Source organism: Danio rerio, chromosome 18, assembly GCF_052040795.2.
Source record: "Danio rerio strain M-AB ecotype USA chromosome 18, GRCz13ab, whole genome shotgun sequence".
Classification (NCBI taxonomy): Eukaryota; Metazoa; Chordata; class Actinopteri; order Cypriniformes; family Danionidae; genus Danio; species Danio rerio.
This window is the reverse complement of record NC_141038.1, coordinates 49,941,013-50,005,000: the sequence shown is the minus strand read 5'-3', so window position 1 is coordinate 50,005,000 and position 63,988 is coordinate 49,941,013. Positions and strand designations below refer to the sequence as shown.

Genomic DNA, 63,988 nt, shown 5'->3' with positions numbered 1-63,988 from the left:
GTTTCCCAGTACTGGGTTGCAGCTGGAAGGGCATCCGCTGTGTAAATCATATGCTAGATAAGTTGGTGGTTCATTCCGCTGTGGTGACCCCTAATAAATAAGGGACCAAGCCGAAGGAAAATAATGAATGAATGTCACTAAAATGCGGTATTTTAGCATTTCAAAAGGTTTAATCCGGATAAAATTGATCTGGATTTAGTAATCCTTTTTTGGATCCGTGATCACGTAATCCTGTTTACTTTTTGAGCCAGTTTTTTAAAGCAACATCGGATTGGATCAATTTGATCCGGATTGGAACTTTTCAGGATCACTAAATCTGTATAACCACTGCTCAAACAGGATAGGACATCACAATGTAGAACTATAGATATGTAAAGAGCAACAAGTAGAATAGCCAGTGTGGGGTCAATATACAGTTGAAGTCAGAATTATTCGCCCCCTTTGAATTTGTTTTTCTTTTTTAAATATTTCCCAAAAGTTGTTTAACAGAGCCAGGACATTTTCACAGTATGTCTAATAATATTTTTACTTCTTGAGAAAGTCTTATTTGTGTTATTACAGATAGAAAAAAAGCAGTTTTTAATTAAAAAAAAAAACCATTTTAGGGACAATATTATTAGCCCCTTTAAGCTATATATTTTTTGCAAGTCTACAGAACAAACCATCGTTGTACAATAACTTGCCTAATTATCCTTACCTGCCTAGTTAACTTAATTAACCTAGTAAAGCCTTTAAATGTCACTTTAAGCTGTATAGAAGTGTCTTGAAAAATATTTAGTTGAGTTATTAAAACTATTATGTTTAGAAATGTGTTGAAAAAAAATCTACCTTTTAAACAGAAATTGGGGGAAAAATAAACAGAAGGCCAAAAATTCAGGGGGGCTAACAATTCTGACTTCAACTGTAACTTCAATATAAATTTGTATTTGAAATTTTTATTTTAAAAACACACACATTTAAAAAAAGTCTTCTTCCAGCAGTCCGCTCATTTGAGACCTACAACACAAACACTCACTGTACATTTAGGATATTTATAACAAGCTTCAAATAAAGATGTTTTGAATTTAAAAAAAAAAAGACTTGATGTCATAAATTCCAGAATAATTTCAGATTTCCTCATCTGATGTGGAAAGACCAGCTAATCTGAGTGTAGCCTTTAGGCGGCGGATCTCAAGTCTGGCCTTGTTTGCTGCAGTTTGGTCAGAGTCTGTTGTTCTTCTGCCAGATGAAGCTGTGCATCTGCCCTTTCATTTTCTTTTTGCAATTGTTGAAAGTGATTTTAAAAATCAGTGATTGCCATTTTATTTTTATTTTTTTGGTTATTCTGTAATCATTGCATGCATCACTAATAATTATTCTAAAAACACAAACATTTTTTTATTGTGATGAATATGTATCAATTAGTAACAGAATGAAATGTATTGATTTTGGTCAATTTTGACAGCTGTTAGGGGGATTATTTCATGAGGTCAAACTCTTTCTACTTTACTGTAAGCCTACCTAATCACTGTAGCCTGACGGATGAACAAATATAATTAAAATAAGATATTCTGTAAGATACTGCATGATCCAAATGTAGTATTATTTGACACATTTTAAAGTTTTCATTACATTTTGGGCATGAAATCCATGCTAAATCCACCCTTTTGATAGGATCAGTTTAATCCAGATTTTTTGGATCAAAGTGATCAAAATCCTACAAAAAAAATCTGAAAAACCCAAAATAAAGGTTTGATCTGAATCAAAACCGGACTATGTGATCAAATTCAATTGTGTAATTTTTTTTTTTCTTTAAAAAAAAGACATTTTTAAGATTTGATCCAATTTGTTATTCAAAAACCTATAACTTTTAAAAAACCGGGCCCTGATAAATAAAAGGACTAAGCCGAAGGAAAATGAATGAATGAATGCATACTCGCGTCAAATCAATCTACACTGACAGACATGGTAAGTGTAAAATAGTTGTTTGTCTAAGTCTAAAGTCTAAAGTCAAATTTGATGCATAGTTTGTACAGTTTGACATACAGTAACCTCTGAAATAGCTAATCACAGGATACTGTAGGTTATAATCAGGGCCAGACGGAGGTTTTTTTTGCTATTTCTGCTGAGAATGTTTTTAAAAATCTGCGGATGGGAGTTTTATAACTAAAACCTTAATATGTGAAATACAAAGTAATACCTTTCTAACTTTTATTTAAAGTTGAAATTGCCAATCCAATTAGATGCACTTTATTTGGTAAACAAAACAAGTCTCTTATCTAATATATCTACTAAAAGACAGAAAATATTAGTGTATAAACTGCATTGTACATAAATCAGATGCGCCTTTTCATATCAGTCAGTAATATTCCTGTAATTAATAAAAAAATCTAAATAAATATAGATTTACACACATTTACTCAAGTAAATAAGCAGAATTAATGATGGGCTAGAAATCTGCAGAATTCTGCCCGCACAGATTCCGTGTGGGCCTAGTTACAATATAAAAAAACACTAAAAACTTAAATATGTTTACTTAATAATATAGATGTAATTTAAATAAACACACTTGATTGACTGTATTACTTAAACAAAAAAGTTGACCCCTGATCGTCAATGTCTAATTTGCATCATGCTAGTAAGTTTACTGTTGTAGAGATGTGGGATTTTTTTAAAGGAGTTATTCAATATACTTTCATGAAATGCTAGAAGTGTCCGAAGTGTTGGTGAACTGACCTGCAGTCAGCAGACCTGCTCTCTGTTCTCTACAGCAGTTGTTCCCAAAGTGGGGGTCGGGACCCCCCTAGGGGTCGCGGTATAATGAAGAGGGATCGCCTGGTGATTTCCAAAAATCTATTTATTTTCAATTAACCACTAGAATTACCATTTTTTACTGAAGGGAAAAAAATAGTTGTTTCTAGTTGCATGCAATATTGTTACTATAGTAGCTTATAGTTACTAGTTCTATTGGATTGCGACCCCTGGGTTAATTACATAATATTAAAGACATAGCAATAGCGTCAGATGCAGCAGATTGATTTTATGGCACCAGGTTAAACTTTCTGGCCCATTTACAGCACTGACATACATTAAATAAAATAAACGAAGAATAGAATTGGGTCTATTGGAGTGTGTGCGCCATTGCATGCAAGGTTTCTGTATTTATAACCACCTCAGAGGATATTGGGGGTCACGAGTCACTGTCATTGTCATTTTTGGGGTCGCAGGCTGAAAAGATTGGGAACCCCTGCTCTACAGTTCCGCACAGAAGCACCCTCTGCCGGTCACTGTTAGAACAGCAGCGGTCGAGAGGGGGCGGATGACACGGAGAAACAGAGGAAGGGGGAGAGAAAGAAAGAAAAGAGCCTGTGCGTGTTTTCGCAGGCGGAGTTTCGTTCTTGCGCACCGTTGGAATTCACTGTCTGTATTTTTTTCCTCGGGGTTTGCTTGGAGGAGACCGAAGGAGCGAGAAAGCGCCGCCAGCGAGCAGATGTTCTAGCTGGACTATCCCTGTTTCCAGCCTGACAATCGAGCCTATCATCTGGTAAAATGTGGCAGCCCGCGTCGGAGCGATTGCAGGTAAGACTGCCCGTCTAATTACTGCAAGAAACCCTTTTTTTGTCTGATGTCTGTTGTTCATTTTGGAGCTACAGTGTGCAGGCCAGCCAGCGGGTACACGAGCTACCCATCCAGCAAACCTGCTCATCATCCAGCTTTCATTTATTTGTTTATTTCCCTGATAAAACGCTGTCCTGGCGTTTGCATGGCTCCTCAACTTTGTGTCGCGTCTCTTGGCTGGAGCTCTGAGTGTCTGGACTGCAGCTGGTCGCAAAACAGACCTGAAGTTTTACAATTTCTCCAGAGCATATCGTGCTTTTCCAGACCCAATGCCATTTCACACCGTTGCTGTGTCTGTCTGCAGTCTCTGAAATGGCTGGAGCCACTTTTAGTTGAGCTGGAACTTGCTGTTCTTCAGGCCTTGATGTGGTTCCTCTTACTAGCTGTACCTAGTTACTAGTACCAGGGGGTCTCGAGATCATGGAAGACCTGAAAATATCAATGAGTTAGTGATTTTACAGCTCTGGAAAAAAGTCAGAAATTATTCAACCATGTGTGAGTCATAATTTTTCTACAGGTCTTTGTGAAAATTGAGTTAAAGTTGGTTTTATATTTTCACATTCAGACTTTCACTTTAGTAATATAATTTTTTAGGAAACTATTATTTGCAAACTCGTGAAATCATATTAGCAGCCAATGACTATCAAAGTACAACATTGTTCACAGCTAATTAAACAGTGCTAATATTGTTCTTAAGTCATGTTTACACGAGATTTCAGACCAAATGTCGAAAGTACCGTGGTAAACAATATAGGAAGCTTGTCACAAGTTGTAACTAAACGAATGTGCAAATATAAAACCAACTTTACTTTAATCAAGTACCAGGGGTCTCGAGATCATGGAAGACCTGAACATATCAATGAGTTATTGATTTTCCAGCTCTGGAAAAAAAGCAGAAATTATTTAAACACTCGAGTCATTACTCTTCCAATATCTTAGTGAAAAGCCAAAGCTAGTTTTTGGTTAAAACAGCTCTACCAGTGCTGACAAAATGTAGTTAAAGTTGGTTTTATATTCGCACATTCTGACATTCTTCTTAATAATATCATTCTTAAAAATTATTATTTGCAAACTCTTAATAGTGAAATCAATTTAGCAGCCGATGACTATCACAGTACAACATTGTTTACAGTCGTTTAAACGGTGCTAATGTTTTTTTCAAAGTCACATTTATAAAAGATTTCAGAGCTTATATTGAACGTGCCGCGGTAAAAATATAGGGAGCATGTCACAAGTTGTAACTGAACAAATGTGTGAATATAAAACCAACTCTACTTCAATCGAGGGGTCTTGAGATCATGGAAGACCTCAAAATATCAATGAGTTACTGATTTCCCAGCTCTGGAAAGAGTCAGAAATTATTCAACTGTGTGAGTCATGATCCTTCTACAGGTCTTAGTGAAAGTTGAGGTATAGTTGGTTTTATATTCAGACTTTCTCCCTAATAATATTCTTTGCAAGCTCTTAATAGTGAAATCATATTAGAAGCCGATGGCTATCAAAGTACAGCATTGTTCACAGTCGATTGAACAGTGCTAATGTTTCTTTTCCAAGTCATATTTACAAAAGATTTCAGACCAAATATTTAAAATACCATGGTAAACAAAACAGCAAGCATGTCACAAGTTGTAACTGAACGAATTTGCGAATATAAAACCAACTTCAATCGAGTACCAGGGGTTTGAGATCATGGAAGACCTGAAAATATCGATGAGTTACTGATTTTCCAGCTCTGGAGAGAGTCAGAAATTATTCAACTGTCATGATCTTTCTACAGGTCTTAGTGAAAGTTGAGGTATAGTTGGTTTTATATTCGGACTTTCTCACTAATAATGTTCTTTGCAAGCTCTTAATAGTGAAATCATATTAGCAGCCGATGGCTATCAAAGTACAGCATTGTTCACAGTCGATTGAACAGTGCTAATGTTTCTTTTCCAAGTCATATTTACAAAAGATTTCAGACCAAATATTTAAAATACCGTGGTAAACAAAACAGCAAGCATGTCACAAGTTGTAACTGAACGAATTTGCGAATATAAAACCAACTTCAATCGAGTACCAGGGGTTTGAGATCATGGAAGACCTGAAAATATCGATGAGTTACTGATTTTCCAGCTCTGGAAAAAAGTCAGAAATTATTCAAACATGTGAGTCATGATCTTTCTACAGGTCTTAGTAAAAACTGAGGTAAAGTTGGTTTTATATTCGCACATTCTGACTTTCTTCTTAATAATATCATTTCAGAAAACTATTATTTACAATTTTTTTATAGTGAAATCATATTAGCAGCCAATGACTATCAAAGTACAACATTGTTCACAGCTAATTAAACAGTGCTAATATTGTTTTCAAGTCAAATTTACATGATATTTCAATCTAAATATTGAAAGTGCTGTGGTAAACAATATAGGAATTGTGTCACAAGTTGTAACCGAATGAATGTGCAAATATAATACCAACTTTACTTCAATCTAATACCAGTGGTCTCGAGATCATGCAAGACCTGAAAATATCAATGAGTTAGTGATTTTCCAGCTCTGGAAAAAAAAGTCAGAAATTATTCAAGCATGTGTGAGTCATGATCTTTCTACAAGTCTTAGTGATAATTGAGGTAAAGTTGGTTCTATTCGCACATTCTGACTTTCTCCTTAATAAAATCATTTCAGAAAACTATCACTTACAAACTCTTAATAGTGAAATCACATTAGCAGCCAATGACGATCAAACTACACCATTGTTTGCAGTTGATTAAACAGTGCTTGTTTTGAAGTCATACTTACGGGCTATTTTACACTGAATATTTAAAATAACTTGGTAAACTGTTTAGGTACCGAAGTTTTAACTAAATGATTGTGCAAATATAAAACCAGCTTTACTTTAATCTAGTACCAGGGGTCTCGAGATCAAGGAAGACCTGACAATATTGCTTATTTAGTCATTTTCCAGCTCTGGAAATAACTCAGAAATTATTCAAACGTGAGAGTCATTACTCTTCTACTGGTCTTAGTTTAAAGCCCAAGCTGGTTTTTGGTTTAAGCGGATCTACCAGTGCTGAAAAGATTTAGGTAAAGTTGTAAAGACGTTCGTCTTAATAATCCGATTTCAGAAAAGAATTCTTTGCAAACTATAAATAATAACATCATATTAGCAGCCAATGACTATCAACATTGTTTACAGTCAAATAAATAGTGCTAATGTTGTTTTGAGTGTATACTTGCGTGCCATTTCAGACTGAGTATTCAAAATACCATATAGAGATCGTGTCGCATGTTTTAACTGAACGAATGTGCAAATATAAAACCAACTGTACCTCAATTTAGTGAAAAGCCAAAGCTGTTTTTTGCTTTAGACAGATCTTCCAGTTCTGAAAAGTCCTCCAAAACCAGTATATGTAGTTTAGGCTTTTTAAAAAGTGTAGTTAAAACCCGTTGTCTTTTGGAGCTAGTCATTAGCAGCAAAAACTAAAAGAATCTAGTGACCAGCAGCCTGTGCTAGTGCTCAGGATGGTCTTTGAAGTAAATGACTGGTTGGCCAGTGTGAACTAGCTAATTACAAGCTTGTACCAGTCAGAAACTTACTGTAAACTGAGTTTTCTTGTAGACGTTGATCGTTGTGAAGTATCACATAAATGGTTTCTTTGAAATTGGTAGAAAATAATAGGAATTCAAAGGTGTAAAATAGATTGTGTAAAAGTCCCTGCTGAAAGCTTGAACTGGTTAGTTTTTGCTGGTATAAGCTGCTTTTCCAGTATGGGCGTTTTAAGTTTGTTCTCATCCTGTCTTTTTCATTTTTTATTTTAAAAAAGTGCACAAAAGCCATCTGAAACCATCAAATAAACAATGTTTGGGTTTTCCCCATAAGAAAATAATCCAGTTTAAGCTGCATGTTGTGTTTTGGAATATAGTAGCTGGTTTATAGCTGGTCATTAAGAGGGAAATCCTAGCTACCAGCTGGCCTTACCATTGGTCAAGATGGTCTTTTGATCTGTGCTGAGTGCTTGGCCAGTTTGAGCTAGTAAATGGGCACTTTGTACCAGCAGGAAACCGGCTTAAACTGATTTTCTTGCATATGTTAATCAGCAAATCACACTAAGGCTTTAAAAGTCAAGACAAAGGCTTTGAAATTAGTTGAAGGTGTGGGAATTCTGAGGTGCAAAATGGACCTTTGTCATAGAAAGTCAATTACAAATTTGCTACTGAAAAGCCTAACTATGTTGTCTACTTGATGATAAGTTCTGAAAAGTCCACTAAAACCAGCAAAATAGTTCTAAACAGTTCTCAAAGTGAGCTTTAAAATATTTATTCAACTACCCACACATTAAAAAGCACATTAAAGTCCATTAAAAGAAACAGAAATTTAAATTTAAAGTATTTCACAAATTTCAGAAAAGGATTCTTTGCAATTTCTAAATAGTGAAGTCATATCAGCAGCCAATGACTATCAAAGTACAACATTGTTCACAGTCCAATAAATAGCGGTTTGTTGTTTTGAAATTATGCTTAAATGCAATTACAGACCAAATACATAAGTTATAAAGTGTGTAGATGTACAGATTTCATGATGAAAAGTCTACTTTTATCCTATTTAAGATGGTCTCCTGGGCCCAATTTAAAAAAAAAAATTTAATCCAAATCAATTTGGTACAGATTTGGAAATCCCACGTTTTGATATGTAAGATTAACTGATCTATCTTACTTTCATGACTGTTTTATCACTGTAATCCAAATGCCAATTTTCAGGTTTATCAAATCCAGTTTACCAGAGCCTTAAATGGGACCAACAGTAGGCACAGGCTGGTATAAGATTCTGACAGCATGACAACCTTGGATAAAAAAAAATTAGGGTTAAATGGTATCATAGAATTGTGAATACTTCTCTAAAAAAAAAAAAAAAAAAAAAAAAAAAAATATATATATATATATTAAAACAAGTCGTTTTTTTATCCAGACAATAAAAAAAAAAATAATATATATATATATATATATATATATATATATATATATATATATATATACATATATATATATACATATATATATATATATATATATATACATATATATATATATATATATATATATATATATATATATATATATACATATATATATATATATATATATATATATATATATATATACATATATATATATATATATATATATATATATATACATATATATATATATATATATATATATATATATATATATATATATATATATTATTTTTTTTTTTATTGTCTGGATAAAAAAACGACTTGTTTTAACCCATTAAACACTAGATTTTATATTTAAGAAACATTTATAAAACATGTTAAGATAAAATATTTTGGCACTGTAAACATGTCAGGCTGAATAATTTAAATAAATCATTGACTTTGGCTATCTTCATTAGTTTCAAAAAACAGATTTCTTTACAGATTTTCTTTGGATATAAAGTAAGCCACTGCATTGTTTATCTCCATAGCATACTTATATGTTAGTTTATAAGTGGTTTTATTTTTAAATGTTTGCTGAATCTTGTGTTAACCAGTAGCTTTTGATGTGGAGATACTGTTGCCAAAAAACTAAGTAAAATGGTGTTAAAAAAATACATTAAAAACCAAAACTTGCATAAAGTTCCTACGGTATATTACAGAAAATTTGAGCAGTTATAAAACCTTGACGTTTCCAAACTGCAGTATACCTTGAAACGGGTTATCGTCCCATGTCTAACTATCAGTGTAGCTTACTGGCTTGGCAAAGTGCAACAGGTAGGGAAAATACCAGTGGCCACAAACAGTCATCGTTTGTATTAATGATAAGAAACAGAAGCGCTGTAATCAGCAAATTTAATTTTTTTATTATTTTTTTTTGTTTTAATACAATTCTGCTTTGATATTGTTTTGTTGTTGTTTACCATATCTCATTAGATGTGACATGCTTCATATAGGCTTCAAATATGAAGGAATTTATTCATCATCAGTAACCATTAAGTTTGCGAGCATTCACTTATATATTTTAGTTGGTTCATTTGGTTAAAAAATCACAAATGAATCAACTTTTTATTGTAATAGGAATTTGTTTTTATCATGTAATATTTATGTATATACATTTTGCCACAAAATAGCTATAAGTTGCTGATGTGGCAATAAATAAATAATAAATAAATAAATCACAAATGAATCCACCCTTCTGATGGGATCAGGATAATCCTGTTTTCTTTTTTTTTTCTTTTTTTTAGATCAAGTAGATCCCAAACTGAGTTCAAAGTTCTGAATAACCCAAAGGGCAGGTTTGATCCAAATCAAATGTAAGTTTGGATTACATGGTCTGATTTTAATATACGGGTGCTTTCACACCTGTGAATCGATTCAGTTGTTCCGAAACAGAGATTACAATTGTTACATTGTTGCTCTTTGCTCTTGGAGCTTTCACACTGCAAAGTTTCTAATCGGACCAAAAGAGCTACAACAAGTCACGTGCGGGTAAACTCTCCTTACATTGGTCAGAGTGTCAGGGTTTATTTTGCAGCGTCCTGCTAAGCTGTCAGGAGAGGTGGTGGTTTGGTGGTGATTGACAGGGTGTGCGCGCGCGACGTGTCTGAGAAGAGACGCGGTGAGGAGGGGTGAGAAGGGTGCGCGACGTAGCCTATTTGAGGACCGGGAGGGAGAGGCGAGATTACCGGGAGATCATCACTCGTTTGCGGGCATCCGGAGACTCGCGAAACTTCCCGCCATTCTCATAATTCTCTCTTCATATAGCCGTAAGCCTATTACATATCCATAAAACACTGTGATATAACCGCGCTCGGATCGGATCGCTTTCTCACTGCAATCGAACCACTCCAGGGTTCGTTTCAATCAAGCTGAGACCACCTCATTCAAGCGATCTCGGAGCGATTACTTTGGCGCAGAACAGAGCGCGATTGCCCTGTTCACATATGCCAAACGAACCGCGCTAACTGGGCAAACAATATACGTTCCGAAACAAAAGTGTAGGTGTGAAAGCACCCTAAAATCTCTCTGTTACTTTTGAAAAACCAATTTCCAAGATTTGATCCAATCCGTCATCCAAAATCCCACTGGATTACTTTAAAAAAAACTGAGCCATGGGAGTTTTAATCTAGTCTTCTCTGAAAAGTGTCCAAAACCTGCTAAAATTCACTTTAAACCATGTGCTCTGATTGCTTTCTGACTGGTTATCAACTGGTTATTAGCAGCAACAAACTAGCTACCAACTTAAAATCAACAACATCTCTGTAGAATAGGAGATGCTCAGCCATCTTGAACTAGCAACTAACAAGATTATTAAATAATTCCCAAAATATACGTCCCTACTTAAACTGAATTTTCTTGTAGATGTTAATCTTTATAAACAAATTTAAAAGATCATGAAAAAGTCATGAAAATTGAGGGTATCCTGAGGCGTAAAGTGGAATTTGGCTTCACATCGTTATGTTTTTAAGTCGGTGTGTCAAGAAAACCAGTTCAAGATGCTGCATTTGGTACCATCTCACTGTTCCTGAATGGCATCTGAAACCGGGTTTATTCCTGTACAGCACATCTGTTACCAAGCTGTGCATTTTGTTTTATTATTTACTGGTTAACTGTGCAGGAGATCGACACCGACGTCCGAATAGTAGTTAGCCAGATAAATTCAAGCATGCGGATTCATCCAGTTAGAAGTCCAGATTTAGATTTACCTGTAAATCTCCTTTAAATAAAAATAAAAGTTCACGTCAAGTATTTTTATCTCCCGGGGTGCTGGGCTTCACGTCTCCACTGTTTGTAATATTATCCAGATGTGGAGAGGGACAGACTATGCCAGATGAACTTGCACAATCTTTCCTCATAGAGTTTGGCACGACGACACTGATTAAATAGCATAGTAAACTCTTTTGAAAGCAGCTACGATGGATTTGATAAACAAAATGTGCTGCTATGCATGGCAAAATAACTGTAGTTAACCACTATAAAGGATTTTAAAAACCATGTAACATCAGCAAGATTTTATTAAACCACCACGGTTCTGTGCAAAGTGAGCTCAGGATTAAAAGTTTCCCTTCCTGAACCAATGCAGCTGATTATACGCTTAAGTTTGTTAGTCTGAATGGTGGTTGGTTATAAAGCATATAGGTCATTTTGGTCGTTTTAAATGATCTGTTATTATTACACTATGCTCCATGACCTAAATCCATTCAAGTCATCGTTAAAACTTCAAACTTGGTATGTCATGAGCGTTCTTCTTTCAGTGGTTAACATTAACATCATAAATCATTAATGATTGCTTGAAAGATGGATTATTTGGAATTCTTTCTTAGGCCCCGTTTACACTAGTGCGTTTTAGCTTTAAAATTGTGTTTAAGATCAAAAACGATCCGCATCCACACTTGCGTTTCACTTAGCGTTTCTGAACATATCTCCGTCCACACTACACCACCAAGACCCTATATCACGTGATCATTCGCGCACTCTGGGTATGTGCGTTCTAGTGTAAACAGGAAGCATGTGTCTCACTCGGCATTTGGTTATTGTTAGTCAACAAACGTCAGTTGAACAATGAACGCGATGGCAAAGAAAGCAAGAGAGGTATTTTTGTGGACAGACGACGAGGTCGAGTTGTTACTAAACGTAACAAATGAATAACTGCACAATGGCGCCTAAAACAGACAATAGTGCAAGCAACGCTCCCATTTCTGTGTTCGTGTTGTTTACATTGAAGGCTGGTCTGCTGTCTTCCGGTAGCATTAAAGCCATGTGTTATAGTCATGTGATAGGGGCTTGACGAATAAGGGAAGGATACGCAATGACACAAAAGCACCAATCAGGTTGTGAATGTCTGCAGCCCAACCTCCGTCTTCAGATGTCTCCGTTTTCCCCCATCCACACTGAGACGGAGCAGCAGCGTTTCAGAATGAAAACAGCCTCTCCAGCGTTTCCAAAACGCTCCGTTACGGCACTCGAAAATTCCGGCGTAACCACAGCAAAACCTTTGCGTTTTCAAACTAAAATGCATTAGTGTAAACGGGGTCTTACTGTATAGTTACAAGTAACCACAGATACAGGGACTCTGGAGTATTTTAAAGTCGCGATTCATCAGCGGATTGCTCGTATGTCAGCTTAGAGACAAACCAGCTGATTGATGTGACTTTGAAACGGCAATGTCCCTGTATCTGTGGTTACACTCTGTAAACAGCGGTGAGTTCGGTGAACTGATGAGCTTCACGGCCAAATCAAGACGTGCGAAGCAACTACAGTGCATGTTTTTTTTTTTTTTTTTTTTGTCACCACTAGTTCTTTGACGTTAACTTAGGCCCCGTTTACACTAATGCGTTTTAGTTTGAAAACGCATACGTTTTGCTACGGTTACGCCATCCGTCCTCACTATGCCGGAGTTTTCGAGTGCCGTAACGGAGCATTTTGTAAATGCTGGAGAGGCTGTTTTTCATTCTGAAACGCTGCTGCTCCGTCTCAGTGTGGATGGGGGAAAACGGAGACATCTAAAAATGGAGGCGGGGCTGCAGACATTCGCTACCTGATTGGTGCTTTTGTGTCATTGCGTATCCTTCCCTTATTCGTCAAGCCCCTATCACATGACTAAAACACATGGCTTTAATGCTACCAGAAGACAGCAGACCAGCCTTCAATGTAAACAACATGGACACAGAAATGGGAGCGTTGCTTGCACTATTGTCTGTTTTAGGCACCATTGTGCAGTTATTCATTTGTTACGTTTAGTAACAACTCGACCTCGTCGTCTGTCCACAAAAATACCTCTCTTGCTTTCTTTGCCATCGCGTTCATTGTTCAACTTACGTTTGTTGACTAACAATAACAAAATGCGGGGCGAGACACATGCTTCCTGTTTATACTAGAACGCACATACCCAGAGTGCGCGAATGGTCATGTGATATACGTTTTTGGTGGCATAGTGTGGACGGAGATATGTTCAGAAACGCTAGGTGAAACGCAAGTGTGGACTCAAATCGTTTTTGATCTAAAACACCATTTTAAAACTAAAACGCGCTAATGTAAACATGGCCTTAGTGCATTGACCAGGCTATAATGTAAGCTACGGTAGTTTCAGACGCGTACACGTTAGATAAAGATGCTGGTCTGTCCATATAAAGTCTAGTTCTCTGGATCTTTGGTGAACTGTTCTATAATCTTATAAAATGCTGCCTTTAGAAGGATTGCGTGTATTCTTAAGAGCATTGCATTATGGAGATTTGAAGAGAATAGGATTATGGCATCAACACTACAGTCAGATCTCATGTCTCATAATAGTATAATCTGTGAAAGCAGCCATAATATGAAGAATACATTAGATTCAAGGCTCAAGAATTTGGCCATTTTCACATCGTCCCACCCAGTGTAACCCCACACTTATGGGTCTTAACAGGCCATCTCGAGATCCATTTCATTTTTGTCAGACCCTTGTGGTTCGGTGAGTTTGTGCAGACCGGCATGTACTTGTGCCTTTTCACACATTTGCTCATTTTAAAATAAGACTGAAAGTTCTCGCTGTAGTCAGTGTGTAACTGCATCTCATTCTGGATTTAATCAAAACGAGGCTCAATTTACAGCATTTGTGGTGTTGTTTTGATCACCACATCAAATAATTTAGCATTTTTCTCAGGAAGAAAATAAATGAGATGACAGTGGTACAGAATGAAGCCAATTTTGGAGTATTTACAAAATGTTATAGTATTGTAGGAAGTTTTATGGTATTAATATTATTTGTGCTACCTGTTATAAGCATTATATGTTTTAGCTTTTCTTTCATTCATTCATTCATTGTCTTGTTGGCTTAGTCCCTTTATTAAACTTATCCAGCTAGTTTTTACGCAGCGGATGCCCTTCCAACCCATCTCTGGGAAACATTCACACACTCATACACTACGGACAATTTAGCCTACCCAATTCACCTGTACCGCATGTCTTTGGACTGTGGGGGAAACCGGAGCACCCGGAGGAAACATGCAAACTCCACACAGAAACGCCAACTGAGCCGAGGTTCGAACCAGCGACCTTTTTGCTGTGAGGCGACAGCACTACTTTCTGCGCCACTGCCTCGCCTTAGCTCTTCTTTTCCGTTTTAATTCATTTGCATACTTTTATTATTGCAAAATTTGTTCCCCACAGTAACGAAAATGGTATTAAATATCGATATTTTTCAAAGTATCGTATCGAAGTTGGAAATTCCAGTATCGTGACAACTAGGGTTGCACAATATATTGTTTCAACATCGATATCGCAATGTTCACAATAGTCGATTATTGATAACGATATAAGTCACATCGCAGCATGTGCAATGTTGAGTCTGGATTATAGTTTATAGTTTTCATGTGTTTTTGAGGATTTTAAATACATTCAGGCATTTTAACCATTTATAACTTTAGTAATGATTATTTTTATTGAATTGTTTATCCGATGATGACAACACAGTGTTATTTTACATGTGATCATTCAATTACTCTACCTGAATATTGTTAAAAATCTGTAAAACACAGTTTATTTTATTTATGTCCTGTCCTCTAGTTTTTTTTAAGTATTGTATGCGTGATTCACTCCCCTACGAAACCATCCCAGTCAATGTAAAATGATTCATTCTTTCCAAATACAGATATTCAAGTCATCTGTTGATATTTTATTTATATTGCAGAAAAATTAAATATTGCAATGTAGGGCTGAAACAATGAATCGATTAAATCTATAAAAATCGATTACTAATAGCGTTGGCAATGAATTTCATAATTGATTCGTTGTGTCGTGCGACACGGGGACGTTTGATTATTAAAATACTCTTTACTTCAGCGCGGAGCGAAGTGAACATGGTCTCTCGCGCACTGATACAGAGTTTGCCGCCTCATAGACAGGGATGAGGAGGAAAAGAGGTTAACAGCAGGGTCCTACTTTTGTTCCGTTTTGAAGTAAGGACTGTAAAGTCCCTGGTGCTGATGTTTTACTCGTTATCCTGCTTGAAAAGCATGACAAGTTAGCTTTAGCTCATTTACATTTAAAGCGGCAACTGAGAAATCGAAACTGAACTTTGGCGCGGTGTCTGGCGCTGAGCTAGATAGAGCTCGCCCTGAGCAGATCTCTCAGTAAGGGACCGTCGGAAAAGTGCTTCTTTTTTTTCCGAAAACAAAACCAACTTAACCCGCTGAGAAAGACATGTCATATTAACACAATTATGCAGCGTTTTAACCTCCTAATGCTTAAGTAATGTTTTAGACATGTAAGTACACACATGAAAACATTACATTTAGAGTTTGTAAAAACACACAAGTCTAACAGTCCATTCAAATATAATTTGCAGATGTGTTTTATTCAAATCAGATACACAATACACACAGTGAAAGTAACTATAAAGCTGAGTCTACTCTTCTCTAAGTTCACCAGCCACTTACTTGCATGTATTTGGGGAGTAACAGGTGAATTTGCGTGATGAATCCTGCGTGTTCTGTTTTTTATTAATAAGGCAAACGTGCGGCCGCAAGTAAACATGGCGATGACCATCTCATGTTATAGATTGCGATCACTCACAAGTTTATGTGAACTGGTAAAACTTGTTTGAGATGATATCTCAAGATTTTTTTTCATATCCAATTCACAAATAATTTACCTTTTATTTGTTTTAAACAAAAAATCACTTAATTTGGAGTTTTTTTTTTCAGAAAACCACATAATTTCTAATGCTATCTCAAGTGTCTAGTATGTATCTTGATTTAAAAATATTTAGATATTTGAATTAAAAACAGGACAAAACTACTTACTTACTTAAAACTACTTTTTTAAAAATCTTTTTTCATTATCTTATAACATTTTAACACATTTTTATCTGTTTATCTATTTTTTTATTCTTATTTTTATAATTTTTATTTTTATTATTTCTTTTAATTTTCTTACACCTGTCTCTTTTACTCTTGTTTATGTAAAGCACTTTGAATTGCCACTGTGTATAAAATGTGCTATATAAATAAACTTGCCTTGCCTATTATTATTATTATTATTATTATTATAATAGCTCAGGGATGAGCTTTTTTGAATAAACTGTTAGAAATTAATGCTTTTTTTTATCCGATTCATCGATTAATCGAAAAATAATAATCGCTAATCGGATTATTAAAATAATCGTTAGTTGCAGCCTTATTGCAACGTTCGATTTTTCTGAAATCGTATACATAATATCCAAACAAGTAAAATTTTGATCACTTTATAATGCACTAGAACTCAGACTGGAAATCTTCTTGAGTGTATATAGTGACATGGATATCTTCTGAGGCTTTGAGACGAGCGCACACTTCAGATTACTCCTACCTTGCTGTCTAAAATAACAGGGAACGTTCTGTCATGTGTTATCTCAGCCAGGATTGCACAAACACGCGCATTCTTGGCATTACAGATCAGGGCATCATTTCTGCTGGACTCAGCCTGAGGGTCTCTCTGTAATTGGAGCATAATACTTATTTAATAGTGGTCTCAAAAGATCCCTCAGCTCACCCATGCATGGTACAATTCTTCCCGTGCCACCCTAAGTGATCTTGATGTTGCCGTTAACAAAGGGATTTCATCGATTTTCCTGACAATGCAATTGAAATGAGATCTAATTCTTGTGCTTCTCTCAAACACTCGTGCACGCTGATTCTTTCCCGAACGCAACACTTTTGTTGTTGGGTTTTTTTCTCAAAATGTAATGAAGCACTCTGAGTGTCCGCTGCATGGTAACCATGACGACCGGCAGGCTCTCTCTTTGTGGCGTTTCCATGGGAACGGGCATCGCTGTGTTGATGGCGATGCTCAGTCTCATTCTGTTTTCTCCCTTTCTGTGATTTGCAAGTGTTCTGGTGTGTATATTCAGTGTTTTTTTTTTATCTTGAAACTTTAATTGAGCTCCTGGTTTGACCCTCATCATAATCAGGATGAAGTACTGGGTTGGCATCCTCTGTGTAAAAACGTATGCCAGAGTAGTTGGTGGTTCATTCCACTGTGGCGAACCCTAATAAATAAGGGATTAAGCCGAAGGAAAATGAATGAATAAATGATAAAAATTTATGTACATGCCCAGTACTGGGTTGTGGCTGGAAGGGCATCCACTGCATAAAACATATGCTAGAATAGTTGGCAGTTCATTCCGCAGTGGCGGCCCTTGATGAATAAAGGACAAAGCTGAAGGAAAATGAATAATAAAAATAAATGTACATTCCCAGTTCAGGGCTGTGGCTGGAAGGGCATTTACTGTGTAAAACATATGCCGGAATAAATGGCGGTTCATTCCTCTGTGGCGACCCCTGATAAATAAGGGACTAAGTAGAAAGATATTGTATGAATAAATTATAAAAATATACGTACATTCCCAGTATTGGGTTGTGACTGAAAGGGCATCCGCTGTGTAAAACATATGCTGGAATAGTTAGTGGTTCATTCCACTGTGGCGACCCTGATAAATAAGGGACTAAGCTGAAGGAGTATTAATGAATGATATATATATATATATACATTTTTAGTTCTGGGTTGTGGCTGGAAGGGCATCTGCTGTGTAAACATATGCTGGAATAGTTGGTGGTTCATTCCACAGTGGCAACCACTGTTAAATAAAGGACTATAGCAGAAGGAAAATGAATGATAAAAATATATGTACGTTTCCAGTACTGGGTTGTGGCTGGAAGGGCATCTGCTGCGTAAAACATATGTCGGAATAGTTGGTGGTTCATTCCACTGTGGCGACCCCTGATAAATAAGGGACTTAGCAGAAAGATGATGAATGAATAAATTATAAAAGTATATGTACATTCCCAGTTCTGGGTTGTGGCTGGAAGGGCATCCGCTGCCTGAAACCTATGCCGGAGTAGTTGGTGATTCATTTCGCTGTGGCGACCCCTAATAAAATAAGGGACAAAGCTGGAGGAAAATGAATAATAAAAGATATGTACATTCCCAATATTGGGTTGTGGCTGTAAGGGCATCCGCTGTGTGAAACATATGCCGGAATAGTTGTCGGTTCATTCCACTGTGGCGACCCCTGATAAATAAGGGATTTAGCTGAAGGAAAATTAATGAATGCATAATCGGGATGATCATCTTGCGCTCATAACTACTGGAAGATGACCCATTCAATGCTTAAAAAATGAAAGAATGCTTCATGTCACTCATGATTTAGGCTTATATGCTGGGTGCTCAACCCTGTTCCTGGAGATCTGCCTTTCTGCAGATTTCAGTTGCAACCCAGATTAAACACACCTGCCTGTAATTATTATTTTCCATTTTTCTAAAGATGTACTGTTTAACAGGGCAAGGAAATTTTCACAGTATTTGCTATAATATTTTGTCTTCTGGATAAAGTATTATTTGTTTTATTTCAGCTAGAATAAAAGCAGTTTTACTTTTTTTTTTTTTTTTTTTTTTTTTTAACATTTTAAGGTCAGCATTATTAGCCTTCTTAAGGCTGATTTATACTTTCGCCTGGCACTGTGTTGCGTACCACCGCTGACTGCGCACGCACTTTACGAAACAGACGAGGCTTTATTTATAGCTTCTGTTTTATAATTAACAAAACCAAACAAAAAAATTTTCCCATTGTAAGGAAAAGTCTTTACCAACATTCTCAATTACAAAAAGAGAAAAGGTTTGGAAACGAATGGAGGATTCATTCATTTTCTTGTCGGCTAAGTCCCTTTAGTAATACTGGGTCACCACAGTGGAATGAACCGCCAACTTATACAGCAAGTTTTTACGCAGCGGATGCCCTTCCAGCCGCAACCCATCTCTGGGAAACATCCACACACACTTTCAGACACACCCTCATACACTATGGACAATTTAGCCTACCCAATTCACCTCTACCGCATGTCTTTGGACTGGAAACCGGAGCACCCGGAGAAAACCCACATGAACGCAGGGAGAACATGCAAACTCCACACAGAAACTCCAACTGAGCCGAGGCTCGAACCAGCGACCTTCTTGCTGTGAGGCGACAGCACAACCTACTGCGCCACTGCTTTGCTTTATTGTCTTAATTAGATTAAGGCAAATAATTTGATTACTGATGTCCGTGTAAACGTAGTCCGTGAACTGAAGTGAACCCACCTTCAAGTTACATCCAATCTTTCTGTTGTGTGTTTGCACGAAGAGGCGAGATTTGGGTTTGGCGTTTAAATGAAGTATGTGTTTCGGGTGTTCTTTAAAGGATTAATTGAGAGGACTTCAGTACAATACGGCCTTATTCTGTTACAATGCAGCGTTTCCAAGAATATCATTTGGTGTGTGTGTGTGTGTGTGTGTGTGTGTGTGTGTGTGTGTGTGTGTGTGTGTGTGTGTGTGTGTGTGTGTGTGTGTGTGTGTGTGTGTGTGTGTGTGTGTGTGTGTGTGTGTGTTGAGTGAGTTTGAGGGTAAACCACAGATATGTCTGTCTGTCGTTAGTTTCTCTAAAGTCTGGCAGGGATCTCCAACAGGGTTCACAGAGAGCTTATGTTAGGGTGTGTGTGTCTGCAAAATATGTGAAAATGAATGTATTTACAGTTAAGCAGTGTGTGTGTGTGTGTGCTAGTGTTGGTTTAACGCTCCCTTCGCATCAGTCTGCTTGACATTGATTGGTGTTTTGCTGAAAGTGGGCATTGCCTTTGAGGTTTTCCTCTGCCACTGGCGTCTTCCCACACCATTTTGTCTTGGACTTTTGCGTCCTGTATGGGACCTCCTACGTGTCTGTCCTGAATTGGCCCTGGCGGGTGCATGTGAAACGCAACACGGACCCTCGTAAAGTTATACGCACATCCCGACAGACACCCACACTGGAACTTACGAGCTTTTGTCTGGTCACACTCTCATTCTTTGCAACCTAGCATTGGCGTACTATCTCTGTGTGAAAGTCGGCTTTCAAATGGCCCAATAAATCGCCTTTGGAGAGCAGCTTGCATTCTTTGCATCTTTTGCAAAAAACGTTGTGTTGGACACATTTATTTTTGTGTCAATCAGAATAAAATGAATTGCAAAAAAAGTTTATGTGGCTGATTATGTGGCCTGAATTTAAAGGGCACCTATTTGACCCCTATTTTCAAGATTTAAGAGAAGTCTTTTGTGTCTCCAGAGTGTGTCTGTTAAGTTTCAGCTCAAAACACCCATCAGATTATTTATTATAGCTTTTGAAAGTTTGTAATGTTCAGCTTTGAGCATCTTGTAGCTGTTTTTGTGGCCTCTAATGCTAGTTGGATGCTCCCCATCCACCGTTTGCACGTGCCTGTCAGAGTGTACCCTAGACAAACAGCACAGTGACAGACATTAAGGAAGCAGATCTCACTTAACATTTGTGAGAAATACTACAGTAGGAACATTCCCAATGATTATTTGATGTATTTGTTGTTGAGTTAGTCAATGAGAATGATGAATTACACAATGTTGTTACAAAATGCACAAGTTTGCACTGTTTTTGCACAGCAAATGTGACATGATACACATTAATATCCACTGCTGTATGGATATCCGTTATAATAATGTACAAAATAAACCTGATTTAACGTCAACAAACCGGGATTGAAGCATCTTCTTTTATAACTTACTGCGGCTGTGGTGATGAAGTAAAGCTGAGCTAAATCTCTATAATTCTTTAACATGCGCTGTTTTAAAAACGTTTTACACTTGTAAGACTCATTCTTGATCACATTTGACGATGATTGATGATCACAGAGAGCTGAACAGATCTTTTCATCCCAGTTGCTTTGCACATGTCCTCTCTTGTTAATATGGAGACATGTCAATACGAGTCTGTCAATCAATTCGGTGGAAGAGGAAACGGCACTCCTATGTCATGTTGAGATTGGCTTCAAAATAGAAGGGATTTGGATCCTATTTTACTATCAGGAAATGTAAAAAAAAAAAAAAAAGATTTATTTTGTTTTTATCACTTCAATATGACTGTGGACGCATTATACCTGCACACAGGTCTGTCCAAACAGCTTCCAAAAGACGATAACAAACTAAAACAGTTGAACATTACTATATGTAGTTTGTTTAAATTCAGCTCATTTAAATACTTTGCAACCACTTACCTTAAAAAAAGTTGAGTAAATCCAATGAATCATTTTTTTCAGTGCTGCAAATGAGCTGTAGATAAGTTTGGAGCTGCGGTGAAATGAAATCATGACATTGCTGATTGGCTGATGAAACCGCAAGAACACAAAGTACTGAACCCACTGTTGAAACATCATCCATGCCGTGTTTATTTTTATGTCTTCCGACATGGTTGTTTAAGAAAAAGAAAAAAGCTACACATTGAATCCATTAGGATAAAGAGAATTGCTGCCAAATGTATAACACGGCAAAAACAAATTAATCACTGCGGTAAAGACTGCTCATATTTAGCCAGGCAGTGCATATTTGTCAAATATAAATCTCAAAAAGTATATGTGCATTATCATTCAGCATAACAGATTTATTTTTTATGTAAAAAGCTACACAGTCATTGTGAACTGTTCTTATTAAAACATACAAGCAATCAGTCATGCTAAATTTAAATCATTTTGCTGGCAAATGCATAAAACTTATGATTTAAAAGATTGTGTCAATGAATATGATTTTAAAATGGCTATTAGTTGGAACAAACTTTTTTTTTTTTAACATAAACCTGAGGTCTGTAAAAGATGTTAAGAAGCCAAAACAAACTCCCCAAATTTTGCTTTAGTGAGATGTTTTGTTTGATCTGCCAAAACAAACTCAAAAATAGCTTCATTTTGGATGGATTTTGTTCGAAATAATTTAGTTCATTCTTAAATGTGTTTTCAACTGCCTGAAGAAGTGGCTCAAAAAGATTGCCACCTTTATTTAGAGTCATCCACTTGTGAATATGATAATGCATCTTATAGGTGGCCTATTATGACCTTTTTTTACAGGATGTAATATAAAGGCTGATTTATACTTCTGCGTCCAATGCACGCGTATGCTCCGGCATTGACGCATAGCCCTACGCTGTGGCCGTCGGCGTCGCTGATGTGAACCTCTCGAAAAATTTAACTACACGTTGCAAAGACTTGTAGCGCAAGCTCTGATTGGTCGGCTTGGTAGCGCTGACGAGTCTGGGCGGGACCAAGAGCCGCGTGAATTGCGCGACCCCGATGGAGCGATTGTTTACAAGTGTGGAGTCCTGTGAAGGAGCTCCGGATGAAAAGTTTGGTTTTGTGTTTACCTCATAGTTACAGCTGTTGTACGTCTGCCGGTTCCTGCCTCAAAATGAGCGAGTTTAAGCCACTTGTACATTCAGGAAGTGTTCAGGAAAAGCTAAACAAGTATAAACCAGGCTTAAGTCTCTGATGTCCCTAGAGCAGTGCTCTCCAACCTATTTTATTCCTACATAACGCTCAACGTTGGATAATTTTACCATCCCTGTGGGGGGTTCTACGTAGATTTCTAGGCGACTATCAACCGTTTTCTCAAAGGATGATAAGTTGACAAAACATTGCTTATTTATGGAGAAAATCAAAAAGCACTGCAGTGTTTGGGTGTTCTGTGTTTGTCTGAAGTAATTATTCTACCGAAGGGCTGGGCGATATTGCAATAAAAATTTCACAATATCATGTTTCATATCATTCGATATCAATATTTCTTGATTATTTTTAGCCAATACATTTAGGAATATTAGGATTTTTTAATTTTACCACTACTCTTAATTTACCAACATTTCTAAGGCAAATAGTTTTAATAGTCAAAACCAAAAATATTTAGGCAAAATATCTGATCTCTTAAAATAAAAAATCATTTTCGCATGTGTTGTTGTTGTACTGACCTTAAGTGGCGAGCACATGGTTTCCTTAACCATTTACAAAAGTCATTGGGTGCGCTATGTTTTCTGCGGTAACTAGTCTACTGCTATTACTGAAATGTGTATATTCTATACAATGTATGAAGCAGATTGGTTTGTTCTACTTGCATGAGTCGCGGTGCACGTGTCGCATTCAGAAACGTTGGGACTAGTTGGGACTAGTAGGGGCTAGTTTTCAACTAGATGCGCATGGAAAATGCACAAAAGTCACATGTGCAATGCTTGCACAGCATGTGCGTGTCGCTGTCAGACTTGAAATGACAAACTTGCACCAAAAGCTTATTGGCATTGCTTCCAAGGCACATGCTCAGCAGCCACATTTTAATAAAGCTATAGCCTTCATACTAAAACTTCATACTTAATCTTTTTTTTTTTTTTAATTAATTATTGATAATGGTATTCGCTCAATAAATATCGATACCAATTTTATTGCCCAGCCCTAATGTGTCTATTAGATACAAAATATGAAGCTGATTTGTCAGTCCTTGTCACGTGACTCGGAGTGTGCTCGCAGCATATTGCGCGCATATTGGGAGCGCCCGCCTCCATTGAAAATAGCTTGCTCTTGGAAAAAATGCAATATGTGAACAAAGATGCCGTCATTTGCAAATCCAGCAGTTCAACTTCTTTCACAGACATGCTGAATTCACCTAATTTGTTGACAGTTGGGTTGCGGATCCATTCCTTGGCAGTTCTCAGTTCCTTCACTGGGTGTTTTCCCCTTCGCAAAGAAACTTTCCATAGCATCTGCTTTTTGCTAGCATGTGGTTTAAATTTTGGCGCTCAAGTGACCGAGATATAACATGAAGAATACAGTTGTTTACAATAGTATAAGAATACAATAGTTAAAACTCAGATAATAAATAAAACTTAAATAATTAATGATTTCTTGTGCAACCTGGTACCAATTGATCCACTGACCGGTATCGGTTCGCAGCCCGGGGGTTGGGGACCACTGCCCTAAAGTGTGTATGTAAAGTTTCAGCCCAAATACCACACAAATAATGTTTTATAACTCTTTGAAACTGCCTCTTTTAGGCTTTGATCCTAATTGTGAGGATTTGGCGACTGTCGCTTTAAATTCAAATGAGATTGTGCTCTTTTCAAAAGTGGGGCGGAGCTAAAAAACACCTATGTGTCAGCATAGCGGCAAAACCGGAATAACATTCAATCAGGGCTGTTTATGCTAATGAGGGAGATCTAGTCACTAATGGGCGGGGCTTTCTCCCTCTGACACGTACAAAAGGAGAATGTCAGTCAAAGTGTTTAAACCTTTTATAAAAGTGATTTTTGCGTAATAGCTCCACTTTAATAACACCAAATGTGTAATTGGGCCTTTAAAATCTAAGGGGGACACCTTAAAATTCAAGCAGGAACCAGAGTTAAAACAAACTAGTTTTAAAAACGTTGGCTTAATAGTGTTCCGGGTGTCTACAAATGTCCCTGAAGATGAGTGGAGACTGTGAACTCGAGGCTTTGTAGTCGAATTGTGGAAGTCATTAAGCGAAGGCCTTTGGCAGCAGTGAAGGCCAAGAAAACAGTGTTTTGAATTGTTGCAGATATTGGCAGGCATCGTGAAGACTGTTGCGTTTCACTCCAAAATACTCCTTTAAGAGCGGAGACTCTGTTTATATGATTCTGACCTATATTTCGGAGTCCAGAACTGCCGAGGAATGTTGCCAGAAGTCAGCTAAATCTGCGCGCATATGAAATATGAGGCTTGTCAGATGTAATCAAGCTGATAGCCGCCAGAGATCTGCCTGAACCGTTTCCATTGTCTCCAACTCTTGTGTTTTTCTCTTTCTGTCTCTCTGTGTGAGTGATATATGAACGACCAGAGACTCGCATGCTCTTGTTAAAGTCATCACTGCAAGACAGAGCCACAAACGCCGGTATAATGTGTTAAACACTGAGTCCATCTCTCATACACACACACACACACACACAGCATGCCATGGGCACACATTTACACATGGTTCAATTAGTTCAGCTCTGATAAATGATTCTGCTGCTCTTTCATGAACACTCACATTAACATTGAGTGCAATTTGAGTTGTTCAGCTCGTGTTATTAGTTATTTTGGTGTATGTTGTAGAGCCCAGAAGAAGGCTGGATTTCTTCGCAATAGCTCTTATCTGTATGTACTTTTTGCAGATACTTTCAGTGATAATTTGTATTATTATTAGTGCTTGTGCAACATATTTGTTTCACTAACTAAGGTAAAGCACAACAAAACATCCCATTTCGGTGTCTGCACAGGGTGTCCGCTGGGTTTTAAAAAGACTTAAAATGCCTTAAATCTCAAAAATCTAAATTTTGGGGCTTAAAAAGTCTTAAATTTACTGAAATATTGTGTTGTAGGTCTTAAATCTTTTTTTTTAAACAGTTCTTAATTTTCCTTTGTTCATGTATTCCTACCTAGTCTGGCCAACAGCCATACAATCACCAACAATCCATCTCAATAACTTTTTTTTTTTAAGAAGATTATTTTTAACTCTATTTACCAATTTCTTTCCTTACAATAACATTTGTTTACAAGTGCTCTATGTATTTAATAATAACAATAATAATTTCTTACACACACACACACACACATATATATATATATATATATACATATATATATATATATATATATATATATATATATATATATATATATATATATATATATAACAAAATAACTAACAATAATGGTTAAAAAATTAGTAGCCCAAGTTTATATGTTAGAGGGAAATACTAAATAAATTTGTCAAAAATAGCAAAAATCAAGAGGAATAAATATATCTGTTTAATAAATCGGATTTGTTCAAATGCACCAATGTATAGTACCTATATTCACTGAGAAATTGATAGAAATATAGATTTTCAAAATAGGGTGTACTCAAATGCTGAACACTGTATTTATTACTACATTATTTAATTTAATCCTTTTTCTTTTTTTTTTCATTTCTTTTTTTTTTCATGCCAGAAAATGTTGTGTCGACTTCAGTTGATTTGACCCATTTTAATACTCGTGCTGATGACGCAAATGTGCCAAATAATGGGACTCATTCTTAAATTAGGACCTAGTAAGGAAATCAGTTGTGAAAAGTTGATTCCCAACCATGTTCTAGAGTCCCCAGATCAGTAATCAGTACACATTTTGGACATTTCTCTTAAAATTCATGCAGATTAAAAAAAAAAAAAACATTTTAATGGGGATGGTTTACCCAAAACTAAAAATTCTATCATCATTTATTTGAACACAGGTTATTTTGAAGAAACCTGTTACCACTGACTTCCATAGTAAGAAAAACAAATACTATAGAAGTCAGTGGTTTGAAAAAAGTCAGAAAACTTTCACACAAACAAAAAAAAAAGTCATAAAGGGACAACTTGAGGCAGAGTAAATGGTGAGTAACTATTCATTTTAGGTGAACTATCGCTTTAAATTTGCTAATGTCAGAGTGACATTGAGTTTCAGACAAGACCCTAAAGACTGGGCATCAGTAGTTCAGGTGTGGAAGTCATTAAGCAGCCGTTTGGCCAAGAACTGTGTTTTCAATCCAATTGTTGCAGATATTGGCAGGCAGCGTGAAGACCTCAGCAGAGAGATAATGGAAGAAACATTTTCAAGGTTCAAAATAAGTATCAGTTTGGTTTGATTGGAGATGAAGATCATTAACCCTGTAATCAGAGAAGAAACCATTTGTACAGAAAGATTTGAGCTGGGGTTGGGTGATTAGTCGAAGGCCATTTTCATGCACATTTTGTTAGTGTTGCACACCATAGAGAAGGTGCACAACACAAAAGCCAGGACAAAGAAAATCTGAAATAACAAATTTATTATGGTTTGAGTTTGAGTAAACCTCCAGCACGTCCTTTCAGATGAAGCAGCATTTACTACACAGAGCCATAGTACACTTATGCAAAATCGGTTTCAAATGCAGAATTGGTTTAATTGGTTGATTTATAGTGCATCTGGAAAGTACAATGTAAAAAAAAAAAGAAAAATCCAGCAGCTGGGGTGGCGGAAGAAAAAGTTAAATAACGGCCATTAAATTTGAGAAATTTCCTTTATAATAATATCATTTTACTTTATTTTTCATTTATTTTACAGTAAACTTCTGTAATTTAATGGCCATTATTTTACAATTGTTTGTCCGGCATTCCAGCTGCTAGAAATAAACCGTAAAATTACGGATTTTCTTCACAGTGTATTGATAGCGCTTCACTTTTTCCACATTTTTTTTATGTTATAGCCATATTTAAAAATGGAATAAATTCATTTATTTCCTCAACATTCTACCCTAACAATCTACCCTATAATACCCTATAATGGTAATATAAACCATGAGTTTTTGTAATTGTTTCAAATTTATTAAAAATTAAAAGGCTGAAAAATCACATATACATCAGTATTCACAGCCTTTGCTGTGAAGCTCTAAATTGAGCTCAGGTACTTTCTGTTTCCACTGATCATTCTTGAGATGTTTCAGCAGCTTCATTGGAGTTCACCTGTGGTCAATTCAGCTGATTGGACATGATTTGAAAAGGCAAACACCTGTCTATATAAGGGTCCAGGGTTGACAGTGCATGCTAAAGCACAAACCAAGCATGAGGACAAAGGAATTGTCTGTAGACCTCAGGGACAGGATTGTCTCAAGGCACAAGGCTGGGAAAGGTTACAGAAACATTTCTGCTGCTCTAAATACCAATGAGCACAGTGTCCTCCATCATCCGTAAGTGGAAGATGTTTGGAAGCACCAGGACTCTTCCTAGAGCTCTCCGGACATCTAAACTGAGTGATCGGGGGAGAAGAGTCCTAGTCAGGCAGGTGATCAATAATATAATCCATATAATCAATAATCCGATGGTCACTCTGTCTCAGCGTTCTTCTGTGGAGAGAGGAGAACCTTACAGAAGGACAACCATCTGTGCAGCAATCCACCAATTAGGCCTGTATGGTAGAGAGGCCAGACGGAAGCCACTCCCCACCTGGAATTTGCCAAAAGGCATCTAAAAGATTCTCAGACCATAAGAAACCAAATTCTCTGGTCTGATGAGACTAAGATTGAACTCTTTGGAGTGAATGCCAGGCGTTACGTTTGGAGAAAACCAGGCAGCGCTCATCACCAGGCAAATACCATCTCTACAGTGAAGCATGGTGGTGGCAGCATCATGCTGTGGGGATGTTTTTCAGCAGCAGGAACTGGAAGACTAGTCAGGATAAAGGGAAAGATGAATGCAGCAATGCACAGAGACATCCTGAATGAAAACCTGCTTCAGAGTGCTCCTGACCTCAGACTGGGGCGACGGTTCATCTTCCAGCAGGACAATGACCCAAAGCCACCGCCAAAATATCAATGGAGTGGCTTCACAACAACTCGGTGAATGTCCTTGAGTGGCCCAGCCAGAGCCCAGACCCAAATCCTATTGAACATCTCTGGAGAGATCTGAAAAGGTCTGTACACAGTCGCTTCCCATCCAACCTGATAGAGCTTGAGAGGTACTGCAAAGAGGAATGAGCAAAAGACAGGTGTGCCAAGATTGTGACATAATATTTAAGAAGACTTGAGGCTGTAATTGCTGCCAAAGGTGCATCAACAAAGTATTAAGGAAAGAATACTTCTGTACATGTTTTTTATTTATAATAAATTTGAAACAATTTCAACAGTTCTTAGTTCACATTGTGATTATGGGGTATTGTGTGTAGAATTTTAAGGAAATAAATGGGTTTAATCTATTTTGGAATAAGACTGCAACTTAAAAAATGTGGAAAAAGTGAAGCACTATGAATACTTTCCGGATGCACTGTATATTAAGTAAATTAGATTTACTACTGATCACACAACTGTGCTTCCCTGATATGATGTTTCTGACAATCACTGCTCGTCTTACACAATATTGAAAAAATCTTGTATTGTGATATTTTATTATTCTGCGATAAATATTGCAATATGAATACATTTTCACAAGATGGTTTAAACAGCTCTATTTGATGGTTTTCTGGGGAGTCTAAAGGCTGATTTATACTTCTGAATCAAGCGCACACATAGCCCTCGCCGCTTCTAACGCACACCTCTCAAAAAATGTAACTACCTTGCAATGACGCATAGCGCACGCTATGTGATTGTACATTCGTTTTCACATTCTGATTCCAATACCTGATTATTAATAGTTAAAATGACTATAATTAAATGAAGTATATCTTAAGAATAAAATATCATGTGTTTGGAAGAGTGTACTTGCATTATGGTGATATTATATTGCCATTCTGATATTATGAGTGGCATAAAATGGCTTTAGGATGACAATAATATTGTTTATCTCAATATATTTCGGTGCAATATATCGTAAAATAAAAAATAGATATCATGACAGGCCTAGTTATTAGCATTCTTATGAATAGGGACAGTACAATAACACTAGTCCAGCTGAAAAAATATGCATTGTACTTGGAGGATCTAGCTTATGCTAATTCCCCTCTCTGGACTGGAGCACTTGTTTAGTTTGGCCACCACAAACAGAAGTGAAACCATTCCTGTTGATCTCTTTAGTTACAGAAACATGGAGTAAATGGAGAAGTGTGTGTCGAGGCGTCCTCAAATGAAGACTGAGCTCCGCAAATATCCGTCTGTTTCTCAGAAACCCTGTCTCTCTAGAGAAAACCCCTTCGCTCTGTAGGAGGCAAAGTTTGGAAAACAATCTCTCATTTCAGGAAGGGAAGCTCAGGGTCAACCTTCTGGTTGCTTGAATAATCAGTGATTTAGAAGTATTTTATTATGACTTTGCTGAATGACAGACAGATATGATTAAAGATCAAGGATGTGACAATGACGGCGTGTTTAAACACAAACATGTGCCGTTTTTAATGCTTTTTTTGTTGAATTAGGTGTAAATGGAGTCTGGATTAAACCATTAGCGAAGGCTTTTTGACATCCTGACTGAGAGTAAAAATGAAACGCACTGAAAATATTATGAATAAAATTCCAAATTTATTTCGACACCTCGTCCTCCCCTGAACAAACCTCTCTTTCGTTTTTTCTCTCTCCGCTTCTCTTTATTCTTTTATCCTCCGACCACAGGAATGTTTCTCTTTCTCTCAGAAAGTTGTAAAGTGCTGAATCTGGGCTTGGGGTGCGTTTATACATGTGGTGGCTTCTGTCGTTCACTGGCCTTTCATATTTCTTTTCGTTATTTTCTCTCTGTGCAAAATCTTCTGTCATTTGTGACTCCGATTGGGACTATATATAAAATTATAAAAATAATTTTAAGAAAGAATAATAATCCCATCAATCTAGTTACAGTACATGTCGAAGGTCAATGAATTCAAGCTAACTATTTATTGTTCTGTGTGTGACTAAAAGGTAGGCAATATCTATGTTTCCATCCAAATATATTACATAAATTTATGTGCAAAACTGGAATATTGTATAAAAGATGCAAATAAAGCAGCGTTTCCATCCAACGAGTCAAAGAGAACAAAATCGTCACTTCCTGATTGACTGGCACCAAATATCAACAGTAAAAACAGAATTTACCGTGGTAGAAGAAGCTGCGTCAATTATTTAATAAATGTACTTGCGCCTCAGAAGACCATGAACACGTGGGGGTGTTTGAAGCCATGAGACGCAGAGACTCTTGACACACTCCAGATGCTCGGAGGTAGCCTAAATATATACACTACTACTGAAACAGTTAAGGCATTTTAAAATGACTAAAACAACATTTAAGACGTGTTATAGTGTGCTCAGCCTGCTGGTTTGTCCATTCACACACATTTTCATCATCATATGAAGACCTTTTTTTAATGTACATACTGTAATTTGTTCAGTAAAAGTGTTTCCATCGTAGTTTATGCGCATATTTTCTATCGAATAAAAGTTTAATCTACTCAGTTATGCGTGGTTTTTATGCATATTTTCAAAAGTTATGTGCATCATGACGTTTCCATCAATCGTTTTTATGCACGTATCCAAAATTGGCATTAAAATAGGTGTGTGGAAATGTAAGGCTAAGGCGAGAAATACCACTTCATCTTTAAAAAAGGGGAGGAGACCGACAGAAACTCCGAGTTTAGAGAATAAAACCTGCTCCTGACCAGGTTAGGTTCACAGAGTAAGTTACTACAGTAACTGACTCTGAGTTAAAGTTAACTCTCTTTCAGAAACAGGCTTGACTTACCCTGCTTTCTTGAGTTTAACAAACCTGCCATTTTGAAACGGAAAACCCAGAGTTTCTCTCATTTCAGGGTTAAAATACTCTGAGTTTTCACTTAACCTCCTTTCTGAAACAGGCCCCTGGTTGTACAAAAACGTTTATAATTTGGTCAGTTTCATCAGAAACGGGTCATTCTCATTTTGTATTCATTTTACAGTGGGGAAAATAAGTATTGAATACATAATTTTTTTTTCGTGGGAATAATATTTCTAATAAGCTGTTGACATGGAATTAAAGCAGATTTAAATAAAAACTCAATACAATCATAAAAATAAAACAAAACAAGCAAAATCTGATAAATGACTTCTGTGTAATAACACTGAAATGACACAAGGAGAAAGTGCTGAACTTCTGAAATGTATTAAATACTTTATATAAAAACTTTTATTTTGTTTTTTGGTGATGGCAGCTTATTGACGTCTCTTACGTTACTTGCTCAGGTGTGAGTTTTTTTTAAAGGCTTCAACACATTGTAAATATTGATGCTCTGTGGGTCTCGTCCATCAAATCTGAGCTTTAATTTGTAATCTCTATTGGATTAAAGTCAGGTGATTGGGTAGGCCATTGTACAGGTTTTTCTGAAAGCATTTGAGAGTTTCCTTGGCTTGGTTTTAGATCGTCTTGCTGAAATGGTTTGATCCTCCTGCTAATGTAAATGTGGGACTGAAGCAGCTAATACTCCTTTACAATGAGGAAGGGCAGAGGGTTGCTGAAGAACTACTAAGAGATTTCAGCTGCTGTCTGGGCGTTCACTGTCTTTCTACACCTCCCTTTCTTCATGTTCAATTTTTCCCTGTGTCATTTCAATGTATTACGCATAACTTCATTTCTTAACTAATTCAATGTGTTATGCTTGCATATATGTATTTCTTTGGTAGCTATCAACATCCAGTGTAAATTTGAAGTCAACGACACCTTTAGAAATATGTTTTCTGAGAAACGTTTCTGTGACGTGTTCAATACCTATTTTCTCGGCTGTATATATAGACCTTTTTCTTGGCTTCTGCATGGAGGGCGCCATAGCGACCAGCGTCTTCCGGTAGAATGTTTAGAACTTCCGCTTACATCGTTTACAATAGGTAATTTGCGATTTCGAATTGGGTTTTAATAGCGATTTTAGTGGATTACGAAGTGTTTCTGTTACACACAACTTTGGAAGGTGTGTGTTAAAGCCGTTATAATCTGTCAGATGTGGTTCAGTGCGAGAGAAAAACATTCTCCTGGTTCACGTGACTCCCGTCAGAAATACAGTGTGTTTGTGTGTTCCCGGCCTGTCAGCTATTAGCATTATAGAGCAAACCAGATTACTGGCATGAAAGTTAACAGGTATGTAAGCCATGCAGTTTACAAAAGTGACCAATAATAGTCTGTTACTGATACTCTGCTCGCCGTTTATGTTTATGTAAGTGGGACAGTACAGTAGGATGTATGTGTGTGTGTGTGTGTGTGTGTGTGTGTGTGTGTGTGTGTGTGTGTGTGTGTGTGTGTGTGTGTGTGTGTGTGTGTGTGTGTGTGTGTGTGTGTGTGTGTGTGTGTGTGTGTGTGTTAAACATTTTGGTGAATTGCATTGACTGTTGACTTTATCGATGACGAGGCTTCATTTAAATGGCACAAGATGCCTTCTGACAACGAGGGGAAATGCATAACAGCAGTTGTTTTCCATCCCATTAGATCGCATTTTTTCATTGATCAGTCCAGGAGGTGGCGCTGATCGACATCAGTATTGGTTAAAATACCTTAAAAGCCATAAAAAAAGTAGATTAAAACGATCATTTCAAAGCTGTCCAAATGTGATCGTTTATACATGTCAGCTGTTGAGGAAGTTCTTAGCATTCTCCTTGCACATATACGCAAAGCATAATGGGTAATTTTGCGTTGTGAGAAAAAGGTCTATGTAGCACTCCAAATGTGAGTGGCCTAAGATTGAGACCGACGTCTGTGTAACATCACACAAGTCTGCCAAAAACTTCATGGAGTAACTTGGATATTTCTTCCAACCAATTCATTCATGCCTCCAGTTGTGGAAGTGGTGTTTTATAAGACTAAACAGGCACCTGTGAATCTGTGCGTGTGGAGATCATATAGGCTAATCTGAGCTGTTGTGTTTTTCAGCATTTACAGAGCATGCTGAAGACCAAACTGAATGTGCTGACGCTCCGGAAGGATCCGCTGCCGACAGTCATCTTTCATGAGCCTGAAGCCATCGAGCTGTGTTCAACCACACCGAACGCCAAGAACCGCACACATACAGGATACAAGGTAAAAATCACAGATATATGTCTTTAAGAGACACACAGGAGACCCTGCTCAATGAATTTAGATTCTGAGCAGTGTTTTTGATTCATTTTAGAGTAAAAAACTTGAATTAATCTGTTGGGGTAATTCTATAGTTGGTTCCATCATTACTGACACTCGTATTGTGTCTTTACAAATGTTTTGTTTAGTTTCTTTTCAGCTTATTTTGTCTAGTTTTATGCTTCATAGTTTTGTTTTGTTTCAGTTTGGTTTTGGTGGGTTTTTTGTTGTTTTTTTGTTTTCTGCATTTTGTTTTGATTCTATTCAGTTTGTTTTGTTTTGATGCTTTCTCAGTTTTGTTTTGTTTCAGTTTGCTTTATTTTGTTTTCTTTTGGTTTGGTTTTGGTAGGTCTTTTTTTTCAGTTTCAGTTAGTTTTAGTTTGTTTTGTTTTGGTTTGGTTTTGGTGCTTTTTGTTTTGTTTTGGTGTGTTTAATTTTGTTTTTAATGTTTGTTTTTTAGGTTTTGTTATTTATTTCCAGTTTGTTGTTCTGGTTGTTTCCGTTTGGTTTACTTTTGGTGATTTTCTTGTGTTGTTTTTTGATGTTTTAGTTTTTTTGGCATTTGTTTTGTTTCTTTTCAGATTCTTTTGTTTTTCTTTTCTGCTAATTTTGTTTTAGTTTGATTTTGTTTCAGTTCGTTTTGATTTTGTTTTGTTTCAGTTCCTTTGGTTTTGGTTTGGTTGGTGTTTTTGGGTTTTGTTATTTCTATATAGTGTTTTTTGTTTTACTTTTTTAAGGAGGGGTTAGTTCGTTTTGTTTGGTTTTGGTGTATTTTTTGGTGTTTTGGGGGTTTTCTTTTTTTATTAGTCTGGTTTGTTTTATGGGTTTTGTTTTGTTTCTTTTCAGTTCATTTAATTTTGGTTTGGTTTTGTTTTTGTTTCAGTTCGTTTTGGCTTGGTTTTGGTGTTTGTTGGTGTTTTTTTGGGGGGATTGTTTTGTTTCGTTTGGTTTTGTTTATTTGTTTGTTTGCTTGTTTGTTTTACATTGACATTAAGCTATTAACTTGTTACTTTAAGTCAGCTTAATACAAGTTGAAATGACCTGTCAAATTAATTTGATTTAATTAAAATTTAATGCAGAAATTAATTTAAAACAATCAGATTTGCTTTATACTTCTATTTATAAACCTTTAGAATGGCATTAATCTTTGGAATCACTTAACATAATGTTTGGTGAGGATGCCCTGTTTATCTGATGAAGATAAAATATTTCATTAGTAACAATACAAAAGTTCCACTATCACTATATGATAATGTTTCCAATAAAAACCATTCATCTATAAGCTACCTGTTCTTGTGCATCATTGTGGAGTTACATGCATGAATTGGATGGCAGAACAGCCGATTAATGCATAAGCTAAAAATATAGACAATCTCTCAAGGATACAGGCCTACTAAAGAATCTGTGGCGCTGTTGCGATGGAGACCACAGCTTCCATTCATCTGAAAATGCTGGCTAAGGCAAACACAGAGCGTCTCCTTCTCTATATATCTGCCTGTCTCTCATAATCCAGTGTTTCTCCCCTCTCCTCATGAAAGCTGTTGAGTTCGGCTCTTAATTCATGCCACATTTTGGACGTTTAAAGGAATGTACTGTGGGCACGATTTTTGAAACGGTATGCATATTTTCATCTGTGTGTTTTAACATGGACCTCCGAGAATATAAAGCATCTGGCCTGCCTGAAGCACACTCGACCACAAGCATTCCAGCATTTTTGTATGTAGACGGGGTTTTCAAATGATTCTCATTTTTCAGTGATGTCCAGTGCGGTGTTTCAGAAAGAAGCACCTCATCATCCATTGAGGCCCTTTGATTATGTAACAGACTCAACAAAGCCAGTCTATACGCTGTTTCCATGGCGATCAGCCCTGCTTTGAGTGTGTGTGTGTGTGTGTGTGTGTGTGTGTGTGCGTTTGTGTGTGTACTTCACAAAAATAGGATAAATTCTGAGAATTTTTGTGGGGTTCAGCCTTCGGTCTGTAAAAATGCAAGCAGGTTTTCTGTAAGAGGTTTGTTTAGGGGTTGGTTTGGGTTCAGGGATAGAAAATATTTAAAAAAAAAAACAGTAGAAGTCTACAAAAATTCCCCACAATTAACACAAAAATGTGTGTTTGTACTCATAAAGGTCATAAATGTGTATAATGACATGGGTAATGACTTAGTTGTGCTCTGTTAATGCATTATGTCTATGGAGCATCTTCGCAAGTTGTGTGTTTGTGTGTGTGCATGTGTGTGCGTGTTCAGAGATAGAAAGCATTGTAAAGTCTATAGAAATTCACCACAAAAACTGTGTTTGTAATTGTTTAGGTTGTATATGGGGACATAAATGTCTATAATGACATGAGCATGACTTAGTTGTCCTTTATTAATGTGGTTTACGAGGACAAAAATTATTTAAGGCTTGAAAATGATACTTATTTGACATTGGGATAGTGGGGCAAGGCCATATTTTAGGCTGTTTTTGCAGTATAAAGGCAATATGAGCATCTTTGTAAGACGTATACGTGTGAGTGTGTATTTGTGCATGCTGTGTGTATTTGTATGTGCACTGGGATAGAGTGCATTGTTTGGTCGGAATTAAAAAAACAATCAAAGTCTGTAGAAATTCCCCACAATTCACACAAAAATGTGCGTTTGTTCTTGTTTATGGGGACATAAAAGTCTATAATGACATGAGTATGACTTGGTTGTGCTCTATTAATGTGGTTTATGAGGACACAGATCATTTAAGGCTTAAAAATAATACTTAATAGGGTATTTTGACATTGGGACAGTTGGGTAAGGCCATATTTTAAGCTGTTTCTGCACTATAAAATACATCATGCCTATGGAGCATCCTTGTAAACCTTATATGCGTGCATGCATGCATGTGTGTGTGTGTGTAAGTGATAGAAAGTACTGTTTGGTTGGTATTAAAAAAAATAATAATAGAAGTCTATAGAAATTCCTCACAATTTACACAAAAATGTGTGTTTGTTCTTGTTTATGGGGACATAAAAGTCTATAATGACACGGGAATGACTTGGTTGTGCTCTCTTAATGTGGTTTATGAGGACAAAAATTATTTAAGGCTTGAAAATGATACTTAATAGGGTATTTTGACATTGGGACAGTGGGGTAAGGCCATATTTTAAGCTGTTTTTGTAGGATAAAATTTGCATTATGTTTATGGAGCATCCTTGTAAACCTTAAATACTTGCATGTCTGCGTGTGTTCAGGGATAGAAAGTACTGTTTGGTCAGTATTTAAAAAAAGAAAGAAAAATAGAAGCCCAAAGAACATTTGGACAATGGGACAAGGCCATATTTTAATCAGTTTTTCTGTTTAAAAAGGATATTCCCCACTGAAAGTGTGTGTTTGTACTTGTTTATATTGTTTATGAGGACATAAAAGTGTATAATGACATGAGTATTACTTAGTTGTGGTCTATCAATGTGGTTTACGAGGACAATAATAAAATATTGAATAGGGTATTTTTACATTGGGACAGTCGTGTATATGCGTGTGTATACATGTGCATATCTGCATGTGCATTTTTGTGCGTGTGTTTGTATACATGTGCATGTGCTTGTGTGTGTGTGTGTGTATACCTGTGCTCTGTCAAGGTTTTGGATGATTTGGACAGCTGTGATTGAATGACAGATGTTGTCCGTGTGTGTGTGTGTGTGTGTGTGTGTCTGTGTGTGTTGTTGAGTGTCAGTAAGTGTGGTTTCTGTATTGATCTCCTCATAACTGTGAGGGATTGTGGGATTGGCCGCTCTTTGATCAGGGTCGCTTATGGGTTTAAACTGTCACCACAATCCAGCATAAACACATTCTTCCTCTGCCCTGATGTCTCTGTCTGACTCTCAAAGAGATGAATGTGTATTTTGAGGGATTCACGATCCCGCTACAGGAACCATGAGGGTGAGTTTATACAGTAGTGTAATATTTGTTTAGTGCAGCATATACAGTGGGGGAAATAAGTATTCAACGGGTCACCATTTTTGAAGCTTAAAGACGCCTCTCATGTGGAGAATGAAGTCACATGCATTGCTCAGGTGTGAATTTTTCACAAACTTCAACAGAGGGTAGAAATCTTGATGGTTCTGTGGGTCTCGTCGATCAAATCGGATCTTTATTTTGTATTCTCTATTGGATTCAGCTCAGGTGTTTGGCTGGGCCATTCTGAAGCTTGATTTTCTAAAAGCATTTCAGTGTTTCCTTGGCTGTGTTTTGGATCATTGTCTTGCTGAAATGTCCACTCTAGTTTCATCTTCATCCTCCTAATGTAGATGTTGGACTGAAGCAGCTCATATTCATTTACGCTGAGGAAGGGCAGAGGGTTGCTGAAGAACTACTGGGAGATTTCAGCTGCTGTCTGGTCTTTCACTGCCTTTCTACACCTCCCTTTCTTCATGTGTTCACTACTTTTTTTCCTCTTTCCTTTTTTTCCAGTCAACAGCATCTTAAGAAATATGTTTTCTGTGAAAAATGGTGAAGTGTTGAATACTTATTTCCCCCACTGTATATACTCATACTGGATAATGGTAGCTTATTATTTTATATAACGTCAACAGCAATGTAATAATGCCAAATACCTGCCATTTTAAATGTGGCAGAGTGAAAGCATGAGTCCAACACTATTCATAATTCAGCTTCAGCATCATGATTCTTTGTGTTCATCATTGCTTTATACTTTAAGGATTATGACCAAGTAAATATATATATATATATATATATATATATATATATATATATATATATATATATATATATATATATATATATATATATATATATATATATATATAATATTTATATATATAATATTTATATATATATATATATATATAATATTTATATATATATATAATATTTATATATATATATATATATATATATATATATATATATATATATATAATATTTATATATATATATATATAATATTTATATATATATATATATAATATTTATATATATATATATATATATATATATATATATATATATATATATATATATATATATATATATATATATATATATAATATTTATATATATATATATAATATATATATATATATATATATATATATATATATATATATATATTAATACAAACCAAATTAAGCACATTTGAAGCATCAATAATAATAATAAACTATCAACTACTTTATTTGGATTTAATGTCTTCGTTAACCGGAAGCTGCTGAAAGAAATTTACTTCAGTTTGTTTATGTACCTCCAACTGAATCAGAATATTAAGTGGGGGGCGGGGCTTTCTTTTTGCACGTCATTCCCTTGTAGAAAACAGTGAGTATATTTACATGGACACCAATAATCCAATTTTCATACGATTAAGACAAAACTCTGATTAAGTGTCCACCTTGTAAACAGAAATTTTTGATTAATCTAATTAAGATCATGATCTGCACCTGCCGAGTCAGTGAAGCTTGACCACAGACACACCTATCAAGTGCAGAGTTTGTTTTTTTCCCCATACAGCGTGCGGTATGAAACGCCATTAAAACAACACTCCTCCAGCAGTTTGTACTCTCATCCAATATCTCATTTGTCTCAAGCCTGATTTATACTTCTGCATCAGGTGACCGGCGTAACTCATGGCGCATGCAACACGCGTGGCTGTGCATTTATACTTCTGCGCGCTGTCTCTGTTGGTCTGCATTAACACTTCTGAAACGCTAGTTGGCAGTGAGGTGTTGATGTTCCTCTGTGTCGAGTTTCTTCTCTGCTTTTTTGCTTTTCCTGAACACTTCCGGAATGTATAAGTAGCTCAAACTCGCTCATTTTGAGGCAGGAACCGGCGGACGTGCAAAAACTTTAACTATGAGGTAAACACAAAACAAAACTTTCCATCCGGAGCTCCTTCACGGAACTCCACACTTGTAAACAATCGCTCGCGCCATTCGCGCGGCTCTCGGCCCCGCCCAGACTCGTCAGAGCTACCAAGCCGACCAATCACAGAGCTGACGATACGCGTCGTTGCGACGTGTAGTTACATTTTTTGAGAGGTGCACGTCAGTGACGGCGATGGCCACGGCGAAGGGCTATGCGTCAGCGCCGTAGCATATGCCGGCGTTTGACGCAGAAGTATAAATCAGCCTTCAGGGGCATGAATGAAATGTTCCTAAATGAAAGTGAAAGTGCCGAACTGCAATTAAAGTCGAACAGTTAAAAATGAAACACCCGCATTTTAATAAAACTGTAGTGCTTCATACCGAAACTTTATACCAAACTTTTTTTTATCGTTATTGATAATGGTGTATGGTCAATAAATACAGATACCTTCTTTATCAGCCAGCCCTAAAGCTGCCTTTCCACTGCACATGACATTTGGACACGACTGTCGGAATACGCCACCTTGTGGCAGTCGCACAGAATTTTCAGTGAACCATGAAAGAGAGGCAGTTCTCGCTATGGCTGAAATAAAGAAGTGCAAAAACAAGAGCCTTTATTCGTCGTGCGTTCACCATGGTTGAATGAATAAATACTGAAACTCATAGACTGCTAAAAATATTGGAGGAAATGTGGAGACAACATTTAAAAAATCATATTTTTTATAACTCATTTATTAATAGAGATGTATTTTTAAATAGACTTTTTCCTGATATAAACAATAACTAATGAAACTACTATTTCTCATCTCGTGTGCTCGGACTTACTTGGACAACACTGAAACACATCACATCCTGTCAGCCGGTCGCATACGGTCTAGTCACAGAAGTTCAAATAATTCAACGGATCCGCAGCTCGATTCGCATCCGAATTTTCCGCATACAGAGATGATCGAAACCCCAAACAGCTCCCGTCTACTCTCCATTGGAAATGAATGACTTCCGGTCTGTCGCTTGTCGTTTGTTGTGTGCAGTGGAAAGGAGGCTAAACTTGCTGTATCTGGAGTTTCCGAGAGGGTTGTACTCCCAGTACTGGGTTATGGCAGGAAGGGCATTATCTAAATAAAACAATTGTTTAAAAAAAAATTGGCGGTTCATTCCGCAGTGGCAACACACGGCAATAAGCCGAAGGAGACTAAGAGAGTGTATCTTTACACTCCTACTTTAGAATCTCCCCTGTGGTTTGGTATTTTTTGAAGTTTGTAAAGATCAATCTACCAGTGAGGAACGGTTAACGAGAAGGTTCTGGAAAGTGATTTTGTGCTTCACTGTTATAGTAATATACTAGTTTCTTACTGACCTCAGGCTTCTGAAAGGGATTTTCACTCATTCATTCCTTTTCCTTCGGCTTAGTTCCTTTATTCATCAGTGGTCACCACAGTGGAATGAACCACCAACTTATCCAGCGTATGTTTTACGCAGCGGGTGCCCTTCCAGTTGCTACCCAGTACTGGTACTGGAAATCGGAGCACCCGGAGGAAACCCACGCCAACACAGGGAGAACATGCAAACTCCACACAGAAATGCCAACTGACCCAGCCGGGATTCGAATCAGCGATCTTCTTGCTGTGAGGCGACAGTGCTAACCATTGAGCCACCGAGGTTTTCAAAACACATTAGTCCAGCATTAGAATTTCAATTCTGACAAATTAAAAATAATAAATAAACGTAACAACACCCCATTCTGAGCTTGTGCAGCTACTGTCATCTGTGTTCACTTCTGGACTTCAGCAGTGTTATGCAGAGGGTGACTCACAGCCTGTGTGTGTGCGCGCGCGCACTAGCGACTCATCATTCACCATGTCTCTGTTTCTGTGAGAATGTGTGTGTATGTCTGTGTATGTTAGTTCTGTATGTTTGTGAAAGCCTGCATTATGGAGTCAGAGGTGAAAGATTCATTCTGTGAGCTCAGCGTGTACAAAGTCTGGTCTGTGTGCTGTTTACACACATTCTGTTCACAAGCACACACACACACACACACACACAAACCATATGGAGTCAACACTTTCCCTCAGAGCAAACTTTCTCTGGTTTTAGCGCACAGACTCCCTTTGACATGTGTGTGTTTGACTGTGCTTGTGGCCTCAGCTGTGTTTGGGACACTTGAACCTCTCGCTCCGCATCAGGCAGGATCATTAACGTCTCGCTCCGGAATGTGGAGCTGCCGAAGAATTTGCTTTTGCTGAATTATACATGGAGATTCTTGAGGGCCTGTAAGATTGTAGTTCACCACACTGCCACCTGCTGGACATGTGAGTCTGGTAGAGCAAGTTAAGCAGAGATGGACAGGGTGTCTGCTGGGTCCTAAAATGTCTTAAATCTGCTGAAATTTTGACTTGTAGTTCCTAAATAATTGTAAACCGGTCTTAATTTTCCTGTGTAATGCTACCCAACACGCATCCAATCACCAAGAATCCATCTCAATAGAACTTTTAACAGAACTTTCTTTTTAACTCTATTTACTGATATGGTTAAATCATCGTCCTTACAGTAATATTCATTTTAAAGTTCTCCGTGTATTTATAGTCCAGATGTGGTGAGGACACTGATCTAGACAGACTGTTGTGCATGCATTTAGTTTCTTGTAGATATTAAATATATATATATATATGAGCAATATCTCATGAGTAGCAGTGTGATATGACCGTATATAATGGCTGTGCCTTAGCGTCCCACCAGTGCTGATATACAGCCATATTGCACTGCTACGAGTGTGATATTGCATTTATACAACAGTTCGATGGCACAATCGTGTATATAAATAAGAAAATCAAACACAGAGAGGCTAAAACCCTTTTTTATTAGGAACTACTTTCTTCCGCCATAAATTCACATCTGCAGCTGACATCAGAACAGCAGAAGCCGTTTCTAATTCACCAACGTCACTTTAGAGCTAGTGTTTAAATGACTCTCTATAGTGTAATGACAAAACAGCTGATTTTGCTCACACTTTAAGATTATTAGGCTGAACATGACATGAAATGCCATCCATCTACAGAGATATCTTCTTACAGTGTTACAGTCTACAGTATTTCTCTGTTGCAATCTGGATATCACAATAATTAACCCCAAAAAAGCAACGCAATCACTACCAGACTGCTGTTGTGTTTGCGGTAAGGAAAAACGCTAAACACATGCAGACTTTGCTTCTTTCTGTCTGCCAACACAACACACATTCCTGATATGCGAGCAAATCGGTATAAATACAGCACTAGAACATACAAAAGAGAGAGATCGACTTAGAATATCACTCACCAGCATACCTGCTAACATGTCTTTGAAAATCCAGGAGACCGGGGGCAGGGGGTGTTTGGAGTCTCTAAATAACACTTTTGAGAACCGGATAGGATGCAGTGGGCATTGGGCAGCCGCTGCGTTTGGGTACTAGACCAAAGTTGGCAACCCGGGGGTGTTTACAGACTGTAGCAAAGAGAGAGGGTGAAATTACGGGAATTTTCCGAAAGAAATAAAAAATGGGATTGTTGCGGGAGATTGGTCTGAAATACGGGAAAAAAAGAGTGTTGGCAGGTATGCGTACCAGTTTAATAATGATTTGATCTGCTGTAATTTAAAATCAGACTGTTATAATCTTCTGAGCGTAAAAGCTTATTATACGCTTCTGTCGCCATCTTGTGGATAGAAAACGTCAACCGTCTTTGGTCTACTCTATGGCAGGCTAATGGCCGCCAACGAGCTCAACGAACTTCATTCGTAATGGTCCTAAGGTCTTAAAGAGGTCTTAAAAAGCCTGACTTTGTGAAACCTGTAGAAACCCTGGATGGAAAAATACCAAATTTAAAAAAATTAACCCTAACCCGAATTAATATATTGGGGAAAAATATAAAATAAAAGTTTAATAAAAACAAAAATCAACTAAAAAATATAAAATGTAGTTGATATTTTGTAGTGTCATTCATTCATTTTTCTTCGGCTTAGTCCCTTAATTTATCAGAGGTCGCCACAGCGGTATGAACCACCAACTATTCCAGCAAATGTTTTACGCAGCGGATGCCCTTCCAGCTGCAACTCAGTTCTGGAAAACACCCATACACACATTCACACACACCATCATACACTACAGCCAATTTAGTTTGTTTAATTCACTTATATAGCACATGTGTTTGGATTGTGGGGGAAATCGGAGCACCCAAAGGAAACCCACACCAACTCTGTGAGAACATGCAAACTTCACACAGAAATGCCAACTGACCCAGCCGGGACTCGAACGGGCACTTCTTACTGTGAGGCGACATTGCTGACCACTGAGCCAAAGTGTCGCTTATTTTGTAGTTTGTATTTATTAAATCTTAAATAAACATTGAATTAAAAACAACAATTAATTTAAAAAAATGTAGATGATATTTCATAGTTTGTATTTTTGTTTAATGACTCATTTGATTTGATGTATTATCTCTCCGTTTCCAAAGATTATAGATGACTAAAGTCTTATTTTAATGCATATAACTGTTAAATTGACAAATGATCAAATACAAAATAGTAAAAACAATTTTTAATAATAAATAATTTAGTAAAGGGTGCTCCGCTTTTCCCTTCAGCCCAAAGACATCTGCTATTGGTGAATTGGGTAAGCTAAATTGTCCATAGTGTATGAGTGTGAATGGAACTGTATGGGTGTTTCCCAGTGATGGGTTGCAGCTGGAAGGGCATCCACTACATAAAACATGTGCTGGACAAGTTGGCGGTTCATTCCACCGTGGCGACCGCAGATTAATAAAAGGACTAAGCGAATAGAAAATAAACTAATGAATGAATAATTTAATTAAATATTTTATTGTGTAAACAATAAAATAATAAAAATATTGTGTAAATAATAAAAACTAATAAACAATATAAATGCACAAAGATATTGAATTTTTATCACCTGACTACAAATTATTCAAAAGCATTTATTTTTAGCTATAACACCACTCAGCCAGTATAAAATACTGAACTCATGAATCACACAAGCAGTGAGTAATTGTGTCCACATGTTGCGTAACTGAGTGGAACAAACAACATTGTTTCTCCATGTTCTCTGTGTAGTGTATGTGTGTGCGTACACTGTGTGGCAACCTAATATTTAATTGATTTACAAGTGTATTGCTGATGAATTGCACAATATCTGCGATGTGGAAGACGAGACATGAATGAATGAGTGCTGTGTGGCCGTCTAGACTCTGTACTGAATGAGCATCAATCTGATGGTTTCCCTATTTCCACCTGAGGTTTATTACACACACACACACACACACAGAAACACACATCACCAGGCTCATGTGAACAGACACTCTTTCTCACAACGCTGGCGTTTGTCATCTTACCACTGTGGAAAACACACAGCAGAAACGTGAAGAACAAGTATGGATTATTGTACAGGATAATTGTAACTAAAAAAATGGTTATGGTTTAAAGGGGCAGTATGTAAGTTTGACACACAGTGGTTGAACTAGGTATTGCACCCCTGGTTCAAAACACACGCAAGCGCAGGTTGCCAGATTAAGGACACCGACAGGAGCAGGGGTCTGTTCTTCGTAGGTGGATTACTCAGATATTGACGATTTGACATGATCCAGGATCGTTTAGTTCTTCAAAACTCATCTAAGAGTTGTTGTCATAGCAACAGTTCTAGTAGCTCAAACCTGATCGGGAGCAGGCTCGCAGTATTAGATCGGGTCATTTCAAGCAAAGATAATACTGAAAGTATGTACCAAATGCTGATGTTTTCTTACAGTAGTAGTTATATACACTTGGCAAAATAGTAAATCTAATTTTTTTAACTATATATATATATATATATATATATATATATATATATATATATATATATATATATATATATATATATATATATAAAGTAAAAAAAAATTTAAACTTATGCAATCTGCACTCCGAAATAAAGTACAAAGACTGCCACCTACTGGTTTAAAGAGAACATTTATTGATATGAACTTTTTAGTTAAAAACGCATACATGCACAATATTTAACTTTTTTTTTTTTTTTATAATTTTTTAAAAATAATTTATGCAGTCATACACGTGTTTTGACCGCTATACAAATGATTTAAATCGATTTAAATCATCAATTGATGCTTCGCAATAGTTACAAATTTTTTGATGCAAACTTTAATCAGTTATTCCTAACGCTGATTAAAAAAAACTTGAGTAGGCCTAGGCTACTATTATAAAGAAAATCTTCTCTAAATGTAGAACTAAATGCATTGATATGCATTCAAGTACATGATGAATACTCTTGACACATAAAAGTGTGAAGCCTGCAGCTTATGTGGAAAGTAATTTGCGCATCATGTTTAACAAACCGTTTACTGCTAATTTTATGTCATTTTGCTCACATGGATGATTGAGTATTAATCAGATGATGTCATTACGCTGCTGTGCCGTCAGCCAATCGTTGCATTGCTGATCATGATTTCGGGAATCGATAGATCTGTCCTTTACAACACACGCAGCGATTTCAGATCAGTTCATCCAGACATTTTAATCTGATTCGCGAACTTGTTTAAAGAACCAAACTAGCCAGAGATCAGTTATCAAGAATAAAAGATCCAGAATCTGATCTTAGCTGGTCAGGCTGGAAAGTGACCAGCTAAATCCAGCTAAAACAAGCTTGACCAGCCTGGTTTAAGCTGGACATAGCTGGTTCTGGTCATCTCCCAGCCTGATCAGCTAAGACCAGGCTGGAAATAGCTGGAAACCAGCCTGGAAATGGCCAAAACCCCTCTAAAACCAGCCTGGTCAACCAGCTTAAACCAGCCAACCAGCCTAGCCTGGTTTAAGCTGTTTTTTTTCAGTAGGGAGGTACGAAGAACGGACCCCAGTACTATCAAGCCTAAAGGCTGATTTAAGTCGGGTTGTAAATAAAAGCAGCAGCACACAATAGAAGGAATATTCTCCATATTAAAAGAAGTTTTTGTCCTAACCAACTCCTGTATGTTTTAGAAACGGCTTCTATTTCTTGCAGCTGAACAACAGGATAAACTGACAATGCTTGCCTCCGGTACACCTCATGTGATACCTCCTCTGCACCTCAGCAGATAGTTCACATTAAAATATTTATACACATAATTAGGCCTGTATATAATCTTTATTGGTGCTGTAAAACGAATTATCGCATTTAAAAAAAGTTTGTGTGAAAAAAATGTTGATTAAATTGCACCTTTTCTTCCGTTTTTCAGCCAGTTATTTTTTTACTTTCTCCCCTTTATGAGCTAAAGCTTTTGGAAGTCCATAAAAGCTGTTCGGCATTTCTTATTTTGGCCAAATTAAACATTAATAAACGTAATATTTAACAGAAACATTTTGACGTTCTGATTGCAATTCCTACGTAGAAGAATCACATCCTGCCTTCCATCTGAATTTTGAACGTCATTAATGACGTCATGTGAAAAACAACTTATAGGTCTGATAAAATAGACTTCTTATGTCTCCAACTGCAACTTTGATATTCTGCAAACAGCACTAAGTAAAAAAAATGAAGAAGTAACCAATTTAATAAACAGAATAATCATGACAAACGGTGTCTTAAGTGGTTTAATCAAAGCTACATTTTTTGCATTGTTATCAGTGTCACAGAAATCGTTTCAATATGTTGGTTTGCTCAAAAAAGTGATTCATCTTTTTTTTTCTTTCTTTTTTTGTGAAAAAGCATTTATTTAAAATAGAAATCCAACTCTGACACCTGTAAAATATTGAATGCATCTTTGCTGAATGAAAGTGTGTGTGCATGTGTGAGTTTGTGTGGTCATTTACGATAATAAGGCCTAATGATATCCATCAGGTATTGGGAAACACACATCCTCATCTGTTACTGCTTTCCAACACTTCATCCAGAAGAAAGCACTCATCCTCTTCCTCTGATGTAAATCGCTTTCAGCAGAGATATTACTGGCATTTCCTCTCCCCGGCTCATCTTTCTGTTTCAGACGCGAGAGAACGAACGAGATTCAGAAAAACAAAACTCATCTGGAGAAAAAGCCACAATATTCGAATCATGTTCATAAGAGGAATGACTTTGCGTTCTCCGCTTGCTCTGCTATGAAATTCTGGTACCGCACAGATGTTTGTGCTTGTCTTCAAAAGTTTGTACAGTCTTTAAAGCAATAAAAAGCGTTTAATTGCATTCTCCAAATGAAGTGAAGGAATGGGAATGGCCAGAATTAGACCTTGTGGTTGTAGACTAAACAGAATGTCTGGAAGGGGAAAACAAACGGCCAGACGCTGCTTTTGTTTTTTTAACTTTGACGTTTTCTTCTCAGTTTCATGCCAAAAACACACACTGTTCAGACACAACAAGAAGCAGGTATCCACAACTACTCATTTTCTCGGAAATCGTCTTGTTTACTCGTTTAACTGATCTGGAAACAGCAGATTAGCTCAATACCCGGTACAAAAATCTTACTCCCTAAATGTGTTTTGTTGTTGAACCAAAGGAACTTAAACAAAGGAAGTTAAGCTTTGTTCATTCATACATTTTCTTTTTAGCTTAGTCCCTTTATTTATTCCAGCTGCAACCCATCTCTGGGAAACATCCATACACACTCATTCACTACAGACAGTTTAACCTACCCAATTTACCTGTACTGCATGTCTTTGGCAGCATCAGCCAATGAAATTAGTCGGCAATCGGCTACTGTTTGAGCTGGGGTATTTGCATAAAGCGATCTAATTGACTGACACTTCCATTGGCACTTGAAAAGTTGAGAAATCCTCAACTTCTGCAGCAAGCGATGCCACTGAAGCAGCGCAGACGGATCCACAATTCAGCTCGGCAACGCTTGACGTCACCCATTCAAAGTGAATGGGAAGTGTTGACGCTGACGCACAGTGTTAATGGGGGTTAAAGTAGATACCTTAGCCTAGGCATCCACAGCGCTGCCTACCATTCTTAGTAAGGTCTGTCATCTATCGCTCACACGCCGCTTACTTCATTTCAAGAGTTCCCACTTATATATGCTTAGTGATTATAGCAGGTTTGGCATGCTGTCCCGGGAGAGAACCCTGAGCCCGGAAATACTTGAGCCCAAGGCTCCCGCCCGGTCAATAGGCATATAAGGGGATCCGAGATCAGGTAGGTCTCGAGCGCTCCTCTAGAAAAGGGAGGAATAAGGAGGAGATGGGGTGGAAGGGGGGATTCTTCCAAAACGAAGATTGAGCAGTTAGGAGAAAACAATCCATTTATAGCACGCTTGGGTCACTCTGATTGGATCCTTACTGATTACAGAGGAGAAGCCAGTCGTGCTCGATCATATCACATGCTCCTCTCGAAATGAGTTAATGAAACTTCATTTTGAATGCCCTGTTAACAAAGATCTCCAGCAGTTTGAGTTCTTTTGTTAATCACTGCCAGCGTACATTGTGTACGTACTACGATCCTATGTCGGCGGAAAGTGCTCTGACAGTCAAGAAGTGGGATGCACGGCCTGTGATTGTCAAAATGTAAGGCTCTTATGGTGCGCCTTATAGAAAATACAGTTGTACAAATGTGCGTTGTTTTAAGAAAATTCTGCCTATGATTGCAGAAATTCCTTGTAGTGGGTTGCAGCTGGAAGGGCACCACTGCGTAAAACATATGCTGGCATAGTTGGTAGTTCATTCCGCTGTGGCGACCTCTGAAATAGAGACTTATGATTTTGATTCGCCGACAGGTTTTGAGAAATCGCAGACAAATGCCTAAAATCATAAGCAAATCGATGCTCGTGCACGTCAGTGACAATCACACAGTATGAACTATCAAGGACGCGATATGAGAGAATCGCCGATGAGTCGCAGACACCCGTGAGATATTTTGCATGCTAAATATCTGGAGCTGTCGGCGATTCAAACCATGCCGTGTGAAATGTTTTCTGACTAAAAATAACATCAGCGATCAACTACAGCCAATGAGAGAGCAGCGAATACCTGCAGGCCAGCATGAGGCTGGGGGAGGAGTTAAAAGCGCACATTATCAGTTTATTTGGTCCCAAGAAATGGAGGAAAAACTTGTGGAAATTTTAACCATGTCATTTTAATATGTCATCTGAGCAATATCACAACCAGGTCGAAAAAAAAAAAAAGTTGAGGAGAAATTGTTAATTCTCTTCAAAAGCCAGGCGAGCAACACAAGTTTCTAAAGCTAAAGCCTTCTTTTTTCATTATGTATTTAATAGTGAAACGTATTACATGACCTCGCGTTGTTTCCATGTCACTTCTCACGTTTGTTTGGTTGTGAGACTTAGTTTGGACAAAGTTGTCTGTGATTCTTCCTATTTTAAAGTCATGCAGTGTGAACTCTCCTGTAACAGCACCGACAGAACGCTAACCTAGATAGTCATGCAGTGTGAAAACGTCATAGACTATAAAATATATGGACGTAGTATCTGAGACGTCACCCATAGGTTTCTGAAGAGCGCAAAAGAAGCCAAAGTAGGTGCGGCCAACCGTCGCCATTTTGTTCGCGCGTCATCACACTCACGGCGGGATACCAAACAAGGGCAAAGAGGCGGAGAGTGAGCGGAGCTACAGACACTGCTGGCATTTAGCTTTTACCTGGCTCAGACACACTTTACTTGGGGAAAACGCTTAATACTTTATCACCTGCGACTCGTTTGTGTTCTGACTATATGGCTGTACACTATATCAATAAAGTGTTTAGTCATTTAAAAACACTGCTGTAACCCATTGAGCCACTAAACATTGTTCTTATGATGTTTTCCTACAAGAGGAAGACGCAAATTACTTCCAAACACTTCAGATATAGTCTGTGTTAGTAAACGCAAGACTATTGATGACATCCAGCATAACATTGTATGATAACTTCAGATGACGGTTTTACAGTCCACATCTAATCAATCTGTCAGATTCTGCAGTCCATTACAGCTCTAAAGAACATTATAAATGATCTTAAATAAAACAAATGCATTAATAGAGATGGTTTACAAGTATATAACTTTATTCCCATGGGAAACGGAGGCCACGTGAATGGTTTGTGAGCACAATTAAGTGCACACAGCATCACAAATCATCTGGTAATTGTAGGAAATAATCCTAAAAGGCAACTGACTGTGTAAAACCACATAAACAAAACAAAAATAGGATGAACATGCAGAAAACAGAGACTAATCTGCCGAAGTCAGCTGAGGTGACGTGACGGCGACAGCGAGACCTAGCTGTCAATCAAGTGGCCACGCCCTTAATTATGCAAGCTTAATATAACCTTATATAAAGGAAACTGATGAGTTATAAAAAAATTCACCCCCTCACAGTTGTCATGAAGGGTAATATTAGCTTTATGAACCAAAATCATTCTTTGTACCAGGCTGTCAACACCTTTTTTTCTGCTGTAAAGTTGGCCATTCTAACAATGGGCTCAATTGAAATTTGCTCTATTATGGAGCCAGGACTAGCAGATTTTTGATGAATTGCGGTTTTAGTTACTTTCGTATTGGCCTCCCAAGGGAGAGCGAGAGGTTGGCGCTTGGAAAACATCGGTGATACGACTACTTTGAAAATCATGCAGTCTGAGCTCAGCATAAACTAAAGGAAATGAATAAATGATTGTAAATGAGCCTTTGTTATGCATGTGGCCATTGGTGTGAAAATACACCCAAATCATCTTTTCACGTTTTCTGTTGTGTGTTTGCCTCTTCTCCAGGTGACGTACCTCGGCAAGGTGACGATTTCCGGCACTCACTTCCTATCCGGCTGCACCGAATCGGCAGTGGTTGGATTATGGGACACAAAGCAGACATCGGTCACCCATGATGACTCCATCACCTCCAGCAATGCCATCCTAGAAATCCGGCCATTTCAGGTGCGCATGCATCACCTGGACGGCCGCGGCGAGGCCACCGTCGCAATGGACACCTTCCAGGTGGCGCGCATCGCATACTGCACTGCAGACCACGACATTAGCCCCAATGTGTTTGCGTGGATCTACCGACAAATCAACGACGATCTGACCTTCCAGATGGACTGCCACGCTGTGGAGTGCGAGAGCAAACTAGAGGCGAAAAAACTGGCCCACTCCATGATGGAAGCCTTTAAGAAAACCTTCCACAGCATGCGCAGCGACGGGCGCATCCACAAAAGCGGATCATCTGATGAGTTTCCTGAAGAGCCAAGCACACCTGACGATGGCTGAATGATAGGCCGAGGGTCGGACTACTCTTAAATATGGGGGGGGTTTGGGAAAAGCAGCGTGAATGCAATCTCGCGCTCTTTGTTTTTGTGCCATAATAGAATATTCAGAAACGACAGCGACCGAAATACCACATACCAAGAATCTAGCCTGCCTTTTTTTCAGTCTCGGCCTGCCAGATGGTCTGTGCCCATTTTACTAAAAGCATCTCATCATTTCCACGGTAACACTCGCATTTGAACGCTGCTGGTTTTGATATGAAGAGACAAGAACTTGTACCTTTCCTTAAGCCAATCAAACCTTGGGCCAGTTCACTTTGTTGTTTGTGGGAGGAGGGTGGGGGGATCCCTGATGTGTGTGTGTGTCATGTCATTTTAGATATAACACAGGTGTGTTTCCTCTCCAGGTCGAGTTTGAGAGGGGATAAAAAGTCTAATTTTGATATTTATGGCAGGCAGCCAGCCTAGGGCATTCCTTTACCTTTGTAGGGCCATAGAATCGTAATTATAGGGACCATGCATTGATTTCTATTTGTTTTTAAGATACCAAAAGTCAGTGTTTGTGTGTGTGTGCGTGTGTGTGATTTAGGGTTTGTATGTCTGCAGCTCTTGAGCCTTTGAATAACTATGGAACGGGTTCTCTACTGCAACAAGCTAAGTGTGCTCATCTGTCTGGTGTAGTTTAGTGTGTGTGTGTGTTTGGTGTGTGTGAGGTGTTTTCCAACAGAAAATACTGTTAATGGGGAAAGCGAGACGTTTCAGATGCATCTGTATATTCACTCATGAGCACATTTGCAGTCACTCCGGTAAGAATGCACATGATCTAGAGCAGGGGTCACCAACCCTGTTCCTGGAGAGCTACCTTCCTGCAGAATACGCTTATTTCACGCGGCCGCCATGTTAAAGAACCAAAGCGAGGCTGCGGTGGAAAAAAACCCGGAAGTGTAGGATGAGCACTGTAAACATTGCAGTAACATGCTGTGTACTACAAACCTCCAGCTGTTGCCGAGATTTTAAAATGCAGAAAATGGTGTAACCATCACTTTAATATTATTTAGTAAGTTTATTTTAAACAATTAAAAGCAATTTAGCATCAAACAAGATCACAATCTCAGTGATACGCTTAAGTGTCCTCCTAGGCTTCAGCTCATGGCACTAGTGAAACACCGTGAGGACGCTTTCCTGCTTCAGTCTATGTAACCCAGTGAGTGATAAAACAAAGCAGTCCTCTGCAACACACCCTCGTGTTGTCTGTAATAGTGTTGTCCTGGTACTGAAATTTTAAACCCGGCTATTTCCCCGCTAACATGGAAGCGCTGCTGAGCGCGGATGTCTCGACTCGACTGATCTTCAAGGCTTCGCGCTTCAGTCTCCGTGTATCTGTGTTTGGTTTGCACTCAGTTTACCTCTCTTCACCCAGTGCAAACACAGACACACGGACTGGAGCGCGAAGCAGCCGTCAAGATCAGTCGAGTCACCAAGCAGATCGCTCGGCTCGTTTGTGTTTGTGCTCAGTGTACAGCGGTGGGTGAACTGATGACCTTCTCGACCAATCACAATCATTTCTGTTGAACACGTGAACACAATGGCAAATCAGCGCTGTTTTAAGAAAGCCATCAACAGTGCCTTAAATGTTAGCGCGAAATTGCCGGTTTTTCTTTTAATTCAGTATCGTGACGAGTCTAATATAGTGAAAGAATCAGTTTATTAACTCGAGTTTGATGAATGGCATCTAAAACGTGTGTTTGGAAAAGAAAATGTTAGCTAACTAGTTCCATTTCCCTTAACTTAGCTGAAAATGAGCTCTGATATCCCTTTTTACATTCACCATTCATTCAGAACAGACCTCCGGGTCACCCGGAAGGCGGAGAAATGATAAATTTGTGTCACTTTATATTCGCTGATAAGATATACAGCCAGTTACACAACATTCCTATGTAACTCCCAATGATACTTCCGGTTTTCTTCCCACCGCAGCCTCGATTTCGCTTTTGAAAATGGCGGCCGCGTGAAATCAGTCTATTCAGTCCCGACCCTGATCAAACACACCTGAACCAATTAATAGTACCTAAAGCAGAACTTGATAATTACAAACAGGTGTGTTTGGTCAGGGTTGCAACTGAAATGTGCAGGAAGGAAGCTCTCCAGGAACAGGGTTGGTGACCCCTGATCTAGAGTTTTCCACGAGGACGGAAAAGTTCCCTGTGCGGATTTCACTCCTTTTCACTGTAATTGTGAAGATGGCTTCTGAGCCGATTGAAATGACACACGTCATGATTTTGCCATGTACGATGTGATCCTGGAACATCATTACTGTTGGAAAATGTAATCCATACCTTTTCCATACTCCTAAACCCAACCATAACTGTGAATTATTCCTAAAATCAGAGAGGAATAATAGTTGGATAACAATCATGTAGAAGTGCATAAATCGTTAGCATAAACTGGAAGCATATCGCATAATTCTGATTGACTGATTGGATGTTGTTCCAGGAACAACACAGATGTGAATGCAGGAACATGTCCTACTTGGTAAAATCAGGCTGGCATGAAAGGATTATTGAAAATGGAGCTTTTTCCCACAAACATGTTTTGCAGGAATGTTGCACCTTGTAGAGTGCATTAGTGTGTCGCCATTTTTCACCAGCGATGTTTTGGGAAGTATTTTTTCCATTCATTTTTCCTATTGAAGTGTTTTTAAGCCATGGAACAAATTAACAATGTGAATCACAATATCATAAAGTTGAATTCATAATAAGGTTTAATTAATTTAACAATTGTGAGGCTAAAGAACAAACGCACAAGCTAAGGACTTTAGGAGGGAAATAAAAGCAATCCCAAGGGGCATTGCGAAGAGCAAATTAAAAGTGGAGGTAAAATGTAAAACTGCTCATTTAAGTGCTGGGCAATTCATTGAAATCAAGTGGCAAACATGATTGAGCAAAGCCACAGTTGTCATGCACATCTTGTCAAGGAAGCACAGTTGTGATCGACTGCAAATCTCCTTCAAAGGCCAGAGGACACTCTCGAATGAAAACTCCAAACACCCACAAAGAAACAACCAAGGAAATCCTAATAGTATTGCATTATAGTAATGGGAAGTTTGGGTCATTTTATTCAGTCTCATTCAGAGATTCCTTTGGTTTCATTCATTTCGTTCCTTTTTGCCAAAATCTAATTACAATGTTAGAAGTTGCTTTAAACAGGGTGGCGCAGTAGGTAGTGCTGCCGTCCCACAAGAAGGTCGCTGATTCAAGCCTCTGCTGGGTCATTTGCTGTTTCTGTGTGGAGTTTGCATGTTTTCCCTGCGTTCATGTTTCCTCTGGATGCTCCTGTTTTCCCCATAAGTCCAAAGACATGTAGTACAGTTGAATTGGGTAGGCTAAATTGTCCGTAGTGTATGAGTGTGTATGGATGTTTCCCAGAGATGGGTTGCAACTGGAAAGATATCCGCTGCGTAAAACATATGCTGGATAAGTTGGCGGTTCATTCCGCTGTGGCGACCCCTGATTAATGAAGGGACTAATCTGAAAATGAATGTGTTGCTTTAAACGCATTTACAACTAGCCCACTGTTGATCACAACAGAATCACATCAAAACTAGAGAAAATACTCATTGTTATCATCTTTTGTCTATGATTAGCTCGGCTCACTTCTTCTGACAGTCCCATATAAACTTAACCATTGCACAGTTTAAGCCAAAAGGACCCGTGATTAGTTCCCCTTTCGAGTCTTTGGGTTTTTGTGTCATTGGTTCATCATGTGACAGCATCTAAAGAGATGAATGATTCCAACCTGAGGATTCAAGAGATCTCCGGATCAAATAGTTTTCCAGCTTTGACTACATTTGTTTGCCTTATGTCTTTCACGTGATGAAGGAAGGACTCAAATCTGATAGAAGACTCAAAAAATTGAGTTAATCTTCTCCCCCACCTGTGCAATGTGCCCCATCGCTAATGAACGAATCAATCCGTGAGAGGACTCATCGTTCCAGAGTTGCATAATGGTCCATTTCAACTGAGTGGTACGGTACGATACAAATCGGTTTGGGACACTTTTATTTCCACTGTCAAAAGGTACTTAAAAGCGAACCGTATTGTGCCACTTTTTGGTACCCTTTGCAAAGACAGAGTTTTCGGTTTCACTTACTCCAGAGAGATCGCCGCATGTCTATATTTGAAATACGAAATTTCTTGAGTTCATATTAATATCATGCGCGTGATTATTGAATCGCTTCTGATATCCAATCCTTTCAGAAAGGGACAAACACGAGAGTGAAGCTCAAAAAAACAAAGGAGAAGCCGGAAAAAATAGCAGCAAATGATTCTTACTGCTACATAAAAGATGAACAAACTGCCATGTTTAACTATTATCATTACCTTTTGGACTATTATGAACTCGTAATGGCAGAATACTCTCTAACAGAGGCTACATGTGCTGGTGAAGATTACAGACACAGATGAGAGGTTTGCACTGACTGTGGGCTATATGTTTTGTGTTGTTTTTGTACCCAATAAGGACTAAATGTATGCTGTGTGTAGTTTATCTGTAATTGGTAACATATCGGAGACTGTAAGGGGCTGTATGTGTTCATATACTGTATGTTGCATTTATTTATTGATTTTATATAATAGCAGACGTTACAGTAGGCTCTTTCACACTGATTGATCTGCAGTTATAATCAAATCATGTTTATAGAAAGGTTAGTACTGAACATTTATGCAGTATTTATGTGTATAAAGCCTTGTGAGAAGTGCTTCTCATATGATATGTCATCAACCCGTACAGCCTTACTGTAGACATTTCTTCGAGTAAAAATGACGTCCACTGAAACTTTGTTGTACACCACGCCCACCAAAAGGGTACCCTTAAGCCTGGTTTATACTTCTGCGTCATGTGACCGGCGTAACCCATGGCGCATGCAATGGCATAGCTGTGCATTTATACTTCTGCGCGCTGTCTCTATTGGTCTGCATTAACACTTCCGAAACGCTAGTGGCCGTGAGGAGTTTATGTTCCTATGTGTCGAGTTTCTTCACTGCTGTTTTGTTTTTTCTGAACGCTTCCTGAATGTATAAGTGGCTCAAACTCGCTCATTATGAGGCAGGAACCAGCGGACATGCAACAACTTTAACTATGAGGTAAACAAAAAACAAAACTTTCCATCCGAAGCTCCTTCACGGGACTCCACACTTCTAAACAATCGCTACATCAGGCTCGCGCGGCTCTCGGTCCCGCCCTGACTTGTCAGCGCTACCAAGCCGATCAATCACAGAGCTTGCGCTATGTAGCGTGTAGTAACATTTTTTGAGAGGTGCACGTCAGCGACGCTGATGGGCACGACGTAGGGCTATGCGTCAATGCGTAGGCTGCGCTGTAGCATACGCGTGTGCTTGACGCAGAAGTATAAATCAGCCTTTAAGGCAGTGGAAACGCAAGCCTGATAAAGGTGACCCATACCGATTTGTACCGTACCACTCAGTGGAAAAAGGACCAAAAGTGGCGCAAATGGATTTGCTATTTTAACAACAGGGCGCAAAACGTGAAAAAGATTGTTGTGCTGGTCTGAAAATAGCAACAAATCACGCCAAATGCATCTTTCGCCTTATTACGAAGGGTGTATAATAGGGCCCTTTGTCTCAAACCACTGTATATAGTAACGTTTTTACCATAAATCCAAACAAATAGCTTGAACAAAATCAGACCAATGATTAACATGGCTTATAATTTCTAATCATGTTTCCTTATGCAAAAAATGAATGGGAATTTTACTTCCAGAGCTACGACTGTTGTTTTGATTGAACAGAAATCCATCGTTTGCATATAGCGCATCTGACATTTCCCCTTGTTGGTTTGGAGAGATTTGCGTAAATGTTTGAGTAGGGTAAAGAAGGACCCCAAAAGCATAGCTGTCCCATAGAGTGCCTGTCTCTTGCCCCCATGCTGAATGTATGATGTCTATTGTGCTGCAAGCGCTATATATATATGTACTGGTACTGAAAGCCTTGTTTTCTTCTTATTATTATTATTACAGATTTTGTTTTATGTACATTTGTATTTGCAGGTCATTTGGAAGCTATAGTGGTTTAGACTCCAAATAAACCAAATGCGTGCTCATATACATGGCTCCACTTACCTGTGAAAATGTATAGGTACTATGGATTGAGGAGCAGCAAAACCTAAATGAAGAAACTAGTTTGAATTCGGATCCTGATTCAGTTTGGGAGAAAATCTGGATTCTGGGAAGCGAGCATTTATGAATAAAGAAAGCTATATATATATAAGATATATGCTGAAACTCATTCGATAAAGCTTGTGTAAATACAAATGTATCGTTTTACTTTTCTTTCGTTGAAATACTGCGTTAAATGTTTGATATTTCCAATAAAGTGAGAAGCAGCATTAAGGGAATCAGTATTACGGCCAACTGTGAATTTGGATCGGGAGCGAAGGGCAGCCTACAGCGTGAGTGGAGAAGGATGAGTTGTCTGTCTGTTATTTGTTGTTGTAATTGTTGTTGTTTTATAACTTGTACAATTGTAGATGAACATTCTCACTACATGTCTTAATGGCTCGGACTCGCTTTATGGTTTTGAAGTGTTACCATATGTGTGTTTTTTATGCTGTATTTGTAAAGACAAAAAAGATACAGTCATATATAAAATATTTACCAAGCTATATTGTTGTTGATGTTGTTTTTATGTACTGATTTGCATAACAAAATGTAAGTTTTACCTGCATTATGGGCACCAACCAACACCATCCACACAGAGAACATATAATAGACCTATATATTATTAATATTGGCGACGCAGTGGCGCAGTAGTTAGTGCTGTCACCTCACAGCAAGAAGGTCACTGGTTCGAGGCTCGGCTCAGTTGCCGTTTCTGTGTGGAGTTTGCATGTTCTCCCTGCGTTCGCGTGGGTTTCCTCCGGGTGCTCCGGTTTTCCCCAGAGTCATGCGGTACAGGTGAATTGGGTAGGCTAAATTGTCTTTAGTGTATGAGTGTGTGTATGAATGAGTGTGTGGATGTTTCCCAGAGATGGGTTGTGGCTGGAAGGGCATCCTCTGCGTAAAAATGTGCTGGATAAGTTGCCGGTTCATTCCGCTGTGGCGACCCCGGATTAATAAAGGGACTAAGCTGACAAGAAAATTTATGAATGATTATTAATATTTCCTGAAATAAAGTAATCAGTTTGTTTTGTGACTATACCGTGGTAAAACAGTGTCTTACAAACTAACCAAAGGACTTTAACACTTTAATTTTGTTAAAACATTGTGACATCACTAGTCTATTACTAGTTTCTCGGGATATTACTAGTATATTAATAGTCTTTCAGGATATTACTAGACTATTAATAGTCCCTCACAAGACACACTAGTCTCTCACAGGACATCTAGTCTATTACTAGTTTCTCAGGACATTACTAGTCTATTAATTATCTCTCACAACACACACTAGTCTCTCACAGGACATCACTAGTCTATTGCTAGTGACACAGGATATAGCTAGTCTATTATTAATCTTACAGGACATCGCTAGTCTATAGCTAGTGGCACAGGACATTACTAGTCTATTAATCTCTCACATGGCATTGCTAGTCTAGCCAATCTCACAGGACATTACTAGTCTACTTATCTCTCACATAGCATCGCTAGTCTAGCTAATCTCACAGGACATTACCAGTCTATTAATCTCTCACATAGCATCGCTAGTCTAGCTAATCTCACAGGACATTACCAGTCTATTAATCTCTCACATGGCATCGCTAGTCTAGCTAATCTCACAGGACATTACTAGTCTATTAATCTCTCACATGGCATCGCTAGTCTAGCTAATCTCACAGGACATTACTAGTCTATTAATCTCTCACATGGCATCGCTAGTCTAGCCAATCTCACAGGACATTACTGTTCTAATACTCACAAAACACACTAGTCTCTCACAGGACATCGCTAGTCTCACAGGACATCTCTAGACTATTACTAGTGGCACAGGACATCACTAGTCTATTAATCTCTCACATGGCATCGCTAGTCTAGCTAATCTCACAGGACATCGCTGGTCTATTATTGGTCTCTCCGCTAGTCTATAGCTAGTCTCACAGGACATTGCTAGTCTATTAATAATATCACAGGACATCACTAATCTACTTTTACTCTCACAAAACATCACTACTCTATTACTAGTCTCTCAGGACATTGATAATGTATTGCTAGTGGCACAGGGCATTGCTATTAAAAATCTCTCACAGCCCTGCTGAAAAAAGACAAAAACAGCTTAGTCTGGTTTTGGCCATTTCCAGGCTGGTCTTAGCTGGTCAGGCTAGAGAATGACCAACTAAAACCAGCTTGACCAGCCTGGCTTTTAGCTGGACATAGCTGGGCTCCCAGCATGGCTAGACTAGTCAAGCTGGTTTTAGAGGCTGGTAGATGACCGGCTAAGAACAGGCTGGAAATGGCTGAAAACCAGCCTGGAATGGTTGACCAGCTAAAACCAGCCAACCAATCTAGGCTGGTTTAAGCAGTTTTTTTCATCGCTAGTCTATTATTAGTTTCAAAGGACATTGTTAGTCTGTTATTAGTCTCAGGACATTGCTAGTCTATTAATAGTCTTTCACAGCTAATCACTAGTCTCTCATTGACATTATAATCTCTCACAGAAGTCCCTAGTCTCACATATATCATTAGTCTCTTACAGGACATCACAGTAGCTACATTGCTGGTCATCTATATTCTCTCTGTAAGTCTGCAAGACTTATGCGTTGCTAAACCAGTATGTTTATACTACAAAATGTTTACTACTACAAAATACTAGACTAGAAATAGTGGTTTGCTCATAACCACCCACTTGAACATTTTAAAGCCTTACCTCTGAAATATTTTACGGTGTATCTGCATGTTAAGGAGCAAGTATTTTGCTCACTAAAACGCGTGTGTGATACAGTAGATGTGCACTGCACTAGTGCACTTCCATTTTTGAACACCAGGTGGCGACAGAGTCTTGGAAAAGCTGGCTTAATGTGCCAAGTGTTAGTGTTTTTATGTCATGCCAATATTTTACATTCCATCTTGTACCTCTAGATGGCACTGCAGTGTTGCAGAGCGGAAAGGAAATACTGCGTGGAAATACAGCAGCAAAGCGGCTAATTATTTAAATGATCGACCATTAAAACTTCATATAAGCGCAAATCTTACCTTCAGTTTTATGACAGGGCTCTTGTGAAGGTACAGGTGTCAAAGAGGCCTAATTGTTGATCGTTCAAAATGAAACGTTGATGGTGGATAATTCTAGAAGGCTTGAGGCCAGAAATTAAACCTAGACAAGATCCTGACAGGACAGCTGTTCGGGAAAGAAACGGATAATTGATGTCTAAAATGAAATGAAAAGCTGATTTATTTAACCTGATTAAATATGTATTAGTGGTACAATCTAGCTAGCTAATACATTTTAATAATAGATAACTTAATAAATAGCTTATTCCGAATTCTAATGATTTTAATATTGGGAAATGCATTGGTTTTAATGGAATCTTTATTGCTTCTCTGTTGGTTTCTACTGGTAATGTGTTGTGATCTGTTGGTGATGTGTTATATCCAGTAAATCCTAATGTAATATGTCAAATAAAATAAAAAAACACGGTAGAAACTATTCAGATGTACTAGTTTTAATAATCAAAATTTTATGGGGATTTTTTTGTTGTGTAAATCATTAGAATCTTCAGTGATACCACATGAAAACATAGTAATGTGTACTAAACACTACAGTGTTTTTTAAAAAATAAGTGTGGTAAAGTACTTTAGTTAATCTGCTGTGGTAATACAACAACTACAGAAAAATGTATATGAAAAAACAATACTGCAGTTTTCTAATGATAAACCAGTTTACTGTATGAAACATACCCCACCAAGTCAACAGTCTGATGTAGCATGAACAGCTAGACTATAGGGGAATAACCAGCCTACATCACACATGACGTCACACGGGTTCAACCACGCATACCGGTTGCAAAAAAAGACCGATTGCAAACATGCCATCAGAGGAGCTGAATGGAGTGAGGACCTAATTCAAAATGCTCGACTCTGCAATTCTCATTTTAATTCAGGTAAGTTCACGCTAGGCTCAATCATACACATTGCTCGTTTTTGATTGCAGCAATGATTTCACATACCCTGCCTTACAGGGGCAGATCGCTGTCAGAATGCAGTAGTTTTGCTTGTTGATGATTGCCCAGGCCTTGTACAGCTCCGTCTTCTTTCCTTGTCCTTGGTTAGGCAGAACCTTGGTTTTTGGCACTACATAGTTTTGAATCTGGTAATCATGGAACATTATTTCTTGCACATCACCACACAGAACAAAATAGTTGGCATCCATAGACTTGTTGGCCATTAACTTTTCTCTTGTAAAATCATGAGGAGCTATAATGAGATAGTTGCGTATTTGGGTTGGATGCTTGGCCATTTCGTCTTATCCAATGTCCATTAGGAGGGTGCTATCACAAATGAACCTGTCAGACGAACGCCGCTCACTTTAACATTAATTTTGCTAAATAACTTTGCTTATCACTGGGTGACAAGCTGTTATAAAGCGCTATGTAAATAATATATATAATATGTAATCAATATAACTTATCTCCAACAACAAACTCTGCACCGCATCGGATGCCATTCCCTCACTGTAAATGCCAGCGCTCCGTTTTTTTTCTGCAACCTTGATACACGCACATCCTGAGTGTTTACAAACCAGTAATTCCCCTACACAATAATAAACAGCATAGTATGCTTTACTATATGGTTCAAAAACACTGTAATATTTACCATCTTTGTCATGTGGGTATTGTTTTTTTGAAAGCAGGGATGGTTTAGAGATTTCTTTTTCTCTTTTACATCTCACTTGAACAGCTTTAAAAGCAAGTCTCGTGAGTCCAAGTGTCAAAGTGAACAGGGCGAATACGGTTTCATGTCTGATTCGGTCATGTGTGAGATTTATGAACATATGTGCTCAGATCAAAGCGTTTATATATGTCTGTTTGCTCTTCTCTCTCTCTTTCTTTTCCTCTGGAGGCACTTTTGAAGCTTTTTGATAGTGTTTTGGCCCTGGTAAGTGAGATCTGTCACACTTCTCTTGCACACTGCATCACGCTCCATAATTCAGATATCACGGAGCATAGATATTTGTCTGATTGCAGCATATACATAATTTAAATGCTCCTTAAACATTACTTTCACTGAAGGATTCTGATTTCTGCTTTCCAATCCGTCTCATCATAGACCAACGTTTATCTTTTTCATCATCCTGTTTCTCATTATTTTTTATTAAATATAATTATTTGATCATTTTAATAAGTATTTTACATTTACATTTACATTTAGTCATTTAGCAGACGCTTTTATCCAAAGCGACTTACAAATGAGGACAAGGAAGCAATTTACACAACTAAGAGCAACAATGAATAAGTGCTATAGGCAAGTTTCAGGTCTGTAAAGTCTAAGAAGGGAAGTATAAGTAGTAATAGTATTTTTTTTTTTTTTTTTGGGTACAGTTAGTGTGATATTCAGAGAGGCAATTGCAGATTAGGAAGTGAAGTGGAGACTAAATAGTTGAGTTTTTAGACGTTTCTTGAAAGTAGCGAGTGACTCTGCTGTTCTGATGCAGTTAGGGAGTTCATTCCACCAACTGGGCAGATTGAGCGTGAGCGTTCGCGAAAGTGATTTCTTCCCTCTTTGGGATGGAACCACGAGGCGACGTTCATTCACAGAACGCAAGTTTCTGGAGGGCACATAGATCTGCAGAAGTGAGAGCAGATAAGGAGCAGCAAGGCCAGAAGTCGCTTTGTAAGCAAACATCAGAGCTTTGAATTTGATGCGAGCAGCAACTGGCAGCCAGTGCAAACGGATGAGCAGCGGAGTGACATGTGCTCGTTTAGGTTCATTGAAGACCACTCGTGCTGCTGCGTTCTGGAGCAGTTGAAGAGGCTTGATAGAGTTAGCTGGAAGCCCAGCTAGTAGAGAGTTGCAGTAATCCAGTTTGGAGAGAACAAGAGCTTGAACAAGGAGTTGAGCTG

The 63,988-nt window shown here is 37.9% G+C and overlaps 1 protein-coding gene across 5 annotated transcripts; it reads left to right on the top strand.

Moving 5' to 3' along the window:
- The first annotated feature begins 3,362 nt into the window (after window positions 1–3,362).
- Window positions 3,363–58,600, top strand: pid1 (phosphotyrosine interaction domain containing 1). 5 transcript variants are annotated; one of them, XR_015514298.1, is made up of 4 exons: window positions 3,363–3,558; window positions 33,708–33,854; window positions 51,438–52,558; window positions 54,077–58,600. XR_015514298.1 is itself a non-coding variant. In NM_001013504.2 (3 exons), the coding sequence occupies exons 1-3, from the start codon at window positions 3,529–3,531 to the stop codon at window positions 51,924–51,926; spliced, it is 666 nt and encodes a 221-aa protein (NP_001013522.2). In that variant the 5' UTR covers window positions 3,363–3,528; the 3' UTR covers window positions 51,927–52,999. The 5 variants fall into 5 exon arrangements, 1 of the variants encoding a protein (NP_001013522.2); XR_015514297.1 differs by having other exon boundaries at window positions 51,438–52,750; window positions 54,071–58,600; XR_015514296.1 differs by having other exon boundaries at window positions 51,438–52,756.
- The last annotated feature ends 5,388 nt before the right edge of the window (window positions 58,601–63,988 follow it).

What these genes read in the sequence shown, in the direction of transcription:
- pid1 (NM_001013504.2), top strand. Translation starts at nt 3,529, where the DNA reads ATGTGGCAGCCCGCGTCGGAGCGATTGCAG. An exon ending in CCGCGTCGGAGCGATTGCAG is followed by an intron (nt 3,559 to 33,707) that starts GTAAGACTGCCC and finishes TGTGTTTTTCAG; the next exon opens with CATTTACAGAGCATGCTGAA. An exon ending in GCACACATACAGGATACAAG is followed by an intron (nt 33,855 to 51,437) that starts GTAAAAATCACA and finishes CCTCTTCTCCAG; the next exon opens with GTGACGTACCTCGGCAAGGT.